This window comes from Lynx canadensis, chromosome E3, assembly GCF_007474595.2.
Source record: "Lynx canadensis isolate LIC74 chromosome E3, mLynCan4.pri.v2, whole genome shotgun sequence".
Lineage (NCBI taxonomy): Eukaryota > Metazoa > Chordata > Mammalia > Carnivora > Felidae > Lynx > Lynx canadensis.
Window position 1 is genome coordinate 29,189,883 of NC_044318.1, and position 72,089 is coordinate 29,261,971.

The window sequence follows — 72,089 nt, forward strand, 5'->3', positions numbered from 1 at the left end:
AAAGGGAGACACAGAATCCGAAGCAGGCTCCGGGCTCTGAGCTGTCAGCACAGAGCCCTACGTGGGGCTTGAACTCAGAACAGTGAGATCATGACCTGAGTTGCCCCAAGATTTCAACACTTTAAAAGTCGTTTAGGCTTGTCTTGTGGCCCAGGGTGTGGTCTGGAAAGTAAGCCATATGCCTTGGAAAGACTGCTTTGTTGTTGTTGGGTATGGTGCCCTGTTAATCAAAGTCTGTTGATAGTCAACAAAGTCAAAAGTCAAAGTAACTGATAATGTTGACTTAATTATTGATATCCTTGGGTATGGGTTTGCCAATTTAGTTTCAGTTTTTTGTTTCCTTTGATTTTTTGTTTGTTTATTATTGCCTTCCTCTCTTTTGGGGGGAGGAGTATCACTTGGTTATTTTTAGAAATCCATTTTTTGTGACTTCTAACTTTCCTTCTTGCATTACATTGCAGTGGTCCATTTAGAGGTCGCCATGTAAATTCTTAAGTTCTGCCATTTATTTATGGTTAATATTGTACCATTTCATGAAAAAATATATCAACGGTGCCACAGAGACTTTGAAAATTTCAGGTATTGTATTTGTTCATCTAGAGACTTTCATTTTAAGAGAATAAACTGAGGGTTGATGGGGGGGTGGTGGGAGGGAGGGGAGGGTGGGGGACGGGCATTGAGGAGGGCACCTGTTGGGAGGAGCACCGGGTGCTGCGTGGAAACCAATTTGACAACGAATTTCGTCTTCAAAGCAAATAATAAATGAATAAATAAATAAATAAATAAATAAATAATAAAGACTTCCATTGTTTTCATCTCCGTGTTCTTTTTATTATTTCTATGTGTGTGCTGTCACCTCCTGTGTTTGTTGTTGCTGCTCACGACTGGCGTGGATCACTTCACCGAGCATAGTAGTTATAACGGCTCTTGTAAACTCCAGTTTTGCTGATCCTAACATCTGGGTTATGTTGGAACTGACGACAGTCCATTTTCTCTTGCGAGCGTCTTCCATCTTCCTGTTTCTTTGTATTTCAGATGCATTTGTTATTATGTCTTCAACATTATGAATATGCAGATGCAGAGCTAGCGGATTTTTACATCTTTCTCTGATGAGTGTTAGTCGGTTTGGTTTGGCGGGCCATCCGCGTGGACGTGAACCTCCATTGCTGTTTCTTGGTGGGTAACTCCCATTTCAGTTCAGATCTTGGTGTTTTACTGAGTCAGTGTGCTTCGTTTCCATGCCCTTCGTGGTGTAGAGGTTAGCCAGGGTTACGGAAGGACAGAATTTCCGGATGGCATCTCTGGTATTTTGCCCCTCTCTCTCCAGCGGCTACAGTTGACCCAGATTTAATTGGTCTCTTGGACAGAAAGCGACACCTAGATGGTTCCATGCTTCGCGCCAACTGTGTTTGGCCTCAGGCTAAAAATTGTGAAAATAAGGACTTCGTGTTACTCTCCTGGGGGCGGGGAGTCTCCAATGGGACGTGCCTGCTTCTGTCCACTGTCCAGGGCCTTCAGGTCACAATTTGTTTTGTGTGACAACCACAGTTGATAGTTATTACCTGCAGGTGGGTTGGCCTGGTTGGCTCTTCCTCAGCTATGACCCTTCATGAACATAATCGTTCACATCAGGTTTATGCTTGACAAGTCTACCCTCATTTCCTGATACTGACCTTTGGAAGACGGTCTTCTCAAATTTCTGAGACTCATCATTGGCAGGAACGTTTATTCACCCTGGTAGGTGGTAAAAAATTTAGAATCACTTTTACAGCTCTTCAAAATTTGCAGTTGTTCAAAGTGTAGTTAGAGGAGAAATTTTTTTGTGAGAAGGCGAATGGGTTTCAGATCCAACGGAATGTTTTCATATCAAGTATCTCAAAATAAGGATGATGCGCTAATTAGTGGAAAACACATGCATTGTTAGAGCAGTCACCCTGCAGCTAGCCTGGTTGCCACTGAAAGGGCCTATTAGCTGCAAAAATGTGTGAAGGCAGAGGTTCAGAGCCCCCTGGAGCTTGTCTTCCAGGAACACCTGCTGCTAACTCAGCCTCCGAGATTCCAACACTTGTTCCTTCGCCTGCGCCCCTGACTGCTTAGGTATTTGGAACACAAACTACACTAGCAGGTCGGTGGGCCTGTTGTTTACCGTGGCACCACACAGCTGGGGTTCAGGACATATGGAAACTCCCAGCAGCCCTTAGAGAATTGTGGCAAGTCATGGGTATTGTTTCCCGTGCCCCACGCTTGCTGAGATATTAGGATCCACTGTCGGACCCACCTCTGCTCAGCTCGCCTTCTTAGGAACCCTAGATGAAGCTATTTATGCTTCCGTGCGTGGGCTTTGGGTCTCCAAGCTCCAGTTGGATGCCAAGGAGGCGGAGAAGCTGGGGTCAAGCCATAACTCACTTGTAACCCATTCACTTTCGTCCACTGCGAGACCCATCTTTACTTGGTAAGTACTTACAACGACTATTGTGGTTGAAAAATAACGTACTTTCATCGGAGATGGTCCAAAGCCATGATTTCGCTCACCCAGCATTCTACCCCTACTCTGACTCCCCAGCTCCTCCCTGGGACCTTTCTTCACCTTCCTCCTTCTGCGTGATGATGACTCATACAATTTGAGTTGTTAAGTCCTGCAGCATCTCTCAGCTTTGCTGTGCATTGTAATTCCTTGAAAGCTGGTTACAGGGCAGATTCTGATGGGGGGAGTTGGATGGAGGTAGGTGGAGAGCAGATTCGGCACTTTTACAAGCTCCTAGGAATGCTGAAACTGCTTGTCTGTGGGCCATACTGAGGAAGAGGGATGTATTTTGACTACCACGTCTGTATTATTATAGGGCATCAATGAGAAAGTTCTGTGGTTACGAGGGTGGGAAACGGGATTTGACTGCCCTAAGTTCAAATCTTAGCTCATCTGGTAACTAGCTTTGTAATACCCTGCAAGCTATGAAAACCCTCTGGGCCTCAGTATCTTCAGCAGTAAGTGAAGCTAAGAGAACATCTCTCCTAACGAGGTTGCTGCCATGATTAATGGCACAATATGGGTAAGAGTTTAGAACAGTGCACACACCTAATAAGGTCTCAGTAAATATCAGCTACTGTTATTGTGTCTCCCCTCAAGTGGCTTACAAATTTATTGTAGCCAGACACACAATTTCCCAATCAAGGGAAAACACGAACATCTCATCTGAGAAGCTTAATCAAATCCCAAAGTGTCCAGTAGAGCAGATGTGTTTTATTGACGTCAGGAAATTTTCTTAAAAGAGGTAGCCCTTGAAAGTCGAATGGGATTTAGATGGCGGGGAGATTCACCCACACGGCACAGAGCCTTCAATGTGGATGCTGTCCTTGAACTTGATCTAATAAATCATAAGCAGAGTCGATGGACTCCTAGGGAGGAGAGAAACGTGATTGTTCTAGTTATGGACTGTTGGTGGTAGGAAAAATGGGGCTCACGCAAATTAACACAGGAATAGGAGGTGTATTTATAGGATCCTCCTGCAGGGAATCCTAGGAAAAGCTGGAGAAATAATGTGGACTCAGGGAAGCACAGAAATAAAGGTCATTCTGGATGGAACGTTGTCTCATTTCCATTCATTTTCCTTGTTTCTTTGTTTCCCACTCTCCTTCCCGATGAGTTATTAGGTTGCTCGTATGATTAAATCGACTAATATCTGTGGACTTCCTGGCATATACTGGCCACTGTTCTAGACGTTGGCACTAGGTATATCTGCAAACCAAAAAGATACCATCCCTTCCCTTGTGCGGCTTATATTTTAGCAAGGGTGAAAGATAATAAGCAGTGGGCACGATAAACAACTACATTGTATAGCCCAGAGGCCCACGGAGGCAGATTGGAGTCAGGACTGGGAGAACGATGGAGAAAGAGGGCAGACGGGTGTGGTGATGCCTGTTAAGCAGACGCTGGAGGGACTTTGGCTCTTCTTCTCGTGAAATGGGGGCCACTGGGGAGTATGAATCCAAGTATGAACATGGTGGGCTAGACTTTGGAAGAGGATACTTCTAGCTCGGTTTGGAACATAAAATGAAGGGGCAAGGTTGGAAGCAGGGAGGCCAGTTACAATACAGAGACGGTGATGTCTCAGACCAGGTGGTGAGAAAGGGTCAGATTCCAGACACAACAAAGAGGAAGATCCAGGGGGATTTGCAGATGGACCGGTGATGGGATGGGAGAAAAATCCAGTATGTGAATGCTATCAGCTGGTACGGGGAACACCTGCAGGCAGAGAAGTCGGAAGGCCCGAGTGAACACGTGAACACGTCCGAGTGGAAATGTTGGGTAACAGCGGCGTGTACACGTATGGAGTGCCGGGGAGAGGTTTGGTCTAGAGGTATGGACTTTGGAGTCGGCATAGGGATGGCAGTTAAAACTTTGAGGTCTGGAAGAACTGTAGGCGAAGGGACCGAGGCCTGAGACCCGGGCACTCCAATGATAAGAGTTTGGGGAAGAAGGGGAATCCAACAAAGGAAGCAGAAAGGCAAGCCATGAGGAAACCTAGAGAGTCTTGGTTTTTGGAAGCCAAGTGAAGAAAGTGCATCTGATGGAGAGGAAGTGAGTAACCATTGGTAAGTGCTATGGGCTCGTGACGTATGATGTGGGCCAAGGATGCGCCAGGGCATTCAGCAACATGGAGGCTGTGAATGACTCTGACGGGAGCAGTTCCTGCAGACCAGGAGAGGCGACAACTCAACCGAAGCAAGCAGAAAGAAAGAACGGGGGGCTGGGAAGTTGGAGACAGGGAGTGTATTCAGCTTGTGAGAGGACAATCTGGGGGAGAGAGCTGTATGGTTGTGTGCATAAGCCTTGGGGGCCGGGGGGGTTGCTTCTCTCTCCCTGGCTTTCCTGGGTCACACCTGGCCCCCTGGGGCCAAGGTCTTGTAGCTGTTCCTGCTCTGGGATCTTGCTATCAATGTGGAATAGAAACCCTTCTGAAGAAGGAGGAATCATACTACACAGAAGGAGGCTTGAAGAATTGTGATTGTTCAGACAGCAAGCACATAGCTGTCTAAGTAAATAGCAGCCTGCTGTGTAAATTTCTGCCCTGACCCCCTGTGGCCGACGGATCTTGGACAAGCCCATTAGGAATCAGTGTTGATTCTACCACCCAATGTATCACCATCCTTCTGAAAACTATTTTATGTATTTGTTCCAGACAGCTCTTCAGAGAAACAAGTTTCATCTGTTTATTATCGACAGTATAAAACAAAACAAAACAAAACAAAAAACTCGATTTTTGTTTTTTATCCTAAGATTATCTTGCTCACTTTCGAAAATGGGAAGAAGGAGTGGTGATAGCTGATTTTACACTCAAGTGAACGTCCGGGCACTGAACGCGGTGAAGCAGAGATACGGAGATTGTGGGAAGCCCCCTGCTCTTTGTTCTAGGATGCATTGTTGTGGAAACTTTGCTTTTTTCCAAAAGAACACGCCTGCATCTTGGTCTGTCTGTTTCCACTCTGTCTTCGGAGACAGGTCACACAAGAACAGGGTCGCGAGACATCGGTTTTCCTGATACAACAAATGAGGTTCGTGACAAATGCCGCGATCTCAGTCGATTTGCTAGGATCGGTGCTTCTGGTTTTGTTCTTTCGCTTTCCATTGTGAGATGATGTCGTACCGACACCCATTCCCTGTGATGGCAAAGGAAACTGCCAAACAGCAGACCCGCTGATTTGGTCGTGGTGTCATCAGAGTTTGCGGCTGCCCTGGCTCTGTTCTTTGTATGTTTCTGAGTCCGGATACATTTTACGGGGATCACTGGTCAGTATTTCAGTCTTGCCTCTGCACTCCCTCAGCTCAGGGCCACGGTTCCACTGAGGGCTGATGCTTCGTTCTGGGGTCTGTCTCCAATGTCGGCGTGGTGAACTCTGGGAGGCCAAGGTCAAGGAGTTCATTTTTCCTTATGGTGTGCAGCACGTTGTCCCCACGAGGCTCAAGCCTTTCACCGTGCTGACAGATGAATGATAATAGCAGTGATTCCCTTATTAGGGACAGGTGAGAGACTTCTCAAAGAATAAAATGAATGTCCAGATGGATATTCCAAGTGTTCGGTCTAGCACGATGTCATCTTTTGTATGCCACATGCTGTCCATGGATTCAGAATATTCATGGGGACTTTTGACAAGGTCTGTGTAGGGTTCCTCCGAAAAAAAAAAAAAAAAGAGTTTCTGGGAGGAGGGTTGGGGATGCTGGTTGATTTGGGAGTTGCAGAGAGATGGTAAGGTATTGGGGAGGTCATCCGAAGGGGAGGGGGGAAGCCCAGCCAAAACTCCAGCTCTCACTGTGGGCAACGAAAGCTGAAGCCTGCAGGGAATCTTCAGGAAATGCTATAAAACACACACTTGAGAATGATCCGAACCAAGGAGCGAAGGAGCTGGGGTATTTATATTCCCATCGGTTAAGGGATGTGAACATCCTGGAAAGATACAAATCCCCAGTTCCTTCTATCCCACCTTACACACAGGCTGAGTGGGTTCTGGCAGCCCAAGGCCGGCCAGCCAACAGCGATGCTGTTCCTGGCTCTTTCAGGTCTGACAGGTGGGCACGGACGTGGTAACGGAATCTGACAGGGTTTGGGCCCGGCCCAGACAGGGGCCTTCCACCCTGAAGTGCTAGTTAGTAAGCCGTTGTTTTCTTCGTTTCTCCTTTTTACTCCCAGGATCAATCTCTGTTAATGAAGGAAAATGCCTTTTAACGTAGACGATAACGGCACGGGAAGGCACATCTTGGGATGCATTTTCTGAACGGTGACGTGTGGTCCGCGTGTCTCGTGATCCTTCTGGCAAAGCTGCTGTTGCCTCCAGCTTGATGGTAGTTATCAGCACCTGAGAGTATTAGTAGACCGCATTTCTGAGAATCAAAGTGATGTGCGAAACTGCAATACGATTCCAGTTACACGTAATCGATAATCGTCCAGACCAAGGCCCCATGCCTTGCTTGAATAAATTCAGAAATGAAAGGAGAAAGATCATTCCGACAGCTGTTGATTATTTCTCTCCTGGGGAACAGTGGCCAGTGAGATCTTCACCAGGGGCTTATACATATATAAAATATTTTAAATGGTGTATGTTTGGGGAAGAGGCTGTTTGATCTGGGTCTGGCCTCTGGCTCTCTTACTTCTTTGATGTTAAAAGTGCCTGGTCCTGCCTTGATATTTAATCTTATTTGAACCCAACCAAGGACTTCTGAAGCCACAGGGTTGGCTTCTACTTAATGTTTTATACGACTGCTGTCCAGGATCATGCCTTCTTTTTTTGTTTGTTTGTTTTGGCCCAGTCCCCCTTGAATCAGGCCATTCGGTTTGGATTCATTTATCTTTCATATGTGACATTTAGTGACTTAAACAAGTCAGTATCCACCTCTGGAAAGTTCCACTTACACCGGTGTCCCCAAAGCTACCACCCCGTTGCCCTCAACTTGTTCTCAGCTCTCCACTGGGAACTCCAGCAACGCCTTCCTGCTGGGGCTACCCGCCATGATGGTTCCTCCTGGCGTAGAAGAAATAAATGCAGGGTGAAGGAGAGGCAGGGGTGGGTATGGAAGCCATGTGGGCGACGGAATTATCAGGAGTCGTGACTGATTGGACGTGGATGTGAGGGGGAGGTGTCCCAGATGATGGATTACGTGAATGTTGGTGCCTTCCGTGGAGAAAGGACATACGAGAACAGAGTAGGCCTGACTAGAAAGATCCATGGATAGATCTTCTTTCCCATTGAGTAAAATGCAGCCAACATCAGTTGTGGGTGAAAGCAAACCTTACTGTTAAACTGTTAAAGTTGATTAACAGCGCAGTAAAGGACGAGACATGATTATTTTCTTCGTCATGTTGCTAATGATAGAGCTTAAATTTAGTAACATTCAAATAACTAACAGACTACATTTCCTGTCGATAACACGTCTAGAGTCTTAAGAGGCTTTCTCGTTTGGTGAGAGGCACGGGAGAACCTCTTTCTGGTTGTGAATCGATGCTATTTAATTAGAAATAATAAAACTTCATTGTACTTGACCGGGAAGTTACCCGGATGTGTAAGGTTGGGCGTAATCCAGTCTCATTTTCATGAGTTGAGCCAGGAGACCTGGGGAAGGATGTCTGGGGGTGTAAACTTTCTGTACTAATGGGGCTGGCATTGCTGAGTCAATTAGATTTAATTTGGTTTCTTGTTTGATCCTCTGGCTGGCCCATAACTGAAAACCTGAGTATTTTCTCCTATTACTATTGTCCTCAGACAAAGACCTCTCGAATTCACACAGCAATCTCTAATGTAGCTCTCTATTTTCATCTGCTCTGTGTGCAACCTTAACTGATAGCTATTCAGACATTTATTTCAGATAGCAGTGCCTGTCATGAACTGAGGGTCCTTTGAATCTGGGCTTTTGAGATCCAAATTGGTAGCCTTGGAAATTTCTTCCTCGACAAAGGTCTGCCGAGGGCTCTTCTCATCTGGGAGAAGAAGGAGAAGGAAAACAGAGAGGCTCACAAAACCTTCACCACCCTCTTTTATCTACAGAATTACCAAAAATGTTCTTGGAAGAATGGTCCACGCAGACCTACCTGACGTCTCACGAGAATAAGTAATTCCCGATTATTTCTAGTTTCTCTGTTTGAATCTGGGTGTGACCCAACAGACCCATTTTCCACGGAGTGGATATGATGTGATTTCAAATGAGAGAACCAAAGGGGAAAATGAACACATCAGCTAAGTACTGCAAGGAAGGACCAGTTCTCGGCTTTGGGGAATGCAGCCCAAGAGGAGAGCGCTGTCCGCACTGGAGCCATCTGGAGATACAAATGGCCAGAAAACTTTATCCGTCAGAGCTTGGAGACTAATAGCAAGTGTTGAATATTCACAGAGGCATTAACTTGTGTCAGACACTGTCCTAAGCACCCTTTCTATATTGTACGATTTAGGTCCTATTATCCCAAAGTTCTAGAAAGTGAACTAGCTGGGCTTCTTCAGAGAAATGAAACTCATAGTTAGCACTCTCCAGGGAAACAAAACCTTACACGTTATAAGGAACATAAAAAAAAAAAAATCCCAAGATCTACAGTCGGCAAGGTGGAGACTCAGGAGAGCTGATTGTCTGTGTCCAGTCTGAGTCTGAGTCCGAAGACAGAAGACTGATGTCTCAGCTTGAAGACAGTCAGACGGAAGAGAGGTGAATTCTCCCTTCCTCAGCCTTTTTTTTCTATGCAGGGAAGCCTTCAACTGATTGAATGAGGCCCACCCAGATGGGGAAGGACCAGGTGCTTTACTCAGTCTACCAATTCAAACGTTAGTTTTATCCAGAAACATCCTGATTGATACACCCAGAATAATGTAATATCTGGCACTCCGTGGCCCAGCCACACTGACACATAAAATTGACCACTGCAGATAGGGAAACTGAGGCACAGGGAGATAAGTAGCTTGACTAAGGTCACACAGCAAGCACAGAACCAAGACTTTTGGCTGGAGGACCAGGTCTGTAACCGCTATGGGACATTGTGTCTCTATGCCATGGTCTAGGACGCATGTCAGAGGTACATCACATGGTCCTGTCACCTTAACCTTGTAAAGGGAAGTCTCCTTGAATGCAGGGCATGGAATTGGATAAAAAAAGCATCTAGCAAAAATAAAGGGGGTTTTATTAATGCCACAAAAACGTGAAATGTAAACACAGGGAAAAATTAATCTGTTTTTAACCATGGTGAAGTGTTTAATCAATGTTGGTTGAATTAATCAATAGTTTTTGAGTGAGTGGATTTAATTATTGGTCATTTGCTGAAGTTTATCGTCAACATGTCCAGCTTCCACAAATGGATGATAATGGACCCATGGGCCAGAAACGTGTCTTGTACATGTCTCTATTTACCACAAGGTCTTACGTGGCTTGTGGGATCACGGGAGGAGCCTGATAAGTATTAGTTGATATGGTTTGATTGGTAACTAAAGATATAATTAATATCTTTATTAATATTAATAATAATTAATTATGAATAATTGTAATTATATTCATAATGAATAATTAATATTGGTTAATTAAATGAATTAATCATTACATATGCTGATAAGTATATGTACATATATAGTTGTACATATATATGTGCATATACATATACACATGTACATATACAGTTGACCCTTGAACAATGTGGGTGTTAGGGATGCTGACTCCCTGTGGTGTTAAAACTCCATGTATAACTTTGGACTCCCCTCACCCTTAACTACCAATAGCCCAGTGTTGACCAGAAGCCTTACCAATAACACAGATACTCGATTAATACATATTTTGTATATTACATGCATTATATACTGTATTCTCACAATAAAGTAAGCTAGAGAAAAGAAAGTGTTTTTAAGAAAATCACAAGGAAGGGGTGCTTGGGTAGCTCAGCTGATTAAGCATCTGACTCTTGATTTTGGCTCAGGTCATGATCTCACTGTTTGCAGGTTTGAGTCCCACGTTTGGCTCTGTGCTGATGGCGTAGAACCTGCTTGAGATTCTCTCCCTCCTCTCTCCCTCTCTCTCTCTCTCTCTCTCTGCCCCTCCTCCTGCTCTCCCTCTCAAAAACAAATAAATAAACATTAAATAAAAAGAAAACCATAAGGAAAATACATTTACAGTACGATACTGTATTAATTGAAAAAATCTGTGCATAAGCGGACCCACACGGTTCAAGTCTGTGCTGTTCGAGGGTCAACTGCACATCGCTTTTCAAGAAGAAGAGAGTATAGAAAAGTTGTTCAATAAATACTGTTATTGAATCCAATTTAAATATTTTGCAGTGGGAAAAATTCTTCCTTTTTTTTTCCAGCAGAAAAATAAAGAGGAAAAGGAAAAGTTTTTGCTCAATTTCATCCTGACGACGGAGATGGGGGGTGGGCACAGCCAAAGCAGATTGTAATGAGCAGAATGACTTAAATAGTGGAATGGTCGGCTCTTGTCTACAGGTTTACAGAAATGAAATTAAACTTGGGCTTTCTATTGCAAAACAATAAGCAAATTGAAGGCCAATTATACCAGCTCATCAAAAAAGGCGGGCGGACTGGAGAGGATTTTGCATTTCTGAGTAGAACGACTTTTCAGATGAAAGAATTTATTGCAAGAAATTGAGAACATCTGGGCCATCAAAGACAGAATGCAGTGAATAATTGGACAATCATAGACTGGCATCCATTTGAATGAGATGCACTTCCTCGGTTCCCAGTAGGGAAAGTGTTCAAAACTCCTCATCTAGGGGGAAATGAAGCTCAGCATTTAAAACATGATTCTCCTACCTGGTTGTTATTTGGTTATGAAAGAAATCTAATTTGGGAACCTCAGTTCCGCAACGTTACGCTTGTGACCAAAACTAGGGGTAGAATAGAGAAGTGGTTGGCTCTACCCTCTGTATTTTAAGCACTGGGTTAAGTCTTACCCGTTATTCGTTTCGGATCCCAGCAACCATTACATTCACACCCAGCCATAACGATTCTGCTTCTCCCCATCCTTTGCTTCTCTCTTCTTTGACGTCTCGAGAACGAGGGGCCACCCTGCTGACATCTTGCAGGTGCCAGATGGATGCTCATAGCCATTGAAGCCATTGAACTCGATGGGATGGGCCTTTGGGTGGTCCATGTGAGCAGGGCTGACCTAACCTCGTCTTCACTTCACTCAGGGCTGGGCATCCTCCTTGTCTGTGATCATGATCGTATCCAACATCATGCCCTACTTTAGGGTAAACACTGAGCCGGACAGTTTACACCCATACGCTATTTTCAGTCACTCCAGTAGTCCCTCTAGGTGGTAGTGATGACCCCGTTTTACAGTCAAGGACCCGAGGATCAGAGACGAGATGATCAGTCAGACGATGCAGCCCAGAGGACACTGCGTAATTAAGTCAATGCTCAGTGACTTAAAACCACAAACTTCTGATGAGTGATGTATGCAAGTGTTGAATCACTCTATTGTACACCCGAAATGAATATAACGCCGTATGTTAACTATACTGGAATTAAAATTAAAAAAAATAAAACCACAAACGTTCATTTCTCATTCAGGCTACACGTCTACCAGGGGTGGCATGGGGTTCTGCTCATTGTAGTCACCTGGGGGCGCAGGCGGAAGGAACGGCGGCCATCTTAAATTATGCCAGTCTCAGTGGTTGAGGGAAAGGAAAGTTCTGGAGGAGCGTCAACTTTAAACCATGGCCCTAGACTTTTTCCATCATCTTCCAGGGAGAGGTGAGGTCTGTGTTCTCTCCTCTTGAATCTGGGTGGGCCCATGACTGCTGTGACCCGTGCAGTACAATGGAAGTGACATTGTGTCCCCTCAATGCTAGACCAAGAAGCTTCTTTCTTGTTTGCTGAAGCATTCCTCTTGGGTCCCTGAGCCACCACGGGCTACCCTGAGGTCACCATGCTGTGAGGAAACCCAAGCACGTGAGAGGCCACATGTGGACCCCAACCTGTCGGGGTCATCCCAGACCAGGCACCTTCAGATACAAGTGAAGAGCCTCCAGATGATTCCAGCCTCCAGATGTCACCCCCAGCCACCTATGTCTTCCCACCTCAGGCCCTGGTCATCATGGAGGAGACACAAACCATTCCCACTAGGCCTTGCTGTACTTACAGAATCCATGAGGCCCAGACAATGGTTATTTTACACTACTAGATTTTGGCATGGGTCATCATCGAGCAATAGAAAGCCGGAAACATGAGATGAGGGGAAAGAGAATCATAGGCAAACATCAGGATCTGTGCTAGACGTAAGCTTGGATATTTACTGGCTCCTAATGACATGCTTTCCTGGAGAAAGTGGGTCCATTTAAAGGGCTTTGGATTTGGTCACCAGAATCGGGCTTGCATAGACAACGTGCTCTGATTTGCCGCCTCCCATCTTGCCAGCTTCCTTCATAGACCTGACCGTACCTATGCCCCTCTCTTCCTGCGGAGACCTGATTTTGACATCTTGCCCACCTTCTGGTCACCCTCTGGTTTCAGCTTTTGGTGGTCTTACTGTGCTAACTTGACAGAGATAACTTAGCTGCTCTCTCCTCCTCCTCCTTCTCCTCCTCTCCCCTCTTCCATTTTCTTCTTAGTTTGGGGTTGGTCTGAGACTAGTGCTGGCAACTCACAAAGCACACACTGAGCTTTCTCAAAGATGCCTCCGTTTCTGACAGCTCAGATCCCTTTTAGAAAACTTACGGAAGCCTCCCTTTCAGGCTTACTCAAACCTGACCAGCAGAGAGGAGGGTCCTTCTCCTGCTGTCTGGTACCACGTCTCTTCTCCCACACCGTCTGGAAGCCCCCTCTCCTGGCTCACGGACCAGGCACGTGTCCCAGAGGATGAGGGTAGCCCGCCACAGAGGCACGGCACTCTTCTCGCAAGTCATTCTCGGAAAATAAAGGCCTACTTTTCTAACCCCCATTTTGCAGGAGAAAAAAGTCCGGATCTCAATGTCACAGCACTATGTTCTTTTCCTCCAACTGTCCCCCGGATGAGGTTTGGTTGTCGAAAGACTCGAGGCTTTTCCAAAAGCTGAGGTTTCCAAGGATGTGTCCATTTGAAACGAGCTTCTTGGTAAATTTACAATTTAACCACTAATTTCACCTCCCTTTTCTGGAGGCTTTCAAGTACGCTTGACTGTCTGGCATCCCCTGAGACTCTCGGAAAGCCTGAAACTTGTATTCCGAGCACTGAAGTTTCGGCTGTCACTTTGGGGGGAGGTTGAAACAAGGGTGTGACATCAGTCTAGGTCTGTTTTCCAAGACTGATAGAAAAATGACCCGGGTGAGCACCCGGAATGTAGGTCAGGAGACACTTTCACATCCCCCTTCCTGTTGATGGGGCCCCTGTCAACCTTGTGAGAGGCTCCGGTTTAGGTGGTGTCAGCAGATTTATCAGGGGCACGTTGGAGGCTCGTGGGAATCAGCAGTTTTGCTTCGCCGGGATTTTCTAGAAGAGCTTGCTTTTGTCTCGTTTCATCTGAGTTCACCGGAACGGAATAATTTCAAGGAAACAGCAATTTAGACACTCGAGTTTCTCACGGCCCTCGGACTAAATCATAAATCAACTCCTGCTCACTCGGAATGGAGCCCCCGCCTGGATCTTCCAGAAACTTCCAAAGACGATCGTGGGCATTTCGGTTAGGCCTGTGGAAACTGCCAGACAGCCAGTTCGTTTTCTGCTTCTCTTTTCTCCTTCAATCCATGCTCGTCAGGGCTGAGAATAACTAGGCTTGTAATATATATTTGCATGTCAGAGATGGGGAAACTGAGGCTTAGGGAAATGAAATAACTCACTGAAAATTTAAAAAACCTGTTAGTACAGTTGAGCTGACCACAACGCAGATGCCATTTCTATCCCAGGGCCTTGCCTTCGCACCTTGCTGTGTTTCCATTCTCCCAGTGAATGTTTATTGTTGCAATTCCTGTAGGGATATAAGACTTGACGTGGATTTCTACGAAAGGAGAAACTAGACTCTAAAAGTGCGCATAGAGATATGATTAAGTAATCCACATTGGATCAAATTGCAGAGTCAAAACCGGACGAACGATTTTCAAGTTGTCTGGTCAAGCCGGTTGTGTTTAGGCAATGGGGACTTCTGGAAGGGAGGCAAGAAGGAAATGGCCCTGTGGGGTCGATCGAGTGCGTGCCAATGGCATAGCATGCATAATGGCGTTCGTGAGGAATGATGACAATCTTAATGTCAGGGAATTATTTAATCTTAATGTTTCTTTCGGGGAAGGTGATAATCAGCCAGTGTGATTGATGGTTGCTACCCTGACTAAGTGCCTTTCTGTTACTACGGTTCCTCCCCTGTATCACCTACCAGTTGCCCTGCCTCTAGCAGCGACAAGGTTAACGTCTGGCATGGGAGGAAACTTCCGGGGCCCCTTTCTGTGCTAAGCCCAGCATCTGATCTGAATATTATATTTTAGTTTGTTATTTTAATATAGGTGTTTTTATGCTGTTTCAAGTCCCTTGCCAAATGGGGTTGTATATTAATAAATGAAGAAAAAAATTCACTGTTTGTCCAATTATTTCAAAGAAATATATATTATATTCCTTAGTGTAAAATAAAGACACATTAAAGCCAATGATAACCATCATCATGTCAAAAGATGAAGAAAAAGATTCCCGTTACACAAGTTTGGCATTTAGTTACTGTTCCTTTACCAGCGACTGGTAATTGAAGAGCTAATCACCCTACCTTCTGCCAGTTTCCCCCATTTAACTAATACTAAGGACCCAAAGACTCAGAAATATTCATCATGTAGATTAGACCCCAGATACCGTCTATGCATGAAAAGTAATGTGATTTAAGAAGAGAACATCAGAGGGGCACTTGGGTGGCTCAGTCAGTTAAACGTCTGACTCTTGACATCAGCTCAGGTCTTGATGTCTGGGTGGTGAGTTCAAGCCCCGCATTGGGCCCCACTTTGGGTGTGGAGTCTACTTAAAAAAAAAGGAGGCGGAGGAGGAGAGGAAGAGGAAGAAGAAGAAGAAAAAACATTAGAAACTTTGCATCACAGAGTCCACGTATCCATTGTCAAAGACGGGAGTCTTTGCACATTTTTTTCAGGGAACCTGCGACGTTTAGGAGGATACAACCAACAGCTTACTTTGTGGCTCTCAGACTGGAGCGGGCGTCAGAATCACCCGGAGGGCTTGTTACAACCTGGGCTGCTGCTTTTCACCCCGAGGGTCTGATTCAGTAGGGCTGATTCGGAATTGCAGAAGCTGCTGGTCCTGGGAGCACACGCTGAGAACCCCAGGCTCGCAGCTGTATGGGTGCCGGGCCAGTGCCTTGATGGGAAGTCTGAAGACCTTTGGGTCTTTGGGAGGAAAAGTATCATGGGAGGGTCTGAAGACGTTTTTCCTGAGGTTGTGGCCGAAGAGCAAAGTTCAGAGAAGTGACAGGACTGGAGGATGTCAGGCTAATCTTGGGACAAGTGCAATTGGACTTTAGTAAAGGGAACCCTGGAAATCCGAATGGCCCTCGGGGGTGACATTTGAGAAGTGGTTCTCTGTGCAGCTTGTCGGGATTGCAGGCACTTAGCCCTCCCTGTTGACCACCACCACAATCTTCTGGTTCCTCCTATTACGCCTGGAACGTGGCCTTCTCTGTCTTGTTTTGGAATTCACTGCTTTCTACCCCTCCCCTAAATGTAAGTGTTTCCATGGTTTAAATGGTCAGTCTCTCTGGGTCACCTTGTTTACGTCCGTGATTTCAAAGATCACCTACCAGTAACCTCGTTCTGGAACTTTGGAACTGCCTTCTCTAAATTTTTCAGATACATATCCCACAGGCACCAAAAATGCAGCGTGGGGCGCCCGGGTGGCTCAGTCGGTGAAGCGTCCGACCGGCTCAGGTCACTATCTTGTGGTTCATGAGTTCGAGCCTCGCGTCGGGCTCTGCGCTGACAGCTCAGAGCCTGGAGCCCGCTTCAGATTCTGTGTCTCCCCCTCTCTCTGTCCCTCCCCTGCTCATGTTCTGTCTCTGTCTCCAAAATAAATAAAGACATTAAAAAAATTTTTTTTAAATGCCGTGCAACCAATATTAAAAATGCTGGACCCACGAGGAACCCACAATGTGTCTTAGTTAATGGTGGTTTCATTCACCAAATCGCCCAAGCAAAAACCCTAGATATCCTTATGGATTCTCCTTTCTCCCTTCTGCCCCATCTACCAGTCCTGCAGACATTGACAACTCTACACCCTGACCGCCTCTTGCCTCTCTCTCCTCTTCTCCGTGTCCGTAACCACATGTGGCACTGGGGTCCTCATTAGCACCTTCTGAGGTTATGAAAAGTTCAGCTTCCTGAGTCGCCCTGCCACTCCGCCTTCTATAAGTGCCACCTGCTTTCTACTCTGACCACAAAAACATCACGGTAATTTTTCCAGCGCAAAAAATTTAAATCGTTCCGTATCTCCTCCACAATAAATCCCAAGGCATCTCATGACATAAACCCAAACGAATTTAGCAGCCTTGTCTTCCTCTTCTGACTCACGTGTCCCTAAATTTCAATTCTGAGCTAACACTGTTGCTGAACTTGCCATGTTCTTTAACTCTCTCGGCCTTGACTAGTTGCTTTTTCTGCATGGAATATGTTTCCTACCTTTATCTGCCCCATCAGTCTTACTTTCCCTTTGATACCCTGCTGGCTTATCATTTCCTCTGTGAAGGCTTCCACAACTGGGCCATGTTGAGTTTGTTGTTCTTCCCTCCGTGGTTTCTTGGCAAATCGGAAGAGACCTGATGACAGCCCACAACACATCGTAATCGTCGTTGTATGTCTGTGTCCTTCATGAATATCTCTAGGGCAGTGTCAACAGCTGCCCTGTCCCCGGCATCTAGCAAGGTATCTGGCACAAAGTGGATGTCAATACATGTTTGTTATACGAATGCTCTCGATTTCACGCTCCAAGAAATACGACCCAAAGGGACGTCAATACTATGCCATGGTACTTCTTTGTGTGAGTAGGAGACAATTCAATGTACAATTTTCACATTTTTCAATAGCATAAAATAAGCAATGTTTGGGCATTACCTAGGAAATGTATTCAATTTTCTTCTTGTCTGGATCATTTCCAGCATGTATTCATGTCAACTAGTCCTCTTGTCTGTAATCCTCCTCTTGGAATAAGATGTTCATTTCATACTTTTATTGCCTTGCTTATCACGAGTTGTAACCGCTGTAAAAGAAGCTCCCTGCATTTATCATAAAACTGGAAGCTGTAATTAGGAAATGCACAAACGCACTGGGATTGACTCCAGACAAGTGACTACCACCGAGAGGCAAACTAAGAACCTGAGAGCCTTTTCATCTGAAAGGGACAAGGGTATTCGCCTCTTGCGGGTGGGGAGAGGGTAGATCCTAGCAAAGAAGGGTCACCACGAACAGCTGTGGGAACACCCGGTCTGGAACCTAGTGTTTCTGTACTCATCTATAGGTAGACTTCCCGCTTGGTGTATGACCTCTCACAAGGCAAAGACATTCTTCACACCATCCAAAAGTCGAACTCTCGCAGGCGTCAGAAGCCTGTTACCGAATACTTGAAAGGTGGGCAAGTAAAAGAGGGAGTGAAGTCATTTACGGCCATCTGTTGACCCAGAAGTCAACGTTAGAACAGTGAGTGGAATGTAGAGAGAGGCAAGATTTTGCATTAAATTAGGAAGTTGGTTTTTTTTGAAAACGAAATCAGTTACCCTCTGCTTGGTGAGTGAAGGGACTCCCATGATAGAAAGACAGTCTGGATGGTGATTTGCCCTGGGTAATATAAAGATGAGTTATGTTTGGGAAGGAAGTGGTCTGGGGGTGACCCGGGATTCTTTGAGGAAATCATTCCATAGAACCCTGATCTCCTTGCCTCCAGAGAAAATGTGGCTACCTGAAGAAACTGGATGGTTGATGGCCGTTCTTTGGATAACCGCCATCTTGAATCATGAGCCACGATATTAAGTCTTTCCCCAGTTCGCTCCCTTCTGCAAGGCTTTGAGTGGGTGTTAAAGGGATGAGCCTCCTGTAAGAATTCTCTAGGCAGAGATTGGAGGGAGGCGGATTCAAATGGCAGCAGAAATGCTCAGTTTTGTCCTGATTTTCATGGCTTGTTACACAGCCATTCACATGTTTCTTTGTATGAGCGATATAATCGCAAGCTTTCAAAAGGACAGACAGCATAATGAATGGATTGTAAAACATGCTCATAAAAACAGTAGAGTGTGTCTAGAAGTGTGTGTTATCTGCTTTTGATTTACTGTGTACCCTGTTTTGCATTTGCCCGTCATTTGCAAGTTTTCTATTAAAAATAAGCATTTAATGGGCATGCAATTAATTTTAATTTTTCTTTTTTCCCCCCGCAAGGTGATAAAAAAGTGTGGGGTGGGTGGGGGTGGGGGGCATTTTCCAGTCCTGACAGAACATTGATATTATAGCCATAGAGTTCATTACAGCGTAATTAATGCATGCTAAGTATCTTGTAAATATTATGTGGTGCAAGCTCTAAATAAATACACACTCCAGCTGGAAAGATCCGCTCCACCCCTGCTCGTTCGCTCCTAACCACTTCTGCACAGTCCCCAGGGACTCTCTCTTTCTACAAACGTGTTCCCATCCCAACGTGTCCACCTCTGACTCCTACGCTGTTCAAGGATGTCAGCATTTGCGGATGGGCTTAGCTGGATAGAGTGAGTTCTCAAAGGGGCTGGAAAAGTCTTCCTCTCCTACCTTTGAGACGATACCTCCCCTCAGCCTCTCATCTGCTATCTGTACTTCCTAAAGGAAAAAACAACAACAAAACCCCCCAAGCCTTAACACCCTCAGTGAGAGAGGTGGTTCCAAATGCAAACCGCTGGGGTTGGGGTCCACCTCAGGTAAATGCTGATCTAGAATAGATCCTCTGGTTGGAATGGAACAGTCGTGGGACCACGAGGTCTTGAGATTCCTGGGAAGAAGAATACCTAGAAGAGGGGACAGGGCCCCACGAGTGTGGCCGAAGGGTCCGGAGAAAAACTTGACTCACTTTGAGTTAAGGAAGTCCAAGTGTATACTATGACACCATGGTCCTAATGTTCACTTTCCTGGAGATACCAACAAGACATGTGAACGTCCTGAGCACCGATATCAATAGGTAAACCAGCTGAGGGTCGTGAGCTCACGATGTCAATTGTAGGCAGGGATTATTAAAAGTCTGGGCGCAGGGCAGCCTGAGGTGGCTCGGCTGGTTAAGCCTCTGACTCTTGGTTTTGGTTCAGGTCACGATCTCACGGTTCATGGCTTCTTGCCCCATGTAGGGTTCTGCACCCCACAAGTGAGGAGCCTGCTTGGGAGTCTCTCCTCTCTTTCTGCCCCTCCCCTGCTCACTCTCCCTGCCCCCCTCTCTCAAAATAAATAAATGAACATTAAAAAAAACCCCAACCCTGTTTGAACAAAAAAGGATGGGGCATGGAGATAATCCTCGTAAAATACTAAGGGCAGAGCCTGGCGAGATGGAACCTTCAGCACATGCTGGTGTTGTTCCTTGTTAAGGCACATGGTCTCTTCTCCTGGCATGGTCATGACGCTAGAGAAATTCAGGCCTCTAGTTCTGGTGGAGGTAGAAAGGGGACCTCATGGCGCTAGTTTATGGCTGATTTTTTAAAATTCTTATTCTCATGGCTGGGATATACGAAAGGATACAAAGTGAAAGCAGCAAGGGGAAAAGGCACATGGGACAAGCTCTGAAGGAAACCAGGCACCAGCTCCCAAGGCTTCAATCCTCTAAGCATGGGCTTGCAACAACACGGGTAAAATGTTGTCTACCCGGAAAGCTCCCTAGAGACTCAGGGCCCGTGGGCTTTAGTGGAAGCTGGTCACATAGGCACCCTTCCCTAGCGCATGCCCCAATTCTGGGCCCCCGATGTTCAACATAAACTGCAGTGGACCTTTAAGCAACATGGGTTTGAACCGCGAGGGTCCACTTACACATAGACTCTTTGTTCGATTAAATATTGTGCAGCACCGGTAATGTATTTCCTAGTCCTTGTGACTTTCTTTTTAACATTGCTTTGTTATTTAAGGAGAGTTGACGAACAACGCGAGATTAGTGGCAGGCACACGACGTAGTGATTCGACAATTGTGTACGTGATGCTGTGCTCATCTCAGTGAGTGCAGCTGCTGTCTGTCACCACGCAACGTTACGACAATATCATTGTATTCCTTACACTGTGCTTTTCATCGCCATGGTTTGCTTATTTTATAACTGGAAGTTTGCCTCTCTCACTCCTAAGGGCCGATCTTCTTGAGTATCGTTGAAGAAAACAATCATCCCGATGCCTATATAAAACATCAAGGAAGATTTTATTCAAAACTATTGCAAATACGAAAGATGGAACCCAATTCCAAATGTAATAGGGACAGATGAGAACGAACAGGTAATGGGCTGGGTGGGGACGTGGGTGGAACATTAAGTTGGTGGAGAGAATTTGATTGGCTGACAAGGGTGAAGGATTATTTTTTTTTTTTTTTAGTATTTATGTAATTTTGAGAGAGAGACAGACAGACAGGCAGTGGGAGAGGGGCAGAGGAGGAGAGGGAGAGAATCCCAAGTAGGCAGCCCGGAGCCCAGTGTAGGGTTCGTACCCACGACCCGTGAGATCATGACCTGAGCTGAAATCAAAAGCCAGATGCTCAACTGACTGAGCTACCCAGGTGTCCCAGGCGTGGAGGAAATTCTTGAAAAACTGGCTCAGCAGGCCAGGGACCGGGACTGACTAAACTTTAGTCAAGGAGAGAAGACAATCCCTTCTCTCCTTTAAGGAAAGAAGAGTCATTAGTCTTTCCTCTGGACGATATAAGTCCCTTTCTTACTTGGTCATCTTTTGTTTGAGAAGAACCAGGTGAATCTTCTGTTGAGACTTAGTCCTAGAGGGTTCTTCCTGGAGGGTGTGAGCCACCAGACGTCTTAAGAGCACCTACTTTTTAAAAATACTTGGCTCCATTTTGTGAAGGTGGGAATTTGTTCTTAGAAGGACAATGGATTGACATCACACACACACACACACACACACACACACACACACAAAGAGGGTATATCAATCGGGATTCAACCCGAGAGACTTAACCAGTAGGGTGGATATATGTTCATGCATTTATTGCAAGGTTTATGTGACGGTGGGGGCTGGCTGTGTCCAAAATCCATCAGGGTATAACACTGTGAAGGGTAGATCCCACACGGGCTGGAGCTGGGGGTTGCAGGAGGAATTTTTCCCCTCCCAGGGAGGTCCCAGCCCTGCTTTTAAGGTTTTCCGATGGATTGAATCAGGTCCACCCAAATTATCCAAAATAATCTCCCTTACTTAAAGTCAACTGATTAAGAACACCTAGGTATTTGATTGAATAAATGGGGACTGTAGCTGAGCCAGTCGGGTGGGGCGGCGGGGGGGGGAGGGGGACACCACCACCACCAAAGCTAATGAAGCTTTGCTTTAAGAAATACAAACCTGGAAATAAGGCAAAAGAGATAATAGTGTGACCCTCTAATGCCACGTCAGAGCGTTTTCTCATATGTCCTCAAGAGGATCGTCTGACTCTCTCAGGACTGTAACTGGGTTTGACCGACAACCGATTCGGACGCAAACATTTCACGGTCCTGTAAAGCTATGGACAAACGTGTGGAGAACTGGTGATGTGTGACGATGTTTTCTTTCCTTCTGCTTGGGAAAGAAATAACCCCAAAGGCTTTATTGCCCTGCAGGACCTCTCCCTAGTTTTGTACCTAACGTGGCGGTCTTACCTTCGCATTTGTCCATGCGTTATAGAAATCCTAGTGTCTCCTCCTCCAGAAAACCACTTCTGTCATTCTGCTGGCTTCCCCAGGAAAGACTTAAATGAAACTCTGACATGCAGTCATTATCTATTTGTTTGAAAATGATGTTTTTAACGATTTGACAATGACGCTCCGACAGGCACAGAAGGGGGGTGTAGTCACGGATGGGTGGTTGGGTAGGAAAGAGACCTTGGAGAGAGAGAGAGAAGGGGGTAGCTGTTTGTGTATGAAGGGGTAAGTTTCAGTCCAAAAGAGGTAGAACAAGTCTCACTGGCTGGCTGGAGACAGACCCGTGGGATTTAGTTCTTCAGAGGATAAGGACAGACTTTGTTAAGCATCTGAGGGGGCTGAACTAACCAGCAACAATTTTCCATGCCCTTCCTTCCTACCAACCCCCAAGCTGGAGAGCGTGAGAGAACATTCTCACACAGCTTCTGTGTAAACCAAACAAGGAGCCCTCCACAGTGGTACCGCGACCGTGGTTGAATTGAAGGTCAAAGGCAAGCGATACTCGGGACGGTCTCATCCAGTGCCTTTTAGGTTCTGAAATTTCCACCACCGGTTGTTCCTTGGGCTTCAGGCTTTGACAGCCGTGATTCAAAGCAAGGGGTTATCAATCCTTCCCAAAGGCTTCTTCTTAATTGCTTTTATCATGTAAATGGATCCCATATTAGGACACGGGGTGTAAAATACAGGTAACCAAATTTACTCTTGGAGCCATTTTAAATTTTTTTTTTCAACGTTTATTTATTTTTGGGACAGAGAGAGACAGAGCATGAACGGGGAGGGTCAGAGAGAGGGAGACACAGAGTCCAAAACAGGCTCCAGGCTCTGAGCCATCAGCCCAGAGCCTGACGCGGGGCTCGAACCCACGGACCGTGAGATCGTGACCTGGCTGAAGTCGGACGCTTAACCAACTGCGCCACCCAGGCGCTCCTCTTGGAGCCATTTTAAAGTGTGTAATTCAGTAGCATTAGGTGCCTTCGCAGTGTGGTGCCACCCTTGCTGCTGACTAGTTCCCGAACATTTTCATTACCCCAGAAGGAAAGAAACCCTCTACCCATGAGAGAGTCCCTCCCCCCTTTTCCCCTTCTCATAGCCCCTGGCGACGACTTGCTTTTTGTCTCTCTGCCTTGTACACTGCTTTATTATGTTCCTCAACACTCACATGTTGAACCCTAACCCCCGGGGGGATTAGGAGGTGAGACCTTCGGCATGTGATTAAGTTTAGATGAGGTCATGAGGTTGGGACTCCATGATGGGATTAGGGTCCTTAGAGAGATTGGAGGGTCCTAGGAGAGATTAGAGCTCTCTGCCCTCTCCGCCGTGTGGGGACACAGCCAGAAGGCAGCTATCCACAAGCTAGGAAGTGGGTTCTCACCACGCGTTCAATCTGCAGACACCTTGACCTTAGACTTCCAGTCTCCAGAACTGTGGGAAGTAAACGTCTACTGTTGTTACAGCAGCCTGAACTAAGACTACGGATTTGCCTATACTGGAGACCTCATACATCCATGGCCTTTTGTGCAGTATGAGTATTTTTTCCATTTTTTATTTATTTTAGAGAGAGAGGGAGAGAGAATCCCAAGCAGGCTCCATGCTCACCACTGAGCCTGATGTGGGGCTCGATCCCAGGACCCTGGGATCATGACCTGAGCTGAAATCAAGAGTCGGGCACTCAGCTGACGGAGCCACCCATGCGCCCCCATGGTACAAGCATTTTTGATGAAAGGGAAGGGAATGACTGGAGAGCCCAAGTCCACAGAGGAGAAAGAACAGAGAGTGAGACTCGCGAGCATGGGATACGGTCAGAGGCCGCCTTAGAGCCCCTCTGCAGGTCAGGAAGGAGAGGCATGGTGGCAGAGTCTCCGTGAACTGCATTGACTTCATTGGCCCATCTCTGTACATGGCTTCCAAAACGAGTTACAAAGGGCCAGGGTGAGCGTCTTACGGTGCAGGTGTGACTTTTACGAAGACCAAATAAAAGTGGCCCTAGTCCCCGAGCCTCCTGGGAGAGCATCACTCAGAGAGGTGGGCAGGCACCTGCCAGGGCGGGTCCGTACCCAGGCTCTGCGCTCTGTGACCCCACCTTCTCCCCCGCGAATCTCTCTTCCCTCTGTCTGGCCCGCCCAATGGCAGCATGGCATTCCACAGGGTGAATTTGCACCCCCCACCCGCAGCTACTCAAACCCACAGCAGAACTTCCGGGCAATCTGAAGCCCTGCTTGTTTGCCACCATCCAGGCAAAGCACACGGGAGCCCTTTCGGGATCCAAGCATGTTACAATCAAGCCACTCCAGGCGCGGGCCTCTAATAGTACAGTAATCAGTGGTAATCACCCATACAGTTTATGTACAGGAGGGCCTAATAGGATGCATGCCTCTGTGGTGAATACATTTTCATTTATAGGACTAAACGCAGGCATACATTACCTGTTTAATTAAAAACAAAATTCTCCAGCCAACAATTTGCTCCCTCTCCTGGGTGCATGCTACATACATTAGCGATGTTTCCTTTAAATCTACTGATTACGTATTCCTCAAGTAACTTGTCATTGTGTGTGACCGCCTGCAGTGTCTGAAGGGAAACCCTTGCTCCTGGCTTCTCTGTGCTGAGAAATCAGGGTCCCCGCGTGTTGCTTGAGTGCAAATATGGGACCCAAGCGCAGATAGATAGATGGGTGACGGTCCCCGTTACATAGGATGTCAGAGGGCAGTGGCCGTCCGGTCCGGACAAGGGGAAAGCACTGGGAGCTCACTCTTTTTTTTAATGATTTTTCCAAATGTTCATTTATTATTTTGATGGGGGGAGGAGCAGAGAGAGAAAATCCCAAGCAGGCTCCGTGATGTCAGCACAGAGCCCGACGCGGGGCTCGATCTCACAGACGCGATGTGATCATGACCTGAGCAGAAATCAGGAGTCAGACGCTTAAACAGCTGAGCCACCCAGGCGCCCCTGGCAGCTCACTACTTCTAGGAGTTTTAAATACTTCTCGCGTATTTGCCAGATTCTCTTCTCCTTGGCCCCTATCTTGGATGTAACCAGACGCCATGTGTGCAGGTTTGGGATGGTTTTCTCATTGAAGGAAAACAGGTGTCTCCAACACATAGATGACGTATTGACAGTCTTGCTGAGCCCCACGCGTGAAAAGTTGGACGGGGATTGAAAGCACTGAAGAAGGTGGCATCGCCAGCTGTCGCCCAGCCTTGAAAACGTCCAGATGCCCTCCTCCGTGGTGTCCGTGTTTTCAGATGCCCTGTGCTCCTGACCGCGAATCCTTCCCTTCCACATGTGCATGCATTTACAGAAAAACCATGGATTGCAAGTAACTTATTCGGCGAGTTTTCTGCAAGACGAGCAAACATTTCTAATACATCTCGAGTCGATAAACAAGGGGTGTCTTGCAATATGAGTCGTACGTGATGCCGAGCGTCACATGATCACAACTGAGCCAATGGTTCTTGAAATTCGCTGTGATATATGAGTTCTTTGGATTACAAGCATGTTTCTGGAATCAGTCATGCTCACAGACCAAGGTTTTACCGCGCTTACGTGATGAGCATGAAGAACAGAAGAGTTCCATCTTCAAAGAGCTCAAGGGTTGGGGTGGGAAGGAGAGGACTCAAAAGAATAGTCCAGTAACTTTGTGTCTTTTCCACCGCTGTTCACGAAACAAGAGTGGAGGTTATTTGAAAGAATGATTCAACGGGCTTCCATTTATGGAAAGACGAAGTCCTGGGGATGAAAGGCACAACATAGGGAATAAGGTCAATGGTGTGGCGATTGTGCTGTGTCATGACAGAGGGTAGCCACACTTTGGAGCACAGCATAATGTGCAGACTTGTCAAATCACTGTGCTGTATTCCTGAAGCTAATGTAACATTGTGTGTCAGCTGTACTCAAATATGAAAAATAATACTGATAAAAATAACAAGGATAATAAAAGTTGAAAAATAAAAGGATGATTGAAGAACAAGATAATACCATTAATGCAGGATGAAACAGGGGTATACGGGGTGGGGGGAGGGGTAAAAATGGCGGACTCAAAATGGAGGCAGGAAGGGAGAATATGAAGGAATATGGACTTTGGATTCACACAGGTCCAGATGGAAAACTAAGGTTCACGGCTTTATAGGCTTTTTCTTGAACTTCTCCTAGCTTCTGTTTGCTTATCTATAGATAAGCAAGAGTAACCAAGAGTATATAAACCAAGAGTAACAAGTCTGGCAGGATAATATCTGGATGTGTTGACAGAAGCATATTCCTTGTCTTTCCTCCCTCCCTGCTCACCCCCTTCAATTTACTGCACTCCTGGCCCTTCCTCATGTAGTTGGTGTGCAGAAAAGAGTTAACATTATAGGCCTAAATGCTCAACTTGGAAAGACCTGCTTGGGAGGTGGACCCTTGGCTGTCATCTGGAAACTTGGATCCAACCTTGATTGTTGCTGTATTGAACGGGCATGAGGGAATGGAGAGGCTCCGGGTTCATTTTCTGAATTGTGATTCAAATGCTCAACCGCATGGGTGAGGTGGTTGTTGATGAGGATGGGAGACCTAGGATCTGGTTTGGGGGAAAGACAATGAGTTCAACAGCTGTGATACTGAGTTTCAGCAACCTCTGGGATGTGGTGAGGTCTGTATGTGGTCTGGAATTCAAGGGGGTGGTCCGGGATGGGAGATATAGAAATGGAAGTAGTCAGAGTATACCTGGAGAGTCAGAATTACGAAATGGCTAAGAGCTGCCGGGTCCCTGAACCCACATTGACCAGAAGTGATTCTTGATTTGCCACTTAACTCACTTCTTGGCCTTGGGCAAGATATTAACCTCTCTGTGTTTCAGCTTATTCACTTAGATCATGAGATATTGACGGTCCATACCTACTTCTCAGGTGGCTGTGAACATTACAAGTGTTAGTGCACACAAAGCTCCTGGAAGAGTCCCTTGCATATCAGCAAACTTAAGGAAAGAAAGAGAAGAGAAAGATCCAATATGGAATCCTGCCATCCACTTGATCCTTAACATGTGGGTGAAGGAAGGGCCCACATGTGGGTGAAGGAAGGGCCCAGCCTAGCTTGTGGGCAAGATGCCATCAATGTGATGGTGAGAACCTAGGAGAAGTTATCACAGAAGCTAAGGGGCGAGAGAGTAAGAAGTCACTAAAGGAAACAAAAACCAGCATCAGATGTCTCAGACGTCCAGTAAGTTAAAGACTGAATAAGCACTTGCTTATGTACTCATGTGACAAATATTTTTTTCATGTTTATTTATTTTTGAGAGAGAGAGGGCGAGAGAGAGAGAATGTGTGAGCCAGGGAGGGGCGGAGAGAGAGAGGAGGGGGACTGAGGATCTGAAGCGAGCTCCACACTGACAGCCGAGAGCCCGACGCGGGGCTCAAAACCATGAACACTGAGATCACGACCTGAGCCAGAGTCAGACGCTTAACCTACGGAGCCCCCTGGGCAGCCCATCACTTGACAAATATTAACATGTTTGCTTGGACCCAAGCAACAAAAAATCCCAGCTCTCACGGAGCTCACTTTCTCACCGGAGGATGCGGACGTGGTCAGAAAAGAGAAGCGAATTGCGTGTTTTGGCAGAAGTCCCATGGAGACAAATAAATCAAGGAAAAGACACGGGAATGCCCGGGAGGGGACGCATTGCTATTTTCTATTGGAGCAGGTCGGTATTGTAAATTGATGGATTTAGAGAAGGTCGCACAGAAAAGGGGGCATTTGAACAGACTATTAGTGACCTTAGGTTGTAGCTGTTTGTGGAGTAAATGAGAGATAAGGAAATGGAAGCAGAAAGCATGAAGTGCTATTTCAAAAACTGGACCTTGGAAAAAGAAGGAGTGACATCGGATGTAGCTGGAGAGGGACTCAAGGTCAAAGGAGAATGTGTATTTCAAAATGAAAAGACTTTGGCCTATTCATGATGACCCCCATTTTAGAGATGAACAAATTAGGGGGGAGAAGCAAAGCCTTGCTCAAATGTCCACCGCTCTGGAAAGTGACAGAGCCAGAATGCAAAGCCAGGGGGGCTAGGATGCCGACAGCCCGCAAGATCCCGGTGTAGACGGCTTTCGCACACAGCCTCATCGACGGATGTCTAAGAACGTGCTGCCTGCCACCTCAGCCAAGGTGTGAATGTCATTCGACATCTTTCTTGGTGTCTGTCCAGCTATGTCCCTCATTCCCCACTGGGGATGGTCAACATCTGTACCTCTTTCTCTAAAACCACTTGTCTGCTGCTGGGACGCAGGCAGGCAGGGTTAAGGGATTAGAATATATTGTCAAGAAAGTGTTTAAGGTAAGGGGCCCTTGAGTTTGGACGGGATAGAGACAGAATCATGCCCAGGAACATAGGGAGAGAGCCCAGGTCTCACATGCGATCAAGCTGATCAAGGGCCAGAAAGTGTAGGTGGGATGTTTCTGGAAGGTGATTAGACAGGCCTTTGCACTGGGGGAAAGTTTTAAGCAAGGGGTGCAGAGTTATTAAAACCTAAATTGCAGCTTAAACTATGTACAAAGCTATTCCCATAGTTTGTATTTCTTTGAAGTTTCTCTAAAGCTTTTAAATTTTCCATTCCTCATTTTGCTACACCTCCACCTTGGGCATCTTTTTGTTTTTAATTTTTTTTTCTTTAACGTTTGTTCATTTTTGAGAGACAGAGAGAGACAGAATGCAAGCAGGGGACGGGCAGAGAGAGATGGAGACACAGAATCGGAAGCAGGCTCCAGGCTCCGGGCTGTCAGCACAGAGCCCGACGTGGGGCTCGAACTTACGAACCTTGTGATCATGACCTGAGCCAACGCCAGACGCTCAACCAACTGAGCCACCGAGGCACCCCTGTCTTTGGCATCTTTAATCTCTTTTTGATCCCCCACTGAAGACCTGAACCTTCTCTCCTACACCTCACCTAGCCCACAGCTTGACATGTGAGGGAATTTCTATTTCTGCCCTCCAGCTTTGGGCAGAACCAGTAAGAAGCAGTCCCAGAACTCTACTGGAATAGATGACACAGTTGACCCTCCCTGTGTCCCTTGCATCACATATGCAGATATAACTTCTGTTCATCTAAATACATCTTCCTTTATCCTAAAAGGGAAATACCGGGAAAAAAAAAAAACCTTCATTAGTTTAACCTAAAAGGACTGGTATGGAATTTGTTTTTTTTTTTTCCTTCATTATTACTTGTTTTAAACGAAAGTCTTCCTAATTTCTTTTATTTTTTTAATTTTAATTTAATTTAAGTTTTTATTTTAGAGACAGAGTGAGTGAGCAGGGGAGAGGGACAGAGAAAGAGAGAGAATCTTTTTTTTTTTAATTATTTTTTTAACGTTTATTCATTTTTGAGAGACAGCATGAGCGGGGAAGGGGCAGAAAGAGGGAGACACAGAATCTGAAACAGGCTTCAGGCTCTGAGCCGTCAGCAAAGAGCCCGAAGCGGGGCTCAAACTCACAAACCGTGAGATCCTGACCTGAGCCGAAGTCGGACGCTCACCCGACTGAGCCACCCAGGCGCCCCGAAAGAGAGAGAATCTTAAGGAGGATCCATGCCCGTCACAGAGACCAATGTGGGGCCCGATCCCACAACCCGGCGATCGTGACCTGAGCCGAAATCAAGTCAGGCACTTAAGAGACTGAGCCACCCAGGCACCCCAATGACACAAAATTCTAGGTTGTCATGGTTTATAACATTTTCAGATGTTTTATACTTGGTCCCATGGCAAATTGGATTCAGTGCTTCATTCTAGTATCGTGGCCAACCTTTCATCATTGTTCACTTCTTGGCTTAAGTTTATTCTTTGGTGGTTTATTTAAGAAAGGTTCATGGGGACGTTATTACGTAAGGCCTTGGAAGACCAAAGATGTTCGTGCTTTATACTTGAGTGACAGCTTGGCTGGGTATGAATTCCTTAAATTACACTCTGTTGATATTGCTCAAGTGGTTTTTGTCTTGTTTTGCTTTGGTTTTAGTAATGAACTTGGTATAGAACGATAGGAGGCCATTTGGGGTTTTCTTTCTCTCTACGTAGAAGAAATTTGCTATTTTTTGCTTGTCTTCGCTTTTGCCTTCTTTCTTTATCTTTGAAGCCTGGTAAGTCCACACAGCCACACTGAGTGTTAGCTACTGTTCTTTTTATCGATGCTGTGTGATTCCATATCAATCATTTCTTTTCTAATCCAGTGGTAAACACTTCAGACCTCAGTCCAATGCGGGGGCTTAGTTAACAGGATGTCCGTTCTTGGTGGCCCCTGAATTGGACCCTGATAGATTAATTCTTTTTTTTTTGTCTGATATGTATTGCTAAAAAGTTCTTTTTATATATGCTCCCCAAATATCCATCCTATAATTGTCAAACATCCTTTCCAGTTTCCAACCAATCAAAAAATGTATTGGGTGTCTACTCTGGGCCTCTAGTTACGTTAAGTCCTGCTAAAAGATAAACTGAGGCATATTCAGATTTTCAAGAGTTTATGTGAGCAAAAAGGGATTCAACTTGAATCAAGCCGTATCCCATCTAGCAGGTAGGAAAGGTGTTTCAAGGAGCCGTACAAAATGAAAAACTTTCATAGGCGGGAGGGAGCTGGAGCAAGGAGAAAAGGCAGGGTGGTTATTGGAAGGTCACGTTCCTTTAGGGGATCATCTATTGGGCAGATTATCTGCGTGGTGCTAATCAGGTGATTCCTGACAGACTGATCTAAGATTCCATTCCTGGGAGAACTGAAATTGTGGGTAAGTCGGTTTGGTGACATAGTACTTAGCATAAGTGACTCCATTTTGGACTGGTTGTCTTGTTTTCTTTCTTTTTTTTTTTTTTTAACAGCATTAAAGGGGATAAATGTTATTTTTTTTTAAATGTTTATTTATTTATTTTCAAGAGAGAGAGAGAGCACAAATGGGGTAGGAGCAGAAGCAGGGAGACACAGAATCCGAAGCAGGCTCCGGGCTCCGAGCTGTCAGCACAGAGTCTGACGCGGGGCTCGAACCCACAAACCAGGAGATCGTGACCTACCTGAGCCAAAGTCGGGCGCTCAGCCAACTGAGCTGCCCAGGCGCCCCAAGAGGATAGATACTCTTAAGAGATCCTAAAACTTGTGGGGACATAGAAAGCAATTTTAAGTTTTATTTCAGATTTTGTTGCTACTTACTGTAATTACGAGAGCTTAGTTGAGGAGACAAAGGTGAGGCAGTTTCGTGCAAGCTGTAAATTTTGAATTGGAAGATGTGTGGGTAATATTTGGATGAGTGAATGGAGAGAGACAGGACATCCCAGGTAAGTCATGGTGAGGACAGTGAAAATACTTTTTATATTGATTCAGAATCGGCACATAGTAAGGACACTAGCAGGAAACTGCGTTCGCTTCAGGAAGACCAGGGTATAAGACAGGAGGCTCCACATACGATGCAAATGAGGTGGGCCAGTGGTGGCTGGTCTTTACTGGCAGACCCAGGGCGAGGCAAACCTTTTGGGGCATCGCAGACGACAGAAATAAATGATGGCAAGTTCCAGATGTTGAGTCAGTCCAGTAGGAGTGGTTCTTCACGTTGCTTCGGATCATGAACAAAAGGAAGGGAGAAGCTTCCCGAGCACAGCACGGAAAAGTGAGCTTAGCGCTAAGTGCTGAGGCCAGGATGGAAGGGGATAGACAGCTCTTGTCATTTGAGGTCTGCGTTTGTAAGGATCGGGTTTGTTTTTTGTTTTTTGTGTTTTGTTTTGCGATGGGCAGCCTGAGATGATGACTTCACGTAATTGAGGCAATATTTCAAGTGACATACGCGTGTTCCTGCTGGATAGATCTTCTTCTCTAACTAGCCATCGTCCTATTTTATAATGTTATCATATTTTTAATTACAGTCTACATACTTGTTTACGGCTATTTGCCATATATCCAGGGTGACATTATGATAAATTAGTTTTTAGCCATTGTCTCTGGCTTCTCTTGGCTACAGACTGGGCCATAAATATGGCACCTGAGAACGCTTGTTCGGATTATTTATCACGCTGGTGGGTGACCTCCATAGCAATGGCCCGAGGCAGAATGGCCTGACTTACAGGAACCCTTGGAGGGGGAACGTCTGCATCCACACTACGAGGCTCTCACATTAAAACGTGTCTGGGAGCAGTGTCGACTGCTTGCGCGACCGAATATTTAGGGAAGGGTGTGGTACCGGGGCTCCTGCCTCTCCCCTGATGGCTGTGGCTGTTGGGCCACGTAGAGTGAAAGGTGGTTGGTAAACCAAGAAGAAGGAAAGTGAAAAAGCACCCGGAACTGTGGCGTGTACATAGGAAGTTTCAGGAAATGGTAGCGTCTCTTCTCCCTTCCGCCAGGGCAGAGGGAAACGGACCAGAAATGGACAACAGCAGCTTACTGAGATGCCTCATGTTGGCTACCTCCGAGTGCAGCCAGAGTCCATATGAAACAGCCAGCCGGGCAGGAGTCTCATGGTGTTTCTCTTACTTGTCCAGCTGTGGCTTGCCTGTGTTAGGAACGGGGCTCCTGCCTGTTCCACTTGGGCCAAATCCCATTTACGGTATCGGTTGTAAGAGCTGCTTGAATTTGTTGAGCGTGTGTCGTAATGTGCCAAGTGCTTTCTACGAACCGTATCACGGAATCCTCATATAGGCGCATGAAGACGAGACACAGAAGCGTGGAGCCTTTTTGCTCGGGGTCACCGTGTAGGCACGCCTGTGGAGCCTGGGTGAGAATCCACGTTGGCACGACTCCAAATCCCATGCCTCTCACCATCTATTTCTCTTCCGGCTCTGGCTTTGTTCTCATGGAATAGAGTATCGGCCCCGGGAGCCCAGGTCCCCAGCGATCGGTTTTCCTATCCCTCTACAACAGTATTTCATTTCTGTGTCATCAATATCTGTGGCTCCGCCCTCAACCCTTCCACTTGCTTTGCTTCCCGGGCCTCCACGAAATGTCACTCTATGGCTGCCATTTGGGAAAGAGACACAAGAAAAGAGGTGTCCTGGGCTTCAGTGGTGCCAACCGCCCATGTACGATGGAGAGATGGTTAAGTGGCTACCTCGTGAGAGCCAGCTGCACTGGGATGACACAACCAGGAAAAGGAAGAGGAACAGAGATTATAGCGATAATGGCACTGGGTATATGGAGGCCATCACCGGAGAAGTGCAGATGCCTGTTCCTGTCTTGGAAGGAAAAGGCAGAACTAAGGGGCAAAGTTATGTCTAGCGAAGGATGCCGAAAGCCAAGTAAGTCCTTGCCGTTCAATAGGTCAGTAACTGGGAAGTCAGGGGACGTATCGGAAACAAATAAGGGGCAGCCTATCGACTACTGGTGGGTAATGAGCCTCTGGCTTGGGCTTCATTTATAGGATTAAGTGTCCTCCTACTTACAAACTTGGCAAGTTTAGGGACCCTCTTAGCAGTCGAAAATTACCTCCATAAGCACTTGAACTTACATAGCCAGAGATCTGGATTATTGCCTCTTCTTGTTCCAAAGCTTAAGAACAAGATTGATGCCCCATGGCCCTCTACGGAGCTTGGAACCACCCTACTTGCATAGTCAGTGTTTAATAAATAACGCTGTTGACCTCTGTGGATAAAGAATAGCACCAATTTCATGCCCTACCCCCCACGTCCCTCAGAGGAAAATTGTAATGTTGCACATGGGAGCAAAAAGGGCACCAAAGGGATGTTTGACATTTTAAGAGCCGATTTCAGATGCTCAGAGACATCTAGCGAGGCATTGCGTTTCTGCCCTAGCAACATCTATGATATATTCACAGCAGGTAGCATCCAACAAAACCCTGCCATCACACGGGGTTAGCTATTTGAGGGAGGCAGGTCAGAATTCCAACAAAAGTTTTGGCAACAGAGAAGCGTGGAACACAGAATCCCTTGCTGACTGAACCAAATCCCTGGACACAGAGAGAGAACAACTGAAGGGAGGCTCTGATGAAATAAACCAGCAATCGCGCTCAGAGAGCCAGACGGCTGGAAAGAGCATTGCCCCCACCCTTACAAAACAAAGCAAGAAATCTAGACACGTTGAAAATGTATTGCTTTTCTTGAGTGCATCAAAAAACCCCAGCAAAGGTGGGAGAGAGATGGCAGGAGAGAGATGGGTATTTGCAGGGAGGAATGGGATCTTAGCTTCGGGTTACCTGGGCACGTGTCACTTGATGTCTCATAAATGGGTAAGCAGATTCGGCTGGGACTGTTTCCATATTGCCGAAACTTGTTAGTGCAGGCTGGTGTGCGAGTCGGGCATCCTTGGAAACTGCAGACACGGGCAAGTTCATGCTATAGCGCTCTCTGGGGGGGGGGGGGGGAGACTCAAAGCCAAGTGGGTGACTTCATGCTACATAGGAAAAATCATAGGGAAAAATAGGGATCATAGGGAAAAATCATGTGGCAGATTAACCCACATCCTATACACAGGAGGCCGCTAGAGGAATCCGAAACTCCCGACGTGCTGAGCATACCCAGAGCGAGGACCAAAACCCAGGCCAGCTGGGTTGGCATTCAGCTAACCCCCTCCTAACTAGGCGAACAAAAATCTCCATGCTAACAGCTTAGCAGATAGAAAGGCATCATCTCCAAGCACGAAAAATATTTCTCTCAGTACTGACGGTCCCACCTGACATACGTGGTCTTCCGCAGTTATGGGGCATATAAAAAGGGAAGAAAAAACACAGTCTGAAAATACGAAGCAACCCTCCAGAACCAGGCTCCAGACACGAGGATGCTGGAACTCCCAGACAGGGAATTTTCAACACCTGTGACTCGTATGTGAAAGATTCTAAAGGAGAAGAGTAGACAACATGTGAGTTCAGATGGGCACTGTCTGGGGAATTAAAATAGCTATCATCCACTAAATTGTGAGAATTCTGAGCATAAGTTCGTTGCTTTAGTTATTTCTGTATTTTTATGACATTAACTTTAATGACTCATTGGTGTTCCTCCGTTGTATGGTTCTAATGCTGGACATCTTGGTTTATTTCCGTTATTACCTGTGGTAAATACTGATGTGATGGCCGGCTTTAAAATAAAGCTTTGTTCTCAAAGTGGAGTGCTTTCTAGGGTACCAGGCAAGTAGCCCTAAGGTATGGACCATCCTGGTGTGTGTTTATAGATTGGCAGGTAGGCGGGAGGGGTCAGATGGTGTGTGAGAGGGGAAAAGGGGCAGGAGACAAGACCTAAGAGAAAAGGCAGGCTCAGATCACAAAGGGGAGCGACATAAACCGGGCTAAAGATTTTACCTTTCGTTCCTAGTGATATGGGAAGCCATTGGAGGATTTTGAGGAAAGAAAAGAAATGGTTAGACTTATGTATAAAAGAACCACTCTGGGGCGCCTGGGTGGCGCAGTCGGTTAAGCTTCCGACTTCAGCCAGGTCACGATCTCGCGGTCCGTGAGTTCGAGCCCCGCGTCGGGCTCTGGGCTGATGGTTCAGAGCCTGGAGCCTGTTTCCGATTCTGTGTCTCCCTTTCTCTCTGCCCCTCCCCCGTTCATGCTCTGTCTCTCTCTGTCCCAAAAATAAATAAACGTTGAAAAAAAAAATTAAAAAAAAATAAAAGAACCACTCTGGTCTTGATACCAAGACTAGATTATTAGCAGCAGGAGCAGGGAGATCAGTAAGGGGGAAACCCCTCAGGCAGCCAGAGTCCCAGCGCGGGAGAAAGAGGCAGTAGCCTGGCTTTACCATTACCTGGCTGAGTGATTTGGGGAAAATCATGGCATTTTTTGGTTTCACTTTTCTTACCTGCAGACACATCAAATACGCGAAGAGAGAAAAATCACTGTCTTTCAGGTTGACAAATTACCAAAAGATAACTGTTAGTTGCTTGTCCTTTCCCGTAAAAGTGATGCAACTAATCACAGGGTTTTTAGGATTTCCAGGCTTGACAGGCTGAGCTGATCCAGAGAGGGAGAGTTAGGGCCAAAATTAGAGACCCAGACTTAGGCAGAGGTGGCCCCACGCACACGTTGAACTGAAAGTCTGGGTAGACCAGAAGCACAGAACCATGATTCCCCCCAAAGAGAAGATAATCAGAGAGGTACAACCCCCCAAAGCAGATTTGTTGCCTTCTAGAAAAAAGAGATAAAATATGTTTATCTCAGTCACTTTTTTTTTTTTTTAATTTTTTTTTCAACGTTTATTTATTTTTGGGACAGAGAGAGACAGAGCATAAACGGGGGAGGGGCAGAGAGAGAGGGAGACACAGAATCAGAAACAGGGCTCCAGGCTCCGAGCCATCAGCCCAGAGCCGACGCGGAGCTCGAACTCACGGACCGTGAGATCGTGACCTGGCTGAAGTCGGACGCTTAACCAACTGCGCCACCCAGGCGCCCCTCTCAGTCACTTTTAAAATTAAGAACAGGGGGGGCGCCTGGGTGGCTCAGTCGGTTAAGCGTCCGACTTCAGCTCAGGTCACGATCTCGCGGTCCGTGAGTTCGAGCCCGCGTCGGGCTCTGGGCTGACGGCTCGGAGCCTGGAGCCTGCTTCCGATTCTGTGTCTCCCTCTCTCTCTGACCCCCCCCGTTCATAAATAAATAAAACGTTAAAACAAAACGAAACAAAACATTAAAAAAAAAATTAAGAACAGGGGATTATTATCCCCTGGGGATTAAACTTCTGATCCTATTTTGTGACCAATTAACAGGGGATAGTGGTAGAAATAAAAAAGGAGAATGTGAGGGTTAATTTTATGTATCAACTTGACTGGGCCATGGGGTGCCCACAAAAAACATTTTCCTGGGTTTCTTTCTCTCTCTGTCTCTGTCTCTCTCTCCCTCCCTCCTATTGGTTCTGTTTCTCTGGAGATCCCTGAGCGATCTGGAAGGTCTGAGAAGGGGCTCAAGGAGTCTGGTGAAATTAGGGCAAAGGAGATGATGTGACCACAGAAGCAAAACAAGAAAGAGAAACAAAGATACAAGAGAAGTGTTGGAAGCCGGAAGGACAGCCAGGCACTTGTGGAAAGGGAGGTGGGAATGTGTTGGGGAGGACACGAGGGACTCCTGGGAGGCTGGTAGTGATCTATTTCCTGATCTGGGTGCTGGTTTTGCTTTGAGATGATGCCCTGACTCGTGGGTTTATGTTTTGAGCATTTTTGCCTGTTTGTGTTTTATTTTACGAAAATAAAGTTCTCAAAGAAAAAGAGAAAGAAGGAAAGAAACAAAGGGAATGAGAGGGAGAGAATGATACATATGGAGACATGTGCACAGGGAAAGATATAACTCAGCAGGTTTTGAGGAAGCTTACCGAGGGTCCACCGACTTGTTCCTTAGGTTGAGGTACCCAGAGCATTCTCCCACGGCCCAGTACTCCCCCTGCACGACGGCAGCCTTCTGTCCTTCCAGCAGCCTGTCCTTCTCTCCCTCTCCAGTTTCTTTTTTGCCTGCATGGAGACATTTCCTGATTGCATCTCCCAATGCCACTGACGCCAGCCCCGAGCCCCTGGGGCCCTTGCTTCTTTCTCTGACCAGCCTGGACCACGACATCCATCATGCCAATTCTCCTGCTTGACCTGCTCACTCCCAGGATCCTCTGTAAGCCTTTCACCAACCTGCAATCTTTGATCCAACCTCCAGTTTTACTTCTCCTGTCCCTCCCACAGACACCACTTCCGCAGACATTTATCAAAGGCCTATTTTGCTGTGCTGTTCCTCCGAGCTGAGCCCACAATTCGGTTTCATGCTTCTAAGTTCCCAAACAATGCAGGTCCTTCCTTTTCAATGATCTCTTTCTCCCGTGTCTGTCAAACTCCTGCTCGTCTCTTAAGACTATGTGGAGACGGTATATCCCTTCTTCACAAGCAACTAATATCTTACCCTTCCAACTTTGGGCTATGACTACGGGTTGGATTGCACCCTCCAAAAGGATATGTTGAAGTATTATCTTCCAGCACTCTGAATGTGAACTTTTTTGGAAATAATCTATTTATTTCGAGAGAGACACAGAGAGAGAGAGAGCAGGAGAAGGGGAGGGGCAGAGAGAGGGAGACAGAGAAGCCCGAGCAGGCTCTGAGCTGTCAGTGCAGAGCCTGACGTGAGGCTCGATCCCAGGAACTGTGAGATCATGACCTAAGCTGAAATCAAGAGTAGGATGCCTAACTGACTGAGCCACCCAGGCACCCCTGGAAATAGTCTTTGTAGATGTAAAGAAAATAAGATGCGGTGATTAGGGTGGGCCCTAATCCAATATGACTTGTGTTCTTATCGGAAGAGAAGAGATGCGCACAGAAGAAAGAGACAGAGAATGGAGTTCTGCCATTACAAGCCCAGGGACACCAAGGGTTGCTGGTAAACCAGGAGCTAAGAGAAAGCAGCAGATTCTCCCCTAGAGCTTCGAGAAAGCACGGCCCTGATTACCCCTGACCCCAGATTTCCGGCCTCCAGAACAGTGTGAGTTACAGTGCCTGGAAAATCGCCATTTTCTGAATAAGAAATTTCCTTAATGCATGGATAACGAAATGTCTTTGACTAGGGATACGTCGTGTATGCGCTTTGCCTATGTGGGACGTTTGTTTTGTCCCTGTATGCCTCAGAACCCCATTGGCAGGGAATGGGCATTCAAAGAACATTGAGTTAGTCATTGTTTACAAGTCTTCAGCTGCTCTCATCTATGAACCTGTAAAGCAAACTTGTTCGGAGATGTGGGACCCGAGGCCCATCTCGCACCCTCAGCCACGCGTGCCTCGGGAATACTTGAGCAGAGTCTTAGTGGAATGTTCTGTCATGGTTACACAAAGCCGAGACCTTGAAGGGCACGAGAAACAACCGCATGATGCTTGATGGCTAGTTTACAGTTTTGCTCTGAGCTGTTAAGTTTCACTGATTTGGTAATTTTCACTGAACAGAAGGCTCTTCTGAGAGCCACTTTGCGACGAGTAGAAAAGCTGAAACCTTGCCAGAACTCTGGTAGGCTACAGGCCACATCTGGATCCGTATATGTTATCCACACCAGGCATTGACCTAATAGGCTAGATTAATTTAAGGACCCTTTTTGCTGGGGGACCATGCAAACTTAACTTCTTGGTCGATGCTCCACACCCCTTGCCCACCGCACCACCTAGAGCTCTGACCCTCCTCCAGAAGGGAAGCTAAGTGGAGGGAGATGGGAGACTCTTCTGCCCCTTGGCATCTCTTTTTAGAATCCTGGCTTGTCCTTCCCCCTCACCACCGCCCTTCCTCTCCAGCTCCAGCTCCCGCACACTGTGCGGAACAAGTATATAACAAAAGTTTGTTGAATGAGTGTTAAACATCCACATAAGCCCACTGGCCCAGGCACACAGAGGCCACAGTTGCAAAGACTCTCCCGTCAATTGGTTTCGCCATACGGAAGCGCGTGTGCCGTTTGGCGGACGCAGCCAAGTGCCTGCGTTTGGTGAGCTTAGCGCCGCTGTGAAGGTTTGTTTATGTAGCACCCATTTTTACACATTATCTTATGTGTAACTTCGCTATCAAAACGAATAAAGAGCTGGAACGGCTCTTCCCCCAAAGGAGAGGGGGTTTTTCCTTCTTCCTGCACATTCAGGAAGCATCCGAAATATCATCTTACCGTCAGGCTGACCCTCACCTGGAGTTAGTTGGCTTCTCGTTGCCCTGACAGACAGCCTCTGCCAGGTGAAAAGGCTCGGGCTCTTGGTCACCACTGGGCAATTGACGACACCGCAGTCTGAAGCTTTTGTCTCGCTTACCTGGGGACGGACGAGCCACCGCCGTCATTTAGCTCATGGACGTGGTGGCTCATCAGCGCTCAAGAGTCAAAGTTGACAGCGTTGCTTGAAATATTAACGTTGTAGGGCTGTTTCAGGAAGCCCCATCCCTGTTCCGAGCTGGCGACATTCTCTAGGAAGCCCACTTCTTTTTACCATTGAGTGCTACACGCCTTTCTTGTCGCAGTGACCATCCTCTTTAACATTGACGAACTATCCTGGTTGGAACCTTTCCTTGGGGACTGTGGGGCAACAGAAGCAGCAATATCTTCCTTACTGAGTAGCAGTGGCTGCTTTGAACTCTGCCTGAATCATACTCAAGCTTGGAGCTGGATCTATGGAAGGGGGAGGGGGGGCCAGCTACATTGAAAGAGCCACTGCATTGGACCCCTCATGCCTATGGCCAAAGGCATAAGCGTGAATATGAGTGTGGCAGATGGCCCTCATGTCCATCTTCACCCTTCCCTCTATCCATGCCTTATGCCATGAGACTGTCCAGCTCCTCCCACGAAGAGGCAGAATCTATTCCTGGACCCGTGATTCCAGGTTTAGCCCTTTGAGCCTCGCTTTGGCCAATGGGATGGTAGCACACACAACACAAAACAGGAGGCCTTGCAAAATGCCTACATGATTGTCCTTGGCCATGCCCCTGAGAAGGACATGCCTGGGCCAGTCTACTGGCCCCAGGATGAATGAGGTTCATGGGAGCAGAGCCAAGTTGCTCTATCTGAGCTCGACTAGTTTAGCCACACATGCACAGCAGCCTCAGACTGTATAATGAGCCGACCCCCACAATGGCCAACAGATTAGTGAGAACAAAGGATTGTTTCAAGTCGCTCTGTTTTGGGGTAGTTGGTTACCTTAGCCTTATTGTGACTGGCTCTAGACTGAATGTTTCTGTCCCCCCAAAATTCACATGTGAAATCCTCATCCCCGATGTGATGATTTTCAAATGTGGGGACTCTGGGATGATTAGGTCTTGAGGGTAGAGCCCCCATGAATGGGATTAGAGATCTTATGAAAGAGACCCCAGAGAACTCCCTGGACCCTTCCGCCATGTGAGGAAACGGTGAGAAGACGACGGTCCATGAGCCAGAAAGTGGACTCTCACCAGATTCCGAAGCTGATGGTGCCTTGACCTTGGACTTCCCGGCCTCCAGAACTGTGAGAAGTAAATGTTTGTGGTTCATGAGGCACCTGGTTTAGGGTATTGTGTTACAGCAGCCTGAATGGGCCACACATAGCCTAGTTAACTGATACTATGGGAAATTTCAGAGAAAATAAGTGGCCGGAATTGCTCTGGAGTTGTAGTCTGAAGTCTGTGAATAGCCTTAGTTGTAGGCCTTTCCAAGATGCTCTCAGTCTGACTACTCTGCACCAGTTCCCGTCTCTATGCTGGTCCAAGCCACCGTCATCCCTCACCTGGGTTTCTACAAGACCTTCCTACCAACTTAATTGCTTCCACACTTGCCCTCTTACGATATGCTTGCCACACCACTGCCTACATGCACATTTAAAATCTAAAACAGATCATGAACCTTCTCTGTTTAAAAATGAATGAATGAATAAAGACTCCTATATAAACTAGCCTCCTTCCCCTAATGTTCACGTACCCGGTTGGTTCCCTTTGTCCCCTCTGCTGCAGATGCTTGGCTTTCTACTACTTCCCACTTCCTCTTCTCCCACACCCAAAGTTGATTCTTCTCCTGGGGGCTTGACCCCTGCTAGTCACTCTCCTTAGAATACTCTTCCTCCTAGATTTCCGTATTGTCAACCCTCCTTCAACATCAGCAATAAGGTCTTTGCCTGTAAATGTGCCCCCCTAAACTCATCACATAATACCTTTCCAACAACTAGTGACTCACTATCTTCTACTCTGCTTTTCATACTTCCTCTCAGTCATGATTCTCTGGAAGTCTTTCTACTTGCTTCTTATCTGTTTCTCCGTCTGGACTATGTGCTCCTGGAAAGGAAGGATCTTGTCTAGCTTGTTTCTTGATGTATCTCCAGGGCCTGGAAGAATAGGAGATGATCAAAATGTGTCAATTGAATGCATACGTGAAGGAAGAAAGAAAAGGAACAAGAGAGCAGACTTAGAATTAGGTGTTGGTCTGTGGGTCTAATTATGGACATTGATGGATCAAACATCTTTGTCTGGGATTAAATCTGGACCTGTGTCCCCAGGTTAAACAAAAGTCAAAGTTGGAGTGGTACATAAAAGTTAGGTTAAAAACAATAAACTGAGGTTTGATGGGGGTTGGGAAGGAGGGGAGGGTGGGTGATGGGCATTGAGGAGGGCACCTGTTGGGATGGGCACTGGGTGTTGCATGGAAATCAATTTGACAATAAATTTCATATTTAAAAAAAAGTTAGGTATTAACAAGCATTCCAAGCTCCCTGAAGAATTTGGACCATGGTGTGTGTGTGTGTGTGTGTGTGTGTGTGTGTGTATGTGTGTGTGCGTGTGTGTGCGTGTGTGTTTAAATTAAAGTATAACTTACCTAAAATATAATGCACGGGTCTTCAATGTTGAGTTGGGTTAAATTTGGCAATTGTCTGCCACCCCAAACAAGACGCATAACATTTTCATCATGACCGAAAGCTCATCCGAGCCCCGTTCTGGTCTGTTGCTTACCCCTCACCATGCCCTTCCCCATCTGCTGATTCCTATCAACAGATTTCTTTTTCCTGTTAACTAGACTTCACAGAAAGTCATAAATACATCGTAAAGACATCCTGTGTTCCTTTTAATACTCAGTATAACGAAGTCGAAATTCATCCAGGTTGTTGTTTGGATCAATTGGTCATTGTTTATGGCTGAGTAGTATTCCAAAATTTATCATTTAACTGCTGGTGGTGAGTACTTTTTTTTTTTTTTCCAGTTTGAAGCCATTACGAATAATGAGAAGGCTGCTAAGAGCATTCTGGCAGAAGTCCTTTTGTGGTCATATGTTTTCATTTCTTTTGGGTAAAAACCTAAGAGTGGGATTGCTTGAGTCACAGCTGATGAATGCACAACTTTTATATGAGAATCGGGCAAAGGGATTCTACTATTTTATGACAATTCCACCTCACATTTCCAGTTGCTTGATAGCTTCATCAACACTGATATGGGCCATCATTTGATGCTAGAGGGCCATCATCCCTCTAGCAAGTGTGAGGGAGCCCTTGTCATTTCCCTAATGACAGATAGACTTACTAGTCATTCATAGATCTTTCCTTATAAAGTATCGATTCTAGTTTCTGCCCATCTTGTATTGGATTGTTTTCCTGCTTTGTTGATTTGTATTCTGGACATGAGTCTTTTGTCAGATATACATATTGCAAATATTTTCTCCCCGTCAGTAGCTTAGTTTTTTTGTTTGTTTGTTTCTGTTTTTGTTTTTTACTTTCTTCACTTCTTTTGATGACCTTAATTTTTTTTTAATTTTGGTAAACTCTGATTTATCAACATTTTCTATTGTATTGTTTTGTGATCCATCTAAGACATCTTTGCCCAGCTCATGAAGATTTTCTCATACCTTTTCTTCTTGTAATATTATGGTATAGATCATTCTTATGTGTGGGTGTAAGAGCCAGCTTGGATTAAGTTTCGTGTGTGGAGTGAGATAGGCTTTGAGATCTCATTTTTATTCACACGCCTCTCCAGTTTGGTCCAGCACCATGTGTTAAAAAGATGTTCCTTTTCCCATTGGATTGACGTGGTACTTTTGCTAGAAACTGATTGATTATTCAATTGACTATTCAAGTACCATTTGCTGAAAAGATTATCTTTTCCCCATTCGGTTGCCTTAGCACTTGTGTAAAAAATCGATTGGTCATATATGTGTGGGTACACGTCTGGGTTCTATTTTCTGTTCTGCTCATCTATACCCCAATACCACACTGTCTTCAGAGCTGTAATTGTATAGTAAGTCTTGAAATTAGGTCATATACATCCTCTAACTTGTTCTCCTTTTTCAGAACTGTTTTGGGTGTTCTAAGCCACTCATGTTTCCATAGAAATTTTAGATTTGCTTTGTCAGTTTCTACACCATTCTGCTGATGTGTTGATTGGGATTGCATTGAATCTATGGATTAATTTGGAGAGAATTGATATCTTAATAATATTGAGTCTTCCAATCCATGAAAAAGATGTATCTCTCCGTTTATTTGTCTTCTTTAATGTCTCAGAAATACTTACAGCTTTAGTATATAGATCTAACACATACTTTGTTACATATTTCTACAAGTTTTGAGTTTGATTGCACATCATGGAGTTTTTTAAAAGTTTCATTTTCCAATTTAAAAAAAAAAAAAAAAAGGGGGGCGCCTGGGTGGCGCAGTCGGTTAAGCCTCCGACTTCAGCCAGGTCACGATCTAGCGGTCCGTGAGTTTGAGCCCCGCGTCAGGCTCTGGGCTGATGGCTCGGAGCCTGGAGCCTGTTTCCGATTCTGTGTCTCCCTCTCTCTCTGCCCCTCGCCCGTTCATGCTCTGTCTCTCTCTGTCCCAAAAATAAATAAACGTTGAAAAAAAAAATTAAAAAAAAAAATAAAAGTTTCATTTTCCAGCTGTTGCTAGCATATCGGAATATAACTTATTTTTTGTATATTTACTTTTTGGCTATAGTAGCCTTTGCGTATAATCTTCATGATTTTCTGCATACGCAGTCATGTCATCTGCAAATAAAAATAATTTTACTTCTTCCTTCCCAATCCGGATGCTTCTTTTATTTTATTTTTTCTTTTTATACTCCCGGATAGGACTTCCAGGGCAATGTTGAATAGAAGCAGTGGAAATGGGTATCCTTGCCTTGTTCCTGGTAGTGAAGAAAGCATTAGCCATTCACCATTAAACATGATATTACTTTTAAGTTTTGCATAAATATCCTTTATCAGATTGAGAAAGCTCCCTTCTACTCCTACTCTGACGAGAGTTTTTACCATGAATGAATGTTGACTTTTCTCAAAGGATTTTTCTTCATCTTGAGATTATCATATAGTCTTAACCAACTGAGCTCAGACAACTGAGCCACCCAGGCACCCCAACATTCGCCATGCTAAAGCAAACAATGAAGTAGCATTTAGTACATTCCATGTGTTGTGCAACCATCACCTCTATTTAATTCCAAAACATTTTTATCACCCCAAAGGAAACCCCGCACCCATTAAACAATTGTTCCCCCTTCTCTCCTGCCTACAAGTCCCTGGCAAACACCAATCTGCATTCTGTCTCTATGGATTTATCTATTCTGGATATTTCATGGGAGTGAATCACTGACATCTCTTCAGAGTAGGAGATTCAGAAAGTATAGTCCACAGCCAACGGTGGATACAGATATATCTGTTTCCAGCAGCATGGCAGATTTTCTAGCCCTTCTTTTTATTTACTAATTTTTGAATATGAAATTTATTATCAAATTGGTTTCCATATAACACCCAGTGCTCATCCCAACAGGTGCCCTCCTCAATACCCATCACGCACGCACCCCTCCCTCCTACCCCCCATCAACCCTCAGTTTGTTTGTTCTCAGTTTTTAAGGGTCTCTTATGATTTGGCTCCTTCCCTCTCTTTTTTTTTTTTTTTCCTTCTCCTCCACCATGGTCTTCTGTTAAGTTTCTCAGGATCCACATAAGAGTGAAAACATATGGTAAATGTCTTTCTCTGTAGGACTTATTTCACTTAGCATAACACTCTCCAGTTCCATCCACGTTGCTACAAAAGGCCAGATTTCATTCTTTCTCATTGCCACGTAGTATTCCATGGTGTATATAAACCACAATTTCTTTATCTATTCGTCAGTGGGTGGACATTTAGGCTCTTTCCATAATTTGGCTATTGTTGAAAGTGCTGCTGTCCACATTGGGGTATGAGTGCCCCTCTGCATCAGCACTCCTGGATCCCTTGGGTAAATTCCTAGCAGTGCTATTCCTGGGCCATAGGGTAGATCTATTTTTACTTTTTTGAGGAACCTCCACACTGTTTTCCAGAGCAGCTGCACCAGTTTGCATTCCCACCAACAGTGCAAGAGGGTTCCCGTTTCTCCACATCCTCGCCAGCATCTATAGTCTCCTGATTTGTTCATTTTAGCCACTCTGACTGGCGTGAAGTGTGGTATAACCCTTCTTTTTAAAACAACTAAAAATATTTTGTTGAAAATATTGAGAAAAGCCTTTCTGAGCTGGCAAGAAATTAAGGAAATCTCAGGATTTAAGGGAATCTCAGTTTCATTCCAACAAAATGAAAGTTGGAATTTAAGGGCACCCGGGTGGCTCTGTCGGCTGAGCATCCGACTTTGGCTCAGATCATGATCTTGGAGCTCGTGAGTTCGAGGCCCGCGTTAGGCTCAGTGCTGTCAGCGTGGAGCCTGCTTCGGATCCTCGCCCGCCCTCCACCCAATCACTCTCCCTTAAAAATAAATAAACACTTTTTAAGAAGAAGGTTGGACTTCAGAAGGGAAAAGAGCTTGGATGGTGGCTTTGGCCTTGGTAATACCACCAGAAATGGCTGATATCCCTATGCAGTTTTGGGGGGCCTAATGACATAGGTTGGTGTCATTGAGTGTCTGATTCGATGGGGTGGCTAATAGGAGAACCCCACAAGAACGGTGACCTCTTAAGTCTCATTAAGACTTAAGCCTTAAGTATCGTGGTACGAATAAACGAGACATATACTTTCTCCACATCTCTCTTTGTTCTGGGCCGATAAAACAGATACATCTCCCTTTGAATGTTCAATTACGAATTGGCCTTCATATAGGGTTGTAGCCCTGAATCATCCTACCTGGTTAGCCTGAAATACTTCAAGCTGAGAATTTATCGTGAAGAGATCCTAGGTGGGTAGTGTCACCTAGACTTTCAGTGGGAACCCAATCAATACGTGTTAGAACGTACTGAGCCTTCAATAGATGTCGGCATCTTCAAAAGAGGCCCCAAAGAACATTCACAGATGGCATTTCATGGGAAGATGACTCATATTCAGTGTTCATAAAACACACAAAAGTGCCATCATCTGAGCCAGCAGGGCCACAGACAAAAGAATCAGATGCCTCATTATTCAAATGCCAGGATTATCAAACACATAATGTTCAATGACTATGATTAATACCTTTGAGGAAATAAAAGAGAGATGGAGACTGTGGGTACAGAAATGCCCAAGTAGATCAGAAAAGTGAACAACCAAGACTTCTAGATGGCAGGGTGTCTCCTGGAGCAGACTGTGCCACGTTGCCCCATGACAGGGACCCCCCCCCACCCTTTGAGGTGAAGCTGTGCCAGGAAAAAAAAAAAGACAGGTTTGCTCCCAAAGAAGGTTTGCTCCTAATTAGATCACTTCTTCTCGCGTCATCTCCCCTCTATGACCCGCCTACTTTTGGTTACTTTACAGAATCTTTGGGAGTTCCTTTTCGTGTCTTCTCTAGAATTCAGAGTTGTAATTAGCTGGATGGGTGAGCCATAAGAGTATCTCACCATCATGGAACCCAAGCCCTACCACAGTATAATGATTAAAAATACTAAATTAATAGGGGCGCCTGGGTGGCTCAGTCGGTTGGTGTCCGACTTCGGCTCAGGTCATGATCTCGCGGTTTGTGAGTTCGAGCCCTGCGTCGGGCTCTGTGCTGACAGCTCGGAGCCTGGAGCCCGCTTCGGATTCTGTGTCTCTCCTTCTCTCTGCCCTTCCCATGCTCATGCTCTGTCTCTCTCTGTCTCTCAATAATAAATAAACGCTAAAAAAATATACTAAATTAACATTGAAATATTAACCCATCCTTAGACTTCATTCAAATTTCTTCAGTGACCCAACTAATATCTTCTTTCTGGTCTAGGACCCAAACCGGGATCACACATTGAATTGAGTCACAACTCTTTAGCCTCTAACAATCTAGGACAGTTTCTTGGTCTTTCTTTGGCTCTGCGTTCCTTGGCTCATGGCTCCCTTTCATCTGGAAAGCTAATAATGGTGGGTTGCGTCTTTCCCATACCACATAGCCTGTCCTGGTTGCCATTTTCACATCTCTTTCTCTGATTTTAACTCTTCAGACCTCCTCTTTAACTTTTAAGGACTCTTGTGATTACATTGCTCCATCTGGACACTCCAAATCTAAATCCCCCTTTGCCCTGTGGCTTAATATATGTACAGGTTCCAGGGATTAGGGCGTGAACCTCCTTGGGAGGCCACCATTCTGCCTACCATATGTGTGCTGTAGTTGAAAATCATCTTAACCTTCTTTTCCCACTCTCATGTCAAAATGTCGCCCGCAGTCATGGTTCTTCTTTGTCTAGAATGCTCTAGTACTTGGGGACTTCTGTCCTTCACCCTTAGCCAGCCCCTGGTGGTGCATTCCCTCACTTTTTTCTTTACTGGAGAGAGAGAGAACATGAGCAGGGGAGGGGCAGAGAGTGAGCAGGAGAGAGAGAATCTCAAGCAGACTCACCATGGAGCCCAAGGCGAGGCTGGATCCCATGACCTTGGGATCATGACCTGAGCTGAAATCAAGAGTTGGACACTCAACTGACTGAGCCATCCAGGTTCCCTGACTGTCATGCATTCTCTATTGGAAATATCCCTCAAGTGTCAAGGATCAAATTATTGATGCAATCTGTTGGTCCAATAGCCTGACACCGAGTGACACTCCTGCCTATTGCCCTGAAGTTGCTCCCTCTTAATCCCTGGAAGTAGAATGACATTTTACTTAGTGCCGACTATTCTGGATTTTGGAGCTTGCCTCTGGACTTGGTTTGTATCCTCCTCCCCTGTGTCCCTGGGGTTCCTCTTGGTGCCTGTCATCCGTGGGTCTCACTTTCTTCCCCTACACTGGGGGTTCCCTAACATGATTCAAGGAACAGTAGTATTCTAGGATGCACTCCACCATGTGTGTGCACAACACATTTTATAAAAGGAGTTGTCTGTCAGACTCCTCAGGGAATTCCTTTCAATGTCTGAGGGCTTATTCTGTAATAAATACTCTCAAAACCCATTCCGGTTGAAGCCACAGAGGATGAGAGACAACAAAGAGCCTCCTTGAAAGAAAAACTAAGAATAACACAGTCAAGGTGCATAGTGGGTTGACTTGTGTCCTCCCCCCCAAATATATATCCAATCCTAATCTGTGGTACCCAAATGTGACCTTATGTGGAAATGGGGTCTTTGCAGAGGTAGTCAAACTAAGATGAGGTCATACTGGATCAGGACAAGCTGTAAATCCAATGACTTGTGTCCTTATAAGAAGAGGAGAGGACTCTCAGATGCAGAGAAACAGGGAGAGACAACTCCATATGTACTTGGAGGGAGAGACTGTAGTTTTGAGTGCTGGAAGCTACCAGAAACTAAGAAGAAACGAAGAAGGATTCTTCCCCACAAGCCTTCAGAAATAACATAGTCCTGTTGACATGTTGGTTTCAGACTTTCAGCTTCTAGAACTGTGAAAAAAATAAATGTTTGTTGGTTGAAGCCACTAAGTATGTGGTAATCTATTATGGCAACCCAAGGAAACTAATACAAGGTGGTACCTCTCAGAGAGCAGAACTAGAGCTGAAATCACAACTTCTATTATATACAAATTTGGACTTTAATTTTTTTGATATTTATTTATTTTTGAGAGAGAGACAGAGCACGAGCAGGGGAGGGGCAGAGAGAGAGGGAGACACAGTCTCCGAAGCAGGGTCCAGGCTCCGAGCTGTCAGCACAGAGCCCGATGTGGGACTCAAACTCGGGAACAGTGAGATCATGACCGAAGCTGAAGTCAGATGCTCAACCAGGTAAGCCACCCACGTGCCCTACACTCCCCTATTTTTGATGACGATGTTAGTATTATGAAAGAGAATAAAATGTGCAACTAGAGTCCCTGAACCAAATCCAGCTGGCTGCCAATTCTGTAAGGTCCTAAAGCTAAGAATAGTTTCTGTTTCTAAGGCTTTAATAAGTATTTAACACACATATTTAGATATAAATATAATATAAATATAAATAGATATTTATAATATATTTAAATATAAGTAATATATTTATATTATATAAATTATATAACTTTATATATATTATATATATAATTATATAAATATATAATATAAATACTATATTATATACAAATATTATATTTACGAGAAACACAGAGGCAGGGAGAAGGAAGAGAGGGAGAGAAAAGAGACGGAGAGAGGAGAGAATGAGAGAGGGAGAGAAAGACGAGAGAGGAGAAGGAACGAGGGAGAGAAAAGAGACGGAGAGAGGAGAGAAGGACGAGAGGAGGGAGAGAAAGACGAGAGGAAAGAAACAGAGGGAGAGAGAAAAGAGGGAGAGGAGAGAGGAGAGGAAGGAGGAGGAGAGGGAGAGAGAAAGGAGAGAGGGAGAAAGAAGGACGGAGGGAGAGGGAGGAGAGGGAGGGGGAGGGGAGGGGAGGGAGGGGAGGGAGGGAGGGGAGAGGGAGGAGAGGAGAGAGGAGGAGAGAGAGAGGGAGGAGATGAGAAGAAGGATGGGAGGAGAGAGAGGAGGGAGAGAGGGGAGAGGGGAAAGAGAGGACGGAGAGGAGAGGGAGAGGAGGGAGGGGAGGGAGGGGGGGGAGGAGTAGGAGGGAGGAGGGAGGGAGGGAGAGGGAGTGAGAGGAGAGAGGAGAGATAGGGAGAGGGAGGAGAGAGGAATAAGGGAGAGAAGAGGAGAGATAGGATATATTAGATTAAAGATAGTACGAGAATAATAGTAGGGATAGTAAATATAATATTGATATAATATAGTATTTTATATATTATAAATATATTATATCAACATATATAAATATAAATTTATATATATATATAAATAAGTAAATATATATGTGTGTGTGTGTGTGTGTGTGTGTGTGTGTTTGCTATCTGGCCCTTTAAAGAAAAATTTTGCTTACTCCCAAGCAGAGGAAAGAGCACACACTCAGTATGTACTGGGTTCTGTATGTACTGACTTAGGTTATTGTTGCCTCAGTTTCCCCATATGTAACATGAACTACAAAATCCCTGAGATCCCTTCAGTCCTAAGATTTTACATGAATGATATGAGATAGTCCTATTAAAATAGACTCATGTTGATGATATCAGGACCTTCACATCTGTGTAAACGATGGCAAGCAATCATTACAAAGATGAGATTTAAAAGGGCTCCTGTAACAGGTCCCCAGAGAAGCCACAATGTGAGCAGTAAGCTGGGAAGTGGGGGTGTCAGGGAGGCAACGGGTGCCTGGAGAGGACAATGGGCACTGGGTTCCTACCCTGCATTCATCAGCCCTGGTCTCTGCCTAAGGGAGCTTTGTGACTCAGATTACAAATTTCTCATCTACGACTAACTAGCAAAAAAAAAAAAAAAAAAAAAAAAAGGAAAACACCCACGGGGTGTGTGTATGTGTGTGTGTGTGCATGCAACATCTGATTTGACTACAGCAGCAAGAAATTGGTCTTTTGTGAATTGATGTGATTTAGAGACGCCTACAAAAATAAAAGTATGGTACTCCAGGAAGAGATGACTAAAATACCAGTGTTTTATTGGAAGGCTGCTGTGCAGCTAAAAAATTGTGGCGTTCTGGAAATGGAGAAATTGCATCTTTCAGAGCGCCAGCATGCGAGAGTGCACGGGGAAGTGTGCTATTTGGCTGCACTTCAGCTACCATTAAGCATACCTGATATTTTCCTGTCTTCTCGGTGCTGCTGTGCTGACTTGGAAAGGTGGGTGGGGAACGTGTTCCCCAGTCGAGCACATTCTGTTCTCTCCTTGATGGGATTCCAAACCCGTGACTCCGGTCCTCTCTTCCAGGGAGGGGAAACTCAATCCGTTTTCGTACTGGGTGAAAATGTTGAGTGATGGCCGTGCTAACACGGATCCTTTCCAACCAGCATTTTATGTGAAGAAAGTCTGCTTGGAAATTTTCTGCGCCGAGTTTCGAAGGGAAGAAATGCCGCATTTCTGGCGAGAGGAAGTTTTTCTTTGGGAGAAGGTGAATTAATATAGGGATCCTTAATGAGGCCAACGCGTGTTTCCTTTTCCTGAGTGTAGAGCTCAGAGTGAAAGTCTTCTCTTCTTTTTTTGGTATCTTACATGTGTACTCGAAATAACCAAAGTGTGGTGTTCCATATCAAGCCCGCGTGGCAACTAAACTTCTAGAGTAGAAATTCCTCACCTAAAGACTCAATTTTTAGCAAAAGATCTCTTTTCTACCCAGCTGTCTAGCCTGGTCCATGTTCTGTCTCGTTCTGAAGGAATAACATGTCAGAGTTACCCAACTGATCCCGGAATTGTGTTAGTTTATGTGGCTAGAAGGTGAAGTCCTTCTAGTCCGGAATGATATTAATTAGTGGTCAGGAATCAGAACGTAGCTTTCTGCGATACGCAATGGCAAGATACGATGATTGCTTGGGTTTACCTGACCTAGGATCTTTGGACAACTAAGCGACCAATGGGCTGGACCAGTGTGAGGAATCCGAGAAATCCCATGTTTTCGGGGGGGCAGGATGGCCGCTTCTAACAATAGAGAATGACAAGCTCAAGTCCCCGAATCCTTGGCTCAGGGCATGATAAACAAAGACTCCCTAATGGCTGGTTTAAAGAAAAGGCAGAAACAACAACAACAACAACAACATAGTGAAACTCTAAATTTCTGCAGCTATACATCTGAGGTAGCCAGAAATTACATAAAGAGATTAATTCTTTGGTTACTGAAGGTCAGTGACAGTTGAATCAATGTCTCGGTAGGTCTCCGGGGATATGCAAACTCCAAACCCACCCTCAGTGTCCCCCACCAGCCAAAGAGGAAGAAAAGCTCTTCTGATGCTCTTACTGAGAACTTTCAGTTCTTACTGAGATGTTCTTCCCCCAGTGTTTGAAGAGGTTGTTTATCCTTTATCGATGACTCTGTAATTCCTTCAAACTCTCAGTTTCCAGAACCAGCGTCAGATCCCGCCGTGCCCGAAGGTACTACGAGAATGAGGGCATAATGAAAGAACGACAGGAACTTGCTATTTTATAAGAGGGAAGGAAGTTGGGTAAAGTATGTGCCAGTAGAACGTAAGCAAGCTTGACCTAGGACCGTCTCCCACAATATTAGAGCCATCTGAATTTACTGACATGAGTAAACTCGTCAGAGATTCTGGATGCAATGTGCTACTCCGAAACGAGTTTTCCTTCTAATTTTTTGTTCTTGTTGTTGGTAGACTGAAACGGAAGCTGAGCGAGGTTCAGATATGAGAAACTACTTGATATAACATAAAGGTCTTCAGGGCAGAGGGATTTTGCAGTGGATTTATCATAGGGCTTCCAACCATCTCCCTAATAGTATCAAAAGCCAGAGAAAGAGACACAGCCTTTCACAAAGGGACTTGTAACCATTTACAGGCATAAAGGTACTGGCTTTCTGGGTATGATTAAACAGTGGCTCTGAGTTAGTGCTAATTCTGGGGACCTAGAATGTCATTGTCGTTGAGCAGTTAGAGTGGGGTGTGAACCCAAACCCACCTCACAAGTGCCCGGTGGGCTCCTAAAACTTTCCTGAAGTTGGTTTTTCCAGTTCTTATGGGTTGGAATAATTATCTTGTGCACTTGGAAGAACGGGCCGTACAGATGTCCTTGGAGTTCCTCTCATTTAACCAAAGAGCAAATCATTTCTGAAAAACCCCAAAGAATGGCATTGCTATCAGTAACACGGAATGGTAGATGTTTGGTATATGTCAGCGGTGGCCAGGTTTCAGAGTTTGGGATGGATCATTGTATATCGAATCAGATGGTCATTCCGATTGGGGCTGCTGGCCCCAATATCGTTTTCTTAGTGGATTGGTCCCTGGTCTGGCAAATTTTTTTTTGCCTCTGTCTCAGTAAGAACATCAGAAGCACTTTTCTTCCTCCCCATAGGGTCATCAGTGGCGATTACATCGGCATAATCTTACTTCAGGTTTGAATCATTAATCTGAATCTATGCTCTACAATTTCTTCTTGATAAGTTAAGACCGATAAAAGCAGAAGACTAAAACTTTTAACTCATGAAGGCAGTAAAAGAAAAGTCATGGGCAGGGGGTTCTAATATCTTTGAGATGCTTGATAGTGAGTGCTCCCTGGAGGCCAGGGTGGACGGTAGGGAAACAGGACTTCTCAGCATGAACAGGGATGATGGGATTGTGGGAAGGTGGAAAGACTTGGCATCAGAGGCAAGGCTGATATAATTGCCGTGACGGGCAGGAAGGCTAAAGCAGCAATTAAGGTGACATTTTCTGTAGGTATCTTTCATGATGGTTAATGGTGATGTTCCTAAAGGGGAAGCTGGGTCCCCGTAAGAGAAGGATCTGCAATATCGCTAAACATAAATGGACAGAGGAGAGAGAGAGAGGGAGAGAGAGAGATTTCCTCAAATCCTTCCTAAAATGAAGCTTTATCTTTTTGTCAGGGTGACTGAACCCTAGGAAAAGGAGGATGCCAAGAATTTTTGAGGTCTATTGGACACAAAGTGAAATTGATTCCAGGGAATCTGATAAAGCCAACCTTGTTCCATAGTTAGAGTCAGAGCTTAGGCTAAAAATCAACTACCCTAGGGGCACCTGGGTGGCTCAGTCGAGCATCCGACTTGCGGCTCAGGTCATGATCTCGCGGTCCGTGAGTTCGAGCCCCGTGTTGGGCTCTGTGCTGACAGCTTGGAGCCTGGAGCCGGCTTCAGATTCTGTGTCTCCTTCTCTCTCTGCCCATCCCCCGCTTGTGCTCTGTCTCTCTCTCTGTCTCTCAAAAACAAATAAATAAATGTAAAAAAAATTAAGAAAAAAATCAACTAGCCTACAATCCATCAATTGCGCCTAGGTGTTTACTCAAAGGATACACAAATGCTAAAACAAAGGGATACTTGCACCCCGATGTTTATAGCAGCATTATCAACCATAGCCAAATTATGGCAGGAGCCCAAGTGCCCATCGATTGATCAATGGATCAAGAAGATGTGGTGATGTATGTATTTATAACATGTAAATATAAATACAAATGTATATACATAAACATATGTCTACACACACACAATGGAATATTACTCAGCCATAAAGAGGATGAGATCTTGCCATTTGCAATGACATGGATGGAACTAGAGAATATGATGTTAAGTAAAATAAGTCAGGCAGAGAAAGACACATACCGTTTGATTTCACTCGTGCATGGAGTTTAAGAAACAAAACAAGGGGCGCCTGGGTGGCTCAGTCGGTTGGGCGTCCGACTTCGGCTCAGGTCATGATCTCGCGGTCCGTGAGTTCGAGCCCCGCATCAGGCTCTGTGCTGACAGCTCAGAGCCTGGAGCATGTTTCAGATTCTGTGTCTCCCTCACTCTCTGACCTTCCCCCGTTCATGCTCTGTCTCTCTCTGTCTCAAAAATGAATAAACGTTAAAAAAAAATTAAAAAAGAAAGAAACAAAACAAGCGACCATAGCGGGGGGGAAAAGAGAGACAGAGAGAGGAACACCAAGAAACAGACTCTTAACTACAGGGAGCAAACTGATGGCTCCCGGAGGGGAGATGGGTGGGGGATGGGGCGAGATAGGGGATGGGGATTAAGGAGGACACCTGTCACAATGAGCACCGGGTGCTGTTTGGAAGCCTTGAATCACTCTGTTGTATGCCTGAAACGACTATTACATTGTATGTTAAACGGAGTTTCAATAAAAACTTTTAGAAAGAGCTTATTGAGAGCAGTGAGGTTTGGGCCCAAATCAAATTGCTTTCATTAGGCCCTCAGATCTACACGTGGTTATTTCATCCATTTCCCAACGTATAACTGCAACTGATGTGTTTAGCAACTGGGAGATTTCTCAATTTTATCTTTTCACTGTAACGATCATGGCTCGTGATGTTAAGAAAAGCCAAACGGAGCCTCTGGGACTTACTCAGAACTGGTCATTCCCAGCGGAACTGCAGAAATGAGCACCGATATCAAATGTTTGAATGATGCCAGGGTGGCCGTTCTTATCCCATCTCCTTTCGATGAGCCCTTCTGGTCTCTGCAAACACCAGGCGGGTCTTTCCAAATGACAATGAACTCTATAAACTTCACAAGGTGACAACCCCGAATACAGCTGTTGTGCCAAATGTGTTACATTTACCGGGCAATCAACATAGGCTCTGGACCTTGGTGTGTGGCCGTCAGTTCAGTGAATGCTGTCTGCTTGGGACTCATTAGTCCGAGACTCAAAAGCGGTAAGTATTTGCACAGCAAAGACAGCATTACCCCCTCTCCGTGGATCTTGGGGCCGCAAAAACCTGCCCGTTTCCCGTCAGAGTGCAAGCTAGGGATGTGGATCATCTTGAGATTCCGTAAGAGATTACCCTGGCCCGCGACACTTTTGACATCAATCCATATTAACCGGGTTAGTGGTTAGTGGCAAGCACTAGAATATTCTGACAGGCATACGCATGCCCAATGAGGACATAATCCCCGTGAAGATGAAATGATATAGGCGTCGAAGCGCAGCTTTCTTCTAAGATAAGAGACAAGCCGCTGTACCTTGTACTTATCACTAAGAAAGAGACAAAAAGAAAGAGACATCACTAAGAAAAAGGTTTGGTGGGCCTCTGGAGTTTAGAGGCAGCACATGCTATACTTGTAAATAGTGCTCCAACCCACTTATTTTGGGACCTAACACATCGTCAGTTTTGAGTGGGACGCAGAACAAGAGAAGGTCGCGATTGGAGTTCAACCTGATGTGCCCCTGGACCATTCTGATGGTCCTTGGATAAATAAGGATCACGCAGGGCGCCTGGGTGGCTCGGTCGGTTAAGTGTCTGACTTCAGCTCAGGTCATGATCTCACCGTTCATGAGTTTGAGCCCTGCGTCAGGCTCTGTGCTGATGGCTCAGAGCCTGCTTCGGATTCTGTGTCTCCCCCTCTCTCTGCCCCTCCCCTGCTCGTGCTTTGTCTCTCAAAAATAAATAAACATTGAAAAAAGTTTTTTTTTTTTAAAAAATAAGGATCATGCAAGAAGCTTCTGGAAAGTCCCCGAAGGGAAGTTTTGTCACAGACCCTTAGAGTTCTAGGAGAAAACCATGACTTTCAGAGCCCAGAATCACCTTCATCTGGGTCGCCTCTTTAGATCCTCTTAATATCATATGGCTTTAGCCATTTGCTTGTCTGGAGCTGTCCCCACAGAGATGAACTTCAGTGGGCTCACAGATTCCTAGGACCCTGAACGGTGCCTCACTCTATGCGTCCTCCTACCCCTTCCCGTGGTGAAAAGAAATCTCCCCAGAGACTAAAGCATCAGGCAGTATTTCTTACCATCCAATCTGGAAAATGATTTGTCAAGGAGATTTAGGACCCGATGAGGGCAAGACTAGAATATTTATGTCTAGGAGTTTAGGGGAAGTCGTGCCAATGGATTTCCCGGAATGGGCCCAGAATGTAAAAAATATTGGTACCCCGGTGAAAGCCCACAAAAGGTCTTTACTGAAAATCTCGCTGTAATTAGGAATATGCCAGTCAAGGTGCTTGCTTAATGAGTTCAGGAACTGAATGTTTACAGAGGCAGCAATACAGGTATACGTTGATTAGGAACTTGGAGTTAACCTCTTCTGATCTGACCTGGCTTCTCATTAGTCAGCGACCAACACTGAGTCCCGATATACCAATATACCTAGCGATGGACAGCAGCCAATAACATGCGGGTCTAGTGATCTCATTAGGCTTTAATTCATCCCAGAGTGGGATACAATCTCTGTTCACTGAGGAGACCCTTATTTTGGATTATTTTTCCCCCTTGTCTTCTGTGCTTTTGCAAGTGTGCTTTTGCATGTGCGGGCCCCTCAATGTCATCTACACTGACACGGCGGCTCAATCAACATGTGGTCCGCAGTGAAAGACGCATGATAATGGATTATACCAGTGGCGTTCTTCGGTCTTATCATGCACTCCAAAGTAGCAAGTCGTATGGAACAGTGGAGTAGCCTCTCAAAGATTCATTTATGACACTATCTGGGAGACAGTTCTTTGCCATAATAAGGTGACGGAACCCAGTTCCCCGAGAACAATCGGGTTGTTGCTGGGGGCAGGGAGAAGCAGGGATAAAACGTTGTGTGTTCTTCATACACCTACTGTCTCCTGCATCTCCACGTGGGCAGGATGACCAGGTGTCTTAGGACCGAGGCTTTAGATCCACCCACAGAGAAGAAAATTACAATTTTCCAGCTCCACTTGTTCTCCAAAAGTGATGAAAGTTCTGGGTGTTACAGTGACTGACAGCGATGATTTTGCCTGTAAGGGGCAACTTGACTTCGGATCTTCCATAAAGAAGCTGGATGATGTAACTAGCAAGACTTTGGCTCCCCGCCATTGGCGGGTATACGGTGCAGACGTGGACGTATGTGGAATATGTGACACCTAGTTCCAGTGATTAGGCAGCACATCCGTTTGTAATGGATGCGCGGTAAGAGGAAGAACGATAAACGCTATGTAGGTGTCATATGAACAAGACTGTGGCCCCTGCTATACCTCTGGTCATTCGTCGGCAAAGTTCTTCCTTTCAGGTTCTTCCTCACTCTGAAAATGCAAGGCGATAGATAGTCCCTCGTCCCAGTTTCCAGAAGGTAGGCTGTGGGCTCTACCCGAAGCTACGACAGTCAGATGATACACCCCACTAGTTTAAGTCTTGAAGGCGTGATGTAGACACATATACAGGAAAATGACAGAATTCTCCAGGTGCTGGCCAGAGGAAAGCTATGGGGACGGGTGTCCAGCATTGGAGACCCAACTCGCTCTAATCGGACCATTGGGTCGTGCCGTGTTCTCACCTCCTGTCTTCCCAGCTTGATGCCCCAAGTCATTCCCCTTCCTGCTGAAGCCATCCAGCGTTGGTGTCTGCTGGGACCAAGAACCCCCGGTAAAGAGGCAATTCCAAGTCTGCGTGAGTAAGGGGACGTCACGTACGTAGTCAGGAGGAAACAGCCATTCTTACTGGTACGAAGAAGGAGGCTTCTCCTCGATTGTGATAGGTACGTTAGGACAATGGAGAGTTACACACGAGGCTGAATTTGGAACCTCAGTCCCTGTGTGGTGATTTTATTCTTTAAAAGAATTTTTTTTTACATTTTTATTTATTTTTGAGAGACAGAGAGAGACAGAGCGCGAGCGGGGAAGGGGCAGAGAGAGAGGGAGACACAGAATCCGAAGCGGGCTCTAGGCTCCGAGCTGTCAGCGCAGGGCCCGATGCGGGGCTCGAACCCACGAACCATGAGATCATGCCCTGAGCATGAAGTCTGACGCTTAACCGACTGGGCCACCCAGGCACCCCTGGGGTGATTTTATTCTTAAGCCCCTGACCTGAAGCAATGGTTGGGGGAAGGGGAAAAATAGATTAGCTACATAGCTCTCATATGTATTTTTATTGAAATCCTAAGTGGCTGTTTGTGTATCGAGTTTATTTCAATAGGTTTTATGCAAAGCCTAAGCTTTAAGACGTGAAGATTTTTTTTTTTTTTTTTTGACTTAAAGGATTTGAAATGAAAGACTGGCTCTTTTCTAACCATGGCTGAGACTTTTGTGATTTATGCTAATGGGTGGCAGATGATGTGTGCAAAGATGTTCATCACGGTGCTGTTTGGCAGAGAAAACTTGGATAGAGACCATTGCGTCAAACAATAGAAGATGAGGAAAATACGGCAGAGTATACGAATTCACCAAGCCTCCTATTTACAGAGATTTTAATGATTTCACAAAATACTTGCGATCCAATATTTGGGATATGGTGTTCGCTGAGAAAAATAAAGTTGTGCACAGTATGATTACAAGCCTGCAAACACACTCATGCGTTCCTGCCCATAAAACCTTCTAAAGGTAGGGGCGCCTGGGTGGCGTAGTCGGTTGAGCGTCCGACTTCAGCCAGGTCACGATCTCGCGGTCCGTGGGTTCGAGCCCCGCGTCAGGCTCTGGGCTGATGGCTCAGAGCCTGGAGCCTGTTTCCGATTCTGTGTCTCCCTCTCTCTCTGCCCCTCCCCCGTTCATTCTCTGTCTCTCTCTGTCCCAAAAAAATAAATAAACGTTGGAAAAAAAAAAAAAAACAAAAAAAAACAAAAAAACAAACCTTCTAAAGGGAAATACGTGATCGCAGTGTCTATTTTATTCATTCATTCATTCATTCATTCATTCATTTGTTTATTTAAGTAGTCTCGACACCCAACACGGGGCTCAAATTCAGGACCCTGCGTCACAGGGTCCTGACTGAGTCAGCCAGGTGCCCTGCCATTTTATATTTCAATACATTTTCGTAGGGGCGCCTGGGTGGCTCAGTCGCTTAGGCGTCTGACTTCAGTTCAGGTCATGATCTCACGGTTTGTGAGTTTGAGCCCCGCATCAGGCTGTCTGCTGTCAGCACAGAGCCTGCTTGGGATCCTCTGTTCCCCTCGCTCTTGGCCCCTCCCATGCTTGCGCGCGCGCGCTCTCTCTCTCTCTCTCAATAAACTTTAACTAAATAAATAAATAATTTTTTGTGATTTTCCAGAGTTCTACAAAGGGCATGGACAGTTTCTACCATAAGATAAATATTATAGATCACAGTTATTTTAGTTACGAATGCCAGACTAGAACATAATGGTTGTAAAAGATACTAATGGGACAAAAGCAACATTTGAGTAAAACTTATCGATAACACAGTAGTATTGCAGCAAGGGTAAATTCCCTGATTTTGATTACTATGCTGTGGCTACGCAAGCACATGTCCTTGTTCTTAGGGAACACGTGCCCTGTTGTGTTTGGGAGTAAAGGGACATGATGTCCTACAAGTTATTTTCAAGCGAGAGGAGGTTGGCGGGGAGGGTGGAGGGGAAGGAGAGAGAGAAGAAAAGCAAGTGTGGTGAAGTGTTAAAAATCGGTCAATCTATGTGAAAAAGATGCGGTATTCACTCTCTGATTCTTCCAACTTTTCTCTAAGTTTGAATTTTTTTTTTTTTTTTTTTTTTTTTTAATTAAAGCCATGTGTCCTTCGATGGTATTATCACCCATTAGCTACCTGACTTCCTGGCCGGGGGCAGTTTCTTTTCTGTTCTAAGGCTGATCGGCGTGTCGCAAAGATTGTGTAGGCTTTGGGGAGAGACACATCTGGCAAAATCCTGTTTTTTAGTAACTGCATGACCACTGGCAGTTTATTTACTCTCTAGAGACTCAGTGTCCTCATCCGGGAAAAGGGGGATAATAATATTCCCTTTGGGAAGATCCAAATGTGGGTGAATTGCCCAACATACCATTTCATCACAGCTGTGCAAAAAATTGCAAATGGCTTTTATTTTTATTTTTTTCAACGTTTATTTATTTTTTGGGGGACAGAGAGAGACAGAGCATGAACGGGGGAGGGGCAGAGAGAGAGGGAGACACAGAATCGGAAACAGGCTCCAGGCTCTGAGCCATCAGCCCAGAGCCTGACGCGGGGCTCGAACTCACGGACCGTGAGATGGTGACCTAGCTGAAGTCGGACGCTCAACCGACTGCGCCACCCAGGCGCCCCTGCAAATGGCTTTTAGGCGGTAAGTGCTACCTTCTCCGAAAGCGCGAATCAGCATTGCCTCGATTATTTATGAAGCTCCGAATCTTTCATTCGTCTTCGCGCTTGGAATAGGCCGACCTCTGCGGGTCTCCCTCAAACACAAAGCAGAGAGAAGGACTCTGAATATTTAGGCAATGAAAAAAAAATCTATTTACCACTCCCTGATCATTTATAATTCTGGGCCAGGTACCGTACGAAGGGTTTGTTGTTTGCTTGCTCGCTTGTTTTTAAACGGACCATTCACTGAATCTTTACCACGAGGCTATGAGGTAGGAGAGGCACCAAACCCTGTGAGAGTGATTTTAGGAAGGAGGGAGGCAGGAAGGGGTTCGGAAACTTGTCTCAGCTGGCGGTGTCACGTGTAAACGGAGATGCCTGCGCTCTTGAGCCTACGCTGGTCCTTCACTGTCCTGCCCTCCGCTTCTCAAACTTCATATGAAGCTGAATTACCCGGAGATCTTGGTAAAAAATGCAGATTGGGATTCGGGTGTCGGTTAAAGTGGAGATCCGCGCGCTACGCGCTCCCACGGTTCTGACGAGCTTCTGGGTGGTCTGGGTGGTGGTGGCCCGGGGGTGGGGGTGGGGGGGGAGGATCACACTGATTAGGGAGGGGATCTAGAAGATGAAACCCAGCTGGTATTTGTTGCCTGGGTTCAGGTGACCCAGGTTGACTCCCCACTTACAGGCCTGCCGTTTCTTGTTACCCAGCACCCCATGTGGGTTGTAATCCACAGCCAGTTTAGGCCGTCGCGAGGCTGGGCTCTGGCCCGTCGCTGTTAGGTACTCTCATGGGTCTATGCCTTTACCCTGCCCCTTCCACATGAAAGGGTCTCCTTCCTCGGGATGTCACAGCGGTAAATGCTTTCCCGACCTTTTTCAATTCAGCGTCAGCTGTCGCTTCCTCTTAGAGTGCCATGAACACGCTCTCGTTTTCAGCCCTTAGGTTTAGGGCTGTACTTGGTCTGAACTTCTGGATCTCCCTCCAGATAGATGGTGGGCTAGTCAAGGGCTGTTGCGGGGCTCTGTTTGTCTGCATACCTTTAACACCCAGCAAGTGCTCGTCCCATACGGGGTCCTCAATCCGTGTTTGTAGAGCGATGGGTAAGTGGCAAGTGATTGGCGAGGGGCACCTGGGTGGCTCAGTCGGGTAGGCATCTGACTCTTGGTTTCGGCTCAGGTCGTGATCTCAGGGCTGGTGGGTTGGGGCCCCACCTGTACTGACAGGGAGGAGCCTGCCTAGGATTCTTTCTCTCTCCCTTTTTCCCTGCCCTTCCCCCATTCACACTCTAGAGCACTCTCTCTGTGTCAAAATAAATAAATAAACTAAAAAAAATATGATTGGCTATAGGAGTGAACAGAGAAGGCAAAGATGCGAGGCCACGCTTTTTAGGCTATAACAGTAATCTGCAAACTCTTTGGATTTTTAGAAGGGGAGCTCCCTTGTAAACATTTGGGCATGAATCATATGCATACGTGTGTAACACATCTTATTATATCTTACATACACTTTATTTTATTTTATTGTGTGGTATTTTAAGGTTTTTTTTTTCAACGTTTATTTATTTATTTATTTATTTATTTTTATTTTTTTTTTTTTGGGACAGAGAGAGACAGAGCATGAACGGGGGAGGGGCAGAGAGAGAGGGAGACACAGAACCGGAAACAGGCTCCAGGCTCCGAGCCATCAGCCCAGAGCCCGACGCGGGGCTCGAACTCACGGACCGCGAGATCGTGACCTGGCTGAAGTCGGACGCTTAACCGACTGCGCCACCCAGGCGCCCCAAGGTTTTTTTTTTTAATTCATTTTGAGAAAAAGCTAGAGAGCATGAGCCGGGGAGGGACAGCAAGAAAGAGAGAGAGAATCCCAAGCAAGCGTCTTAATGTCCGCGCAGAGCTGACCCGGGGTTCAAACTCACGAATCGTGAGATCATGACCTGCGCCGAAATCGAGAGTAGGACCCTCAACCAACAGTGTCCCTTACGTACATTTTAAAACAAACATAGGGTCGCCTGGGTAGTTCAGGCCGGTTAAGCGTCCAACTTTGATTCCGGTCATGATCTCACAGTTCGTGGGTTTGAGCCCCGTGTCGGGCTCTTTGCTGACAGCTCAGAGCCTGGAGCCTGCTTTGTTTCTGTGTGTGTGTGTGTGTGTGTGTGTGTGTGTGTGTGTTTCTCTCTCTGCCAATCCCCCACTCACGCTCTCTCACTCTCCCTCTCTCAAAAATAAATACACATTAAAAAGTTTTTAAAAAATAAAACAGAAATATATTAAGCCAGGATGATTTAAAAATAAAAGAAATAAAATGTTTAATAGTTTATTAGCACCCAACAGTGGAAGGTTTTGTAGGCTCTAGGGTAAGGAGTGTGCACCCACCTCAGAGACCCCCGGGCCAGATGGTAAGTGAAGTCACTACATTTACTAAGGGGTAGAACGCACTTTAATGGTGCACCCATGAGTATGAATCAGATGAAATAAATTGGGAGAGAAGCAGGTCCAGGTAAGTATAGGATCCCCAGGGCCCGGGCCTTTCCATTCCTCTGGAGACAGAGCCAAAAATTATACAGGGTGACCTCAAACCCAACCCAAGAAATCCCTGCGGTTTGATAGCAACGTGCCTCCTCCGCTCTGGGCCGGTGACTGGATCGTGACACTAAAACTGGAGGGACGCGAGGCCCCAGGGGCCCAAGAGGATAATTCAAGACTCGCCCCCAATACACGCTGGCTGAAAATTAAAACACTTTATTTAGCATCAGATAATTTGAAACCGGAGTTTAATGGTCTTCGATAGGGAGAAAGAGGTCCCTTGCTCATTTCACTTTGTTACTGAAATTAAACATTTAAGCCTTTAAGGCACTCATGTCCTTGTTGGAGGAGGAGGAAAGCCTATCCAGGGCAAGGGGCCACCCAAGAGTAGAGGCGGGAGCATTTGATTCGGCTGCTGAGGATGCGAGGCCAGGGTGTGCGGACCCGCTCCCTTTGCGCACAGCTCCTGCTGGGATGGTACCTACTTAACTCCCGGCAAGCCACAGCTCAGTCTGGCAAGGCCGTAACTCTCCGTGGAGGGTCTGTGGGTGTCAATGCCCTTGGAGGTTAACTATGGCCTCCGAGAAGCTCTATGATATAGACATCATATGTGGGACTCCAGCCTCCACATTTACACCTTGATTTGAGTGTGGGTCACTGCAAGAATCTTCCCAGAGGTGCCCCGGGGGGTTAGTCTCCACTCACTGCCCCTCCTGTACTGTGGTGTCATTGATCCTTAGCTCTCGCCTGATGAGAGCCTTCTGAAACAGATCAGAAGCTGCTAGAACTCTGGTGGTTCAGCCGTAAGAGTCCCTCTTGAGCCCGCTCCACACCTTGCCCCCACTCACCTGGAAGAGCTGTGCCAGGCGGGTCTGAGGCTCAAGGTATCATTTTCTCTGTCTCTCTTCTCTCTCACCAGCTATGTTGCAGACATTGGACACCGTCCTTCACGTTACCCCCTTTCTCTTCCCAACTCCTAGCCGTCAATTAAAAAATATATATATATGTATATGTATATGTGTATATATATATATATATAATATTGAAATATCATTGAAAAAATTATATACTATTGTAAAATATATATATCATTGAGAATTATATACGAGATATTGCAATAGTTTATATATATATATAATATCGAAATATATATCATTGAGAAATCATTGTAAAAATTATATACTATTGTAAAATATATATATCGAGAACTATATACGAGATATGCCAATAGTTTATATATACATATATATAATATTGAAATATGTATCATTGAGAAATCATTGTAAAAATTATATACTATTGTAAAATATATACATCATTGAGAACTAAATACGAGATATGCCAATAGTTTATATATACATATATATATAATATTGAAATATATATCATTGAGAAATCATTGTAAAAATTATATACTATTGTAAAATATATACATCATTGAGAACTATATACGAGATATGCCAATAGTTTATATATACATATATATAATATTGAAATATATATCATTGAGAAATCATTGTAAAAATTATATACTATTGTAAAATATATACATCATTGAGAACTATATATGAGATATGCCAATAGTTTATATATACATATATATATAATATCGAAATATATATCATTGAGAAATCATTGTAAAAATTATATACTATTGTAAAATATATATATCATTGAGAACTATATACGAGATATGCCAATAGTTTATATATACATATATATATAATATCGAAATATATATCATTGAGAAATCATTGTAAAAATTATATACTATTGTAAAATATATATATCGAGAACTATATACGAGATATGCCAATAGTTTATATATATATATACACACACACGTATGTGTGTATATTTGTCAATGAGAATGTCTTCGGAACTCTACAAAGGAGGTTTTGAGTTGTAATTAGATATAGTTCATTGTGCCAGTTAACTCTTGCTGCTTTTCCCTTTCTCACTCAAGTTGACACCTCCTCTCTAACTTAGATGCCCCACTTCTGAGCCCCAACAGTCCCTCCACAGACTGTGTTGCTAACAGCTGAGTGAGTGTTTGATTAAGATAAAGAAGCCTCATGCCAGATGGCGTGGGGCCAGATTCTGCCCAAGCTGTGCACCTTTGGGCGAACTACCTGACTGCCTCTTCTACTTTTGGCCTCAGTTTTTTTTCATCTGTAAAATGGGGATAATAAAAATGTCTTCCTTCCAAAACTATTGCAAGGATTAAACGAGGTACATATTTAAGGTGCTCAGAACAGTACCCGATAGGGCGTAAGCACTATAGGAAATGTTGGCTAATGTTATAATGATTGATTTGCTTTGTTGCCTCTCTGATCCGATCTGCCCGTCAGTTTTTAAGGTAGGGTCTGTATCTTATATATCTTTGTGTTTCCGGTTTGTGCCCAGCACTGGCATAGGATAGATTTATGAGAAATGCTTGTGGAATGGGTCAGTGAAATCACAGATGGTTTAGGAAAGGAGCCTGAAACAAAATCGTATTCTTTCCTTGTAGAGTGAAAGATACGCTATAAGTAAATTTTATGTACTTACCTGCCAGCCCCTTACACAATTCTGATGGGTAATCAATACTGCTCCCCCCTATATTTCTAACATCTATCTCATTACAGATTGTACAAGCTCACTTTGCTGATGAGGTGTCAATAAATCCCGTCTAAGCGGTGGAACGGTTGTTTTTGAGAGAGGGCAAGGGGGAGGGGCCGAGGGAGAGGGAAAGAGAGAATCTTACGCAGGCTCCACACCCCACGCGGAGCTCGACGTGGGGCTCGACCTCACCACTGGGAGGTCCTGACAGCCGAAATCAGGAGTCAGATGCTTAACGGGCAGATCCACCCAGGCGCCCTCTGTAGAACATTTTTTTTTTTTTTTTTGGGACAGAGAGAGAGCATGAATGGGGGAGGGGCAGAGAGAGAGGGAGACACAGAATCGGAAACAGGCTCCAGGCTCTGAGCCATCAGCCCAGAGCCCGACGCAGGGCTCGAACTCCCGGACCGCGAGATCGTGACCTGGCTGAAGTCGGACGCTTAACCGACTGCGCCACCCAGGCGCCCCCCCCCCCCCCCCCCCCCGTGAGTGATTCTTAAAGCAAAAGCGAAATTCCTGCCTTCTCGTCTCTACAGCATCCCCTTATTCGGACCCTCATCTGGTAGCTGGGTTCAATTCTTCAGATTCTGCAGGCTCTTGAACTGCTGGGGGAGTTGGGAACACGCAGCTGTGCCACAGACCTGCTCCTCTACGTTTCCTTTCCGGCTTACTTATTTGCTTCCTCTTTCCATGTGTCTCTGTTATCCATGGCTGGTAATGTTTCCTCTAATGTCTTCACGCTTTCCCCACTTCTTATTTAAAACGAAAGGTGCCGAACAGCCTGGCCAAGTCTGTAAGCTAGAGAGCTGCCTGGGCCTCATTTTCCTGGAAGATTATACGTTTAGTGCTTCAGAGGCCGTAAAAGTCTACGACGGTGTGAGAAAAACCTTCGGTTTGCCAAGAGTCCCTCCCAAAGGAAAAAAAAAATAATTAACGCTTAGAGTTTATTTTTTTATTTTAAAGTTTGGTGACAGTGATATTTTGTATCAATGAACTCCAAGTTAAATTACTTATGCACAATCTATCAAATGGAAAGGTTCATCGTCTGAGCGAAAAAGTCAGTTCATTGTGATTATCTAATTCTGCTTAAAGAACATGATTAGGTACATTTTAATAGCAGTATCCAGAGGCCTGACTATAAGCTTATATTTCTCATTAACAAAGCTTCATGCTTGGCTAGCAGGCCTCGCACTGGGATCAGCTGCCGTAAGAAAACACTGCTTTTGGATCTGTTAAATCATCAAGACAGCACAATCTTAATTAGACATTTAAGCTAAAATGAGTGTTTGAACATTGAGGCTTCCTTAACTCTTTCTTAATTTTTTTCCCCCCCATAAAACACAGACGTGTCATTTCCTGCCGGAGTCAACACAAAAAGGCTTTGAGACAGGAGCTGGGGGCGGGGTAATTTCACTCCTTCAACCTGCCTGCTATCTGCAAAACCACTGATTGAAAGCAAGAGATTGAATTGACTATTAGCACCTGATTGCTCGCTGAGCAGGTTTCCATCTTGTCCATCCATCCACCGACCGTCTCTCTTTTCTGTCTGGTTCTATGGTTGTAGCCCACTGCTTAAGGCACCCTGGAAGATGGCCCAGGCACAGTTTTAAAGACAAAACAGACCCCACGGACTGCATGAAAGCCTCGCTCCTTTTCGTCCGTTCAGTAAATGTCCTAAGTCGTCACAGAACTCGTTGATCCAAGAGCAAGCCATCTCTCCTTTTCATTTTGCTCTGATAGAGACGAGTGACACAAACATGGGGACATACTCCAAACCAGATTTCTTTTCTCAGGATTTCAGATGGGCTTTCACAGCTACACGGCATTCCCAAATCTAGAAAAATTTATGGACGCGCGGCTTTGCCAAATGTCTCCAAACCTAAATTTCTCTTCACGTTCTCAACTCTTGTCTTGCTTATTAACTAATTTAACTATTTCTGCGAACAATGCTTATTAACGATTTAACGAATATCTCAGCCAAATGCTTAGATAATGGGTCTCTACGAAACTGTATGCGTGTGGGGGGGAAATGGCAGAGATTGGAAAGAGATACGTGGTTCTCTGATCACAATTGTACAAGATGTGAAAACAGTGAAGGTGGAGCTTACACTCTTTTTTTTTAATGTTTATTTATGTAGAGAGTGGAAGCAAAAGAGGGGCACAGAGGGAGAGAGAGAGAATCCCAAGCAGGTTTCCCGTTGTCGGCACAGAGCCCGATGCGGGGCTCAAACTCACGAACCGTGAGATCATGACCTGAGACTAGATCAAGAGTCAGGCGCCGAACCCACTGAGCCACCCAGGCACCCAAAAGCCTATATTCATGCCGAAGGGGACACTTGTGAGGATCCAGACAGAGACCTATAAAAGCAAGCCAATTCTTTCTAATGAACCCCACGAAGGCTTGTAATTTGAAGTCACTAGGTGCCTTCTGGCCACCCCCCCACCCGCCCAGTGTGCTGGGAGAGAATCGTGTTCCCCACACTGCAGACAGCAGAACCATATTCCCCAGAGAAACTAAGCTAGAGATGTTCCAGGATTGGAAGCATCTGTTACAGAGGCCAGCATCTGGAGAATTAAGTAAACCTCTTCAAATAAATCCAGTCGTTATCTTTCAACAGTCTTCGGGATGCTGGCAGCCAGGCATCCTGGCTCCACACAGCAGAATAGAAGCTCTTTCTCCAGAGAAATTTAATCTCCTCAGAGAAAAGATATACAAATACCAATATGGCAGTGGGGGGCGTTTCCAGCAAAAGTATCAGCTGGCCACTCAATAGTAAAGTCGACCCGTTGAAAAGCCTCATCTGTGCTTGCAGAAATTCCGATTCACTCTCCAATGCCTCCTTAAATATGAACAGATGGTCAAGGAGCAATCGACTTTTAGGGGAAAGTTTCATATATGCAAAGGGGCGAACTTGAAAAAATAAAGCGTTGGGCGAAAAAAACGCAGGAAGCAGACGTGAACTCCAAAATGAGTATACCTGATATCACCAATGAGTGACTGAGCCACTCAGGTGCCCCGCATGTCCCCTCTCTTAATGATCCCATGTGTGGCCAGTAAGAGTCCAGAGTCCAAGATAAGTACCCTTGAAACTATGTAATGATGATCTAAAAAGGAACCTTTAGACAATCGAGAATAAGCTCTTGGAAATTAAACATACAGATAAAGACTTGGGTGGGAAACAAAATATGAGAGAATGAGATAACCAGTTAGGAGAGAGAACATTCGAGGAGGTCAAGGAACATAGAACAAAGGAAAACGTGCCAAGGGAACGATCAAGGAAATAATGTAGAAACATTTCCAGACTGGAAGGACACGTAAGGCAAATCATCATGAGAATTCAGGACAAAGGGACTCAAAGGAATCTTGTGAAAAGCTTTCCAGAAAGCAAATCAAAGGACCAAGAATAAACAAAGGCATCCAACTTCAAACGTGGAACACTGGAAATTCAAAGACAACGGCACTATGCCTTCACAAACAGCATCGAAAAGTATATTCTAACCTAGAATTCTACATGCAACCAAATTATCATTCAACTATGGATAACAAGGTCTTTAACACAAGAGAGCCCTAAAGGATTTCCAGGACAGCCAAGGTTAAGTCCATAAAGACAGTGGTACGGGAGGTCTAAAGAGAAGTCAGTTCAGCCTGGAGCTGGAGGGGGCTCCAGAGGGGCTATCCCCAGAAGACGAATGAAAACAGAGAGATCGTCAGATGGTAAAGACTTGTTTTGAGAGACATGTCTCAGAGGGGAGGCGTGGTAAGAGCTTAGGCTCCTGAGTTTGATCTCACGGTTTGTGAGTTCGAGCCCCGCGTCGGGCTCTGTGCTGTCAGCTCGGAGCCTGGAGCCCGCTTCAGATTCTGTGTCTCCCTCTCTCTCTGCCCCTCCCCTGCTCATGCTCTGTCTCTCTCTGTCTCTCAAAAATAAATAAATGTAAAAAAAAATTTAGAAAATATAGGTCAAAGTGCTGGAAAACGGTTGCTTCCGTGGGATGGGAGAGGGATCTGATATCTTTAAGGAAGGTCTTTTAGTTTTATGTGACTTTAAGGCCATGCGTTATTGTTTTTAGAATATTTTGAAAATCTGAAAATAACAGCAAATGAGGGTTATATCTCATCGGATTTGGCAGGCCAAATTGGTGCTTCAAGAACATTGGCCACATTCACTCTGCAGTTTCAGCCTCCTGCCTCCCACGTGACCAGATACACTTGGGGTCTATGTACCCGAATTTAAGAAGTGTGGACTGGGCTTGGTCATGATGGGAAAAGATACAGTTTCCATTAGGTTTTCCCCACTCTCCTCTTCTGAGACCCTCCCTCCATGCTTAGACGGTTTCATGTCCCCAATCTCTCTCTCTCTTTTTTTTTTAAATGTTTGCTTATTTATTTTGAGACAGAGTACAGGCGGGGGAGGGGCAGAGAGAGAGAGAGAGAGAGACAGACAGAGAGAGAGAGGGAGAGAGAGAATCCCAAGCAGGCTCCACAATGTGGGGAGCCCGATGCGGCGCTCCCACTCACGAACCGCGAAATCGCGACCTGAGCCGAAGTCAAGAGTAGGACCCTCGGCCGCCTGAGCCCCTCATGTCCCCTCTCTTAATGATTCCACGCGTGGCCAGTAAGAGTCCAGAGGCCAGAGACCTTTGTCGGTACTGACCGTGAAAGCAAGGCTCAGGGACCGTCAGCGATTTGCTGATGTCCCACAGCAATGGTTTCGCGATGGTTTCCAAGCTGGCCATTTGGGCCGGTTGCTATGATGCTTTGTTATAATCCAAGCCGGAGAGAGGTAGGTCTATTTATATGTCCTTTCAATTTTTTCTCAGCTAGAGGCTGAGCCCACAGAGAGGCTATTGAGCACCAGCTGTCTACGGTTTATATTGTTAATTCATTCCACTCCATGCCTTATCCTCTCCGGAAATCACCGCCATCCCGCTCACCGGCAAACAATAACTCTGGGGCGCTTGGTGCGGCGGTGGCTAACAATATCAATTACCCAGCTTTCTGCCAATTCCTATTAGGCTTTTTCTAACTGGAAAATTTACACCGTGTTATTGAATTAAAAACAGCGGAAGGCTTTGGGGAATTTCAACTAATTAGCCGGCGTTTGTAAACCCCTTTGTTGAAGATAATTTGTTTACATGGCGGATGCCAACCTTTTCACCATGGGGGTCTGCACGGGCCACGGAAGGTGCCACGGTGGCCACACTTGGCTGGGCACGGCGAGGCCAACGTGGCGAAACTCATTTTTCTTTGTGACGAGGTGGGATGCCCCAGCTCACTGGCACCTAACCCGGCATCTTAGCATGTTGATAACTACACCTGGGAGAAGCTTTGGGCTTCCCAGGCTCCCGGCTGTGTCTTTTTCCAGCAATTTCTCATCCGTGTCAGCAGGGCAGCTCCGCATAACTATTTTACCGATTCTCCACCTTTTCGTAAGCTTGTCCCCGCCCCCCCACCCCCTCTTCCCCGCCGTTGACTCCTCTTAGACCTCTTTG